The sequence below is a fragment of the Strongylocentrotus purpuratus genome, unplaced genomic scaffold (genome assembly GCF_000002235.5).
Source record: "Strongylocentrotus purpuratus isolate Spur 01 unplaced genomic scaffold, Spur_5.0 spur5_scaffold_16, whole genome shotgun sequence".
Taxonomy (NCBI): Eukaryota; Metazoa; Echinodermata; class Echinoidea; order Camarodonta; family Strongylocentrotidae; genus Strongylocentrotus; species Strongylocentrotus purpuratus.
Window position 1 is genome coordinate 33,995,195 of NW_022145601.1, and position 56,996 is coordinate 34,052,190.

General features: G+C 36.9%; 1 protein-coding gene and 1 long non-coding RNA gene across 2 annotated transcripts; one reads left to right on the forward strand and one right to left on the reverse strand.

Annotated features, from left to right (window-relative positions):
* Window positions 1–34,336: 34,336 nt before the first annotated feature.
* LOC115924650 lies at window positions 34,337–36,065 on the reverse strand. The gene is made up of 2 exons (XR_004064417.1): window positions 35,736–36,065; window positions 34,337–35,060 (listed from the first exon to the last, which is right to left on the reverse strand). It is a non-coding gene; the product is annotated as an uncharacterized LOC115924650 (long non-coding RNA).
* A 3,565-nt stretch (window positions 36,066–39,630) lies between these two features.
* LOC582829 (probable 28S rRNA (cytosine-C(5))-methyltransferase) lies at window positions 39,631–53,352 on the forward strand. The gene is made up of 7 exons (XM_030987342.1): window positions 39,631–39,807; window positions 43,054–43,176; window positions 43,492–43,666; window positions 44,494–44,641; window positions 46,990–47,137; window positions 49,877–49,992; window positions 50,688–53,352. Exons 1-7 carry the CDS (start codon window positions 39,694–39,696, stop codon window positions 51,715–51,717), a joined length of 1,854 nt encoding a protein of 617 aa, XP_030843202.1. The 5' UTR covers window positions 39,631–39,693; the 3' UTR covers window positions 51,718–53,352.
* Window positions 53,353–56,996: the final 3,644 nt, after the last annotated feature.

The window sequence follows — 56,996 nt, forward strand, 5'->3', positions numbered from 1 at the left end:
CGGGAATGTAGAATCGAGTTTTGAGAAAAAGTCATGTCCCATAGAGAATACACGCTAAATGTGAAAAATTGACATGCCTCCTTTAATCGCAAAAATACGCCATGATGCCTTTGTCAAAATAAAGAATAATTGCAACTGCATCTGTAGAAAATTGTCTCAGCTAGAACGTATCAAAATTTGGAAGAAAATCGATCAATATTTACAGAGATACAATCAATTTTCTATAAATATGCTGACGTCATAATATGCAAATTGGAATTTTGAGTTCGGAGGCCATTATGATGACGTCATGAGTTAATTGAGGATCAAATGAGACATGAACAAATATCTCCGAATCATACTCTATTAAAATATGAAAAAAATCGGCGTCACCTTGCATTCTAAAGAGCTACAATGGATTTTGTATAGGCATGTTTTTGCCCATAATATGCTATGTATTACAAGAGCTCGCGCGCACGGAAATTTTGTTTAACGGTCGATCATTCCGTTTTTAATAGTCATAAAGAAACAACCATGGCATCTATTTGTTTGTAAAAATATGTAGAATATTATGAAGAAAAAAAAATGGCGATTCTATGTTGTGTAATAGTTTTACGCGCGAAAACGCGCGCGCATGTGCGTGTGCGCGATTTTTTATAAAATGCTTAAAATGACCTCAAACGTATGCAAAATGATTTTGAGACAATTTTGAGCATTTTAAAATTTTGCGCGCGCATTGACGCGCGGACGTACGCGCACGCGCGCGTTTTTTGACCTGAAATTGACCGGACGGATATTGACCTTGATCATGATAAATATGAATGAGAAATAACTTTTGGTTATGAAGATATGATCATGAGTTGATTTTCGTAAAATTTTACAAAATGGCGCCTAGATGACGTCAACAGTGAAGGTCAATGTTGAAAACGTTATTGTGCTTTGTACATATGCCTATACATATGTGTGCTAAATTTCAAGGCTTTTGATTGAGCCATTTTCAAGTTATCCTGCAACAAAAAGTGGTTAGAAATAAGAAAAATAAATAATAATAAATAAATAAATAAATAAAGGCAATTCTAACGAAATTATAAGGTGGTCTGTACGTTATACAGCCCACCTGATAATAAAGGCGATTTTAACAAAAATATAAGGTGGTCTGTATTAGATACAGCCCACCTGACTAGACATATAATACTTGTTTGGAACAAGTATAGGTGGGCTGGTCAACTAAAATTTGAGACAAAATAGAGCAAAAATAAGCGACATACTGCTTACAAATTCTTAAAAAACAATATCATGTAGATTCATAACGTGAACTAAATTCACCTTCTATAGGCATAACACGCAAATTATGAAGTTTTTGACATGAGGCCTTTAATCAAAATTTTCACTATGATGACGTCATCAAAATGAAAAATGGTTATTACTGCGCTTGTAGAGAATTGTCTTAGCTACAACATATCGAAAGTTTGAAGAAAATTGATCAATATTTACAGAGATACAATCAATTTTACATAAATATGCTGACGTCATAATATGCAAATTCGTATTTTGAGTTCCAAGACCATTGTGATGATGTCACGATACACTTAATGGCCAAATGAGACATGGAATCATATTTCCGACTCATACTCTATCTAAATATGAAAAAAAATTGAGGATCCCGGTGCATTCCAAAGAGCTATAACGGATTTTGTATAGGCATGTTTTTGCCCATATATGCTATGTATTAAAAGAGCTCGCGCGCACTGACATTTATCTTGAATTTACGCTCATCTTGTTATTAATGGTCATAAAGAGATGAACATGGTATCAAATTCCTTGAAAAAATATGAGAAATATCATGAAAGAAAAAAAATGGCGATTCTATGTTTTGTAATGGTGTTACGCGCGAAAACGCGCGCGCATGCTCGTACGCGCGATTTTTTATAAAATGCTTAAAATGACCTGAAACGTATGCAAAATAAATTTAAGACGATTTTGAGCATTTAAAAATTTTGCGCGCGCACTGACGCGCGGACGTACGCGCACGCGCGCGTTTTTTGACCTGAAATTAACCGGACTGATATTGACCTTGATCATGATAAATATGAATGAGAAATACTTTTTGGTTATGAAGATATGATCATGAATTGATTTTCCGAAAATTTCACAAAATGGCGCCTAGATGACGTCATCAGTCAAGGTCAAGGTTGAAAACTTTACCGTGTTTTGTCCATATGCCTATACATATGTGTGCCAAATATCAAAGCATTTGATAGATCCATTACAAAGTTATCTTGCTAACAAAAAAGTGGGTGGAAATAAGAAAAATAAAGAAATAAATAAATAAATAAATAAATAAAGGCAATTTTAACAAAAATATAAGGTGGTCTGTATTAGATACAGCCCACCTGATAAATAAAAAAAGGCAATTCTAACGAAATTATAAGGTGGTCTGTACGATATACAGCCCACCTGATAAACTAGATTTGTAATACTTGTTTGGAACAAGTATAGGTGGGCTGATCCAACAAAAAATTGAGACAAAATAAAGGGTACATTTGAGTAGCTTTTTGTCTCAGCTACAACATACTCGAAGTTCAGCGTAAATGAAGCTAAAACGACGTAGATATTGCTCGCGAAAGACGGGAATGTAGAATCGAGTTTTGAGAAAAAATCATGTCCCATAGAGAATACACGCAAAATGTGAAAATTGACATGCCTCCTTTAATCACAAAAATACGCCATGATGCTTTTGTCAAAATTAACAATTGTTATGACTTCATTTGTAGAAAATTGTCTCAGCTAGAACATTTCAAAATTTAGAAGAAAATCAATCACTATTTACAGAGATACAATCAATTTTCCATAAATATGCTGACGTCATAATATGCAGATTGAAATTTTGAGTTCGGAGGCCATTATAATGACGTCATGAGTTAATTGAAGGTCAAATGTGACATGAAACAATATCTCCGAATCATACTCTATCAAAATATGAAAACAAATTGGGGTCACCTTGCATCCTAAAGAGCTACAATGGATTTTGTATAGGCATGTTTTTGCCCATATATGCTATGTATTACAAGAGCTCGCGCGCACCGAGATTTATGTTAAACGGTCGATCATTCCGTTATTAATAGTCATAAAGAGACAAACATGGTATCAATTTGTTTGTAAATATATGTGGAATATTATAAAAGAAAACAAATGGCGATTCTATGTTATGTAATAGTTTTACGCGCGAAAACGCGCGCGCATGGGCGTGTGCGCGATTTTTTATAAAATGCTTAGAATGGCCTAAAACGTATGCAAAATGATTTTGAGACGATTTTGAGCATTTCAAATTTTTGCGCGCGCATTGACGCGCGGACGTACGCGCACGCGCGCATTATTTGAGCTGAAATTAACCGGACGGATATTGACCTTAATCATGATAAATATGAATGAGAATTACCTTTTGGTTATGAAGATATGATCATGAGTTGATTTTCGTAAAATTTTACAAAATGGCGCCTAGATGACGTCATCAGTCAAGTTCAAGGTTGAAAACATTTCTGTGCTTTGTTCATATGTCTTTACATATATGTGCTTAATTTCAAGGATTTTGATTGAGCCATTTTCGTGTTATCTTGTTCACAAAAAAGTGGTTAGAAATAAGAAAAATATTTAACTAGATTTGTAATACTTGTTTGGAACAAGTATAGGTGGGCTGATCCAACAAAAAATTGAGACAAAATAAAGGGTACATTTGAGATAGCTTTTTGTCTCATCTACAACATACTCGAAGTTCAGCGTAAACGAAGCTAAAACGACGTAGATATTGCTCGCGAAAGACGGGAATGTAGAATAGAGTTTTGAGAAAAAGTCATATCCCATAGAGAATACACGCAAAATGTAAAAAATTTACATGCCTCCTTTAATCGCAAAAATACGCCATGCCTTTGTCAAAATGAAAAATAATAGCAATTGCCTTTGTAGAGAATTGTCTCAGCTAGAACATATCAAAATTTGGAAGAAAATCAATCAATATTTACAGAGATACAATCAATTTTCCATAAATATGCTGACGTCATAATATGCAAATTGGAATTTTGAGTTCGGAGGCCATTGTGATGACGTCATGAGTTAATTGAGGGTCGAATGAGACATGAAACAATATCTCCGAATCATACTCTATTAAAATATGAAAACAAATTGGGGTCACCTTGCATCCTAAAGAGCTACAATGGATTTTGTATAGGCATGTTTTTGCCCATATTTGCTATGTATTACAAGAGCTCGCGCGCACGGAAATTTTTGTTAAACGGACGATCAATCCGTTATTAATAGTCATAAAGAGACAAACGTGGTATCAATTTGTTTGTAAATATATGTGGTATATTATGAAAGAAAAAAAAAGCAATTCAATGTTGTGCAAAAGTTTTACGCGCGAAAACGCGCGCGCATGCTCGTACGCGCGATTTTTTATAAAATGCTTAGAATGGCCTAAAACGTATGCAAAATGATTTTCAGACGATTTTGAGCATTTCAAAATTTTGCGCGCGCATTGACGCGCGGACGTACGCGCAGGCGCGCGTTATTTGACCTTTTATTGACCGGACGGATATTGACCTTGATCATGATAAATATGAACGAGAAATACCTTTTGGTTATGAAGATATGATCATGAGTTGATTTTCGTAAAACTTTACAAAATGGCGCCTAGATGACGTCATCAGTAAAGGTCAATGTTGAAAACGTTATTGTGCTTTGTACATATGTCTATACATATGTGTGCCAAATTTCTAGGCATTTGATTGAGCCATTTCCAAGTTATCTTGTTCACAAAAAAGTGGTTAGAAATAAGAAAAATATATAATAAATAAAGGCAATTCTAACGAAATTATAAGGTGGTCTGTACGTTATACAGCCCACCTGATAACTAGATTTTAATTCGTCACTTTGACGAATAAGGTGGTCTGTCTTCAATCTTATTAATTTGAATATTTACTATATAGAGAAAGGAAGAGGTAATATAGACATGTGAACAATGATGATCATAATGATGATGATGATGAACATGATGATGATCTTGATAGTAATGGTGATGACGACGATGATGATGATCATGATCATGATGATGTTGATGATTATCATCAACAGACCATAATGACATCAGACTGAACAAATGAGGAAACATTTAGATAGTATATAGTCTCAGCTACAACATACTCAAAAATCAACAAAAATCAAGCCGAAATAATGGCGATATTGCTCGCAAAAGACAAGAATGTAGTATCCAGATTTGAGAAAAAGTCATCTCCCATAAGGATTACACGGAAAAAGTAATGGATCAAGTGATTTTAGGGTAATGATAAAGTAAATATGGTTGTTTATTACCATATTTGCGATTGTACGTGTTTTAATATTCAAAGGAGATTGTACAGTGAAAGGTCAAAAAGAAAAAAAAATGAAGAAAACAAATTGTTGGAGACTCCCGGACTCGAACCAGGGATCTCGAGGTCCGAAGTCAAGTGCGTTACCGATATACCAAAACATTTCCCATAGCGATTACACGTAAACGAGAAATGGAATTCTCAAATCCCACGTTGCAAGTGAAATATGAGCATGATCTCGGCATCTGATCGAAAAATAAAGGGCACATCTGTGATAGCTTATTGTCTCAGCTACAACATACTCAAAGCTCAGCGTAAACAAAGATAAAACGACGGAGATATTGCTCGCGAAAGACGAGAATGTAGAATCCAGTTTTGAGAAAAAGTCATGTCCCATAGAGAATATACGCAAAATGTGAAAAATTGACATGCCTCCTTTAATCTTAAAAATACGCCATGATGCCTTTGTCAAAGTGAAATATCGTGGCGACTGCATTTGTAGAAAATATTCTCAGGTAGAACATATCAAAATTTGAAAGAAAATTGATCAACATTTACAGAGATACAATCAATTTTCCAAAAATCTGCTGACGTCATAATATGCAAATTGAAATTTTGAGTTTGGAGGCCATTATGATGACGTCATGAGTTAATTGAGGGTCAAATAAGACATGAAATCATATCTCCAACTCATGCTTTTTCCAACCATGATATAAAAGTTGGGGTCAATTGACTATCTGAAGAGCTATTTTGATTTTTAAAATGGGATGTTTTTGATCAAATTTGCATTATATTGCCCATAGCAGTACGCGCGGATTTTGAACTTTGACGCGCGCTCACGGCCTTATGAAAGGTCAAGGGTGACTGAAATTAATGTTAATTGTCATTTACGGTAAGAGGAATCTAAATCATGTAACAAAAATTGAATTTGACCTTTTCCGCGCGTTGTGAGCGCGCACAACGCGCGCGGGGACCTGTACGGACGGAAAATTTTGAAATGCTTAAAATGACCTGATTCGTACTCTAGTTTAATAGTTAAGTGATTTTGAGCATTTTAAAATTTTGACGCGCGCTTACGCGCGCGTCATGACCTTTATGTGACCTTTGATGACATAACCTGTTGACCCTTGACCTGAAGTATATGTGATATGAATATGAATGACCTTTGCTGATGCATCATGAAGATATGATGGATAATGTGATTTCACAAAATGGCGCCTGGATGACGTCACGATGACTTGATGACCTTGGAAATGTTACTGGAACGTCTTATGGCAATGACTTATGACTCTGCCAAAATTGAAAGAAATTGACTGAACTGATCTTGAGTTATCCTGTTCACAAAAAACCGGAAGAAATAAAAATAAAGAACTAGAATTGTAATACTTGTTTGGAACAAGTATAGGTGGGCTGATCCAACACAAAATTGAGACAAAATAAAGGGTACATTTGAGATAGCTTCTTGTCTCAGCTACAACATACTCGAAGGTCAGCGTAAATGAGGCTAAAACAACGTAGATATTGCTCGCGAAAGACGGGAATGTAGAATCGAGTTTTGAGAAAAAATCATGTCCCATAGAGAATACACGCAAAATGTAAAAATTGACATGCCTCCTTTAATCACAAAAATACGCCATGATGCTTTTGTCAAAATGAAAAATAATAGCGACTACATTTGTAGAAAATTGTCTCAGCTAGAACATATCAAAATTTGGAAGAAAATCAATCACTATTTACAGAGATACAATCAATTTTCCATAAATATGCTGACGTCATAATATGCAAATTAGAATTTTGAGTTCGGAGGCCATTATGATGACGTCATGAGTTAATTGAAGGTCAAATGTGACATGAAACAATATCTCCGAATCATACTCTATCAAAATATGAAAAAAAATTGGGGTCACCTTGCATCCTAAAGAGCTACAATGGATTTTGTATAGGCATGTTTTTGCCCATATATGCTATGTATTACAAGAGCACGCGCGCACGGAGATTTATGTTAAACGGTCGATTATTCCGTTATTAATAGTCATAAAGAGACAAACATGGTATCAATTTGTTTGTAAATATATGTGGAATATTATAAAAGAAAAAAATGGCGAATCTATGTTGTGTAATACTTTTACGCGCGTAAACGCGCGCGCATGCGCATGTGGGCGATTTTTTATAAAATGCTTAGAATGGCCTAAAACGTATGCAAAATGATTTTGAGACGATTTTGAGCATTTTAAAATTTTGCGCACGCATTGACGCGCGGACGTACGCGCACGCGCGCATTATTTGAGCTGAAATTAACCGGACGGATATTGACCTTAATCATTTTAAATGTGAATGAGAATTTTTTTTTGGTTAGGAAGATAAGATCATGAGTTGATTTTCGTAAAATTTTACAAAATGGCACCTAGATGACGTCATCAGTTAAGTTCAAGGTTGAAAAAATGTCTGTGCTTTGTTTATATGTCTTTACATATATGTGCCAAATTTCAAGGATTTTGATTGAGCCATTTTTGTGTTATTTTGTTCACAAAAAAGTGGTTAGAAATAAGAAAAATATTTAATAATAAATAAAGGCAATTCTAACGAAATTATAAGGTGGTCTGTACGTTATACAGCCCACCTGACTAGATTTGTAATACTTGTTTGGAACAAGTATAGGTGGGCTGATCCAACAAAAAATTGAGACAAAATAAAGGGTACATTTGAGATAGCTTTTGTCTCATCTACAACATACTCGAAGTTCAGCGTAAACGAAGCTAAAACGACGTAGATATTGCTCGCGAAAGACGGGAATGTAGAATAGAGTTTTGAGAAAAAGTCATATCCCATAGAGAATACACGCAAAATGTAAAAAATTTACATGCCTCCTTTAATCGCAAAAATACGCCATGCCTTTGTCAAAATGAAAAATAATAGCAATTGCCTTTGTAGAGAATTGTCTCAGCTAGAACATATCAAAATTTGGAAGAAAATCAATCAATATTTACAGAGATACAATCAATTTTCCATAAATATGCTGACGTCATAATATGCAAATTGGAATTTTGAGTTCGGAGGCCATTGTGATGACGTCATGAGTTAATTGAGGGTCGAATGAGACATGAAACAATATCTCCGAATCATACTCTATTAAAATATGAAAACAAATTGGGGTCACCTTGCTTCCTAAAGAGCTACAATGGATTTTGTATAGGCATGTTTTTGCCCATATTTGCTATGTATTACAAGAGCTCGCGCGCACGGAAATTTGTTTAACGGTCGATCAATCCGTTATTAATAGTCATAAAGAGACAAACGTGGTATCAATTTGTTTGTAAATATATGTGGTATATTATGAAAGAAAAAAAAAAGCAATTCAACGTTGTGCAAAAGTTTTACGCGCGAAAACGCGCGCGCATGCTCGTACGCGCGATTTTTTATAAAATGCTTAGAATGGCCTAAAACGTATGCAAAATGATTTTCAGACGATTTTGAGCATTTCAAAATTTTGCGCGCGCATTGACGCGCGGACGTACGCGCAGGCGCGCGTTATTTGACCTTTTATTGACCGGACGGATATTGACCTTGATCATGATAAATATGAACGAGAAATACCTTTTGGTTATGAAGATATGATCATGAGTTGATTTTCGTAAAATTTTACAAAATGGCGCCTAGATGACGTCATCAGTGAAGGTCAATGTTGAAAACGTTATTGTGCTTTGTACATATGTCTATACATATGTGTGCCAAATTTCTAGGCATTTGATTGAGCCATTTCCAAGTTATCTTGTTCACAAAAAAGTGGTTAGAAATAAGAAAAATATACTAGATTTGTAATACTTGTTTGGTACAAGTATAGGTGGGCTGGTCCAGCTAACATTTTAGACAAAATGAAGGGCACATTTGAGATAGCTAATTGTCTCAGCTACATCATACTCGAAGTTCAGCGTAAATGAAGCTAAAATGACGTAGATGTTGCCCGCGAAAGACGGGAATGTAGAATCGAGTTTTGAGAAAAAGTCATGTCCCATAGAGAATACACGCAAAATGTGAAAAATTGACATGCCTCCTTTAATCGCAAAAATACGCCATGATACCTTTGTCAAAATGAAGAATAGTACTGACTGCATTTGTAGAAATTTGTCTCAGCTAGAACATATTAAAATTTGGAAGAAAATTGATCAATATTTACAGAGATACAATCAATTTTCCATAAATATGCTGACGTCATAATATGCAAATTGGAATTTTGAGTTCGGAGGCCATTATGATGACGTCATGAGTTAATTGAGGGTCAAATGAGACATGAAACAATATTTCCGAATCATACTCTTTTAAAATATGAAAACAAATTGGGGTCACCTTGCATCCTAAAGAGCTACAATGGATTTTGTATAGGCGTGTTTTTGCCCATATATGCTATGTATTACAAGAGCTCGCGCGCATGGAGATTTATGTTAAACGGTCGATCATTCCGTTATTAATAGTCATAAAGAGACAAACATGGTATCAATATGTTTGTAAATATATGTGGTATATTATGAAAGAAAAAAAAAAGGCAATTCAATGTTGTGCAAAAGTTTTACGCGCGAAAACGCGCGCGCATGCTCGTACGCGCGATTTTTTATAAAATGCTTAGAATGGCCTAAAACGTATGCAAAATGATTTTCAGACGATTTTGAGCATTTCAAAATTTTGCGCGCGCATTGACGCGCGGACGTACGCGCACGCGCGCGTTATTTGACCTTTTATTGACCGGACGGATATTGACCTTGATCATGATAAATATGAACGAGAAATACCTTTTGGTTATGAAGATATGATCATGAGTTGATTTTCGTAAAATTTTACAAAATGGCGCCTAGATGACGTCATCAGTGAAGGTCAATGTTGAAAACGTTATTGTGCTTTGTACATATGTCTTTACATATATGTGCTTAATTTCAAGGATTTTGATTGAGCCATTTTCGTGTTATCTTGTTCACAAAAAAGTGGTTAGAAATAAGAAAAATATATAATAACTAGACATTTAATTCGTCATGGGGACGAATTAGGTGGTCTGTCTTCAAGTCTTATGATAGATTATAATATTTACTATATTGAGAAAGGGAGAAGTTATATAGACATGTAAACAATGATGATCATCATGATGATCATGATGATGATGATCTTGATAGTAATGGTGATGACGATGATGATGATCATGATGATGTTGATGATTATCATCAACAGACCACGATGACATCAGACTGAAAAAAATGAGAGAACATTTAGATAGTATATAGTCTCAGCTACAACATACTCAAAAATCAACAAAAATCAAGCCGAAATAACGGCGATATTGCTCGCAAAAGACAAGAATGTAGAATCCAGATTTGAGAAAAGTCATCTCCCATAAGGATTACACGCAAAAAGTAATGGATCTAGTGATAATAGGGTAATAATAAAGTAAATATGGTTGTTTATTACATTATTTGCGATTGTACGTGTTTTAATATTCAAAGGAGATGGTAGAGTGAATGGTCAAAAAGAAAAAAAAGTGAAGAAAAAAAATTGTTGGAGACGCCCGGACTCGAACCAGGGACCTCGAGGTCGGAAGTCAAGTGCGTTACCGATATACCAAAACATTTCCCATAGAGATTACACGTACACGGAAAATGGAATGCACAAATCCCACTTTGTAATTGAAATATGAGCATGATCCCGGCATCTGATCGAAAAATAAAGGGCACACTTGTGATAGCTTATTGTCTCAGCTACAACATACTCAAAGTTCAGCGTAAAAAAAGCTAAAACGACGGAGATATTGCTCGCAAAAGACAGGATGTAGAATCTAGTTTTGAGAAAAAGTCATGTCCCTTAGAGAATACACGCAAAATGTGAAAAATTGACATGCCTCCTTTAATCGCAAAAATACGCTACGATGCCATTGTCAAAATGAAATATTGTGGTGACTGCATTTGTAGAAAATTGTCTCAGCTAGATCATATCAAAATTTGGAAGAAAATTGATCAATATTTACAGAGATACAGTCTATTTTCCAGAAATCTGCTGACGTCATAATATGAAAATTAAAATTTTGAGTTTGGAGGCCATTATGATGACGTCATGAGTTAATTGAGGGTCAAATGAGACATGAAATCATATCTCCAACTCATGCCTTTTCCAACCATGATATAAAAGTTGGGGTCAATTGACTATCTGAAGAGCTATTTTGATTTTTAAAATGGCATGTTTTTGATCAAATTTGCATTATATTGCCCATAGCAGCACGCGCGGATTTTGAACTTTGACGCGCGCTCACGGCCTTATAAAAGGTCAAGAGTGACTGAAATTAATGTAAATTGTCATTTACGGTAAGAGGAATCTAATTCATGTAAAAAATTTGAATTTGACCATTTCTGCGCGTTGTGAGCGCGCGCAACGCGCGCGCGGACACTTACGGACGGAAAATTTTGAAATGCTTAAAATGACCTGATTCGTACTCTCGTTTAATAATTAAGTGATTTTGATCATCTTAAAATTTTGACGCGCGCGTACGTGCGCGTCATGACCTTTATGTGACCTTTCATGACATGACTTGTTGACCCTTGACCTGAAGTATATGTGATATGAATATGAATGACCTTTGCTTATGCATCATGAAGATATGATCGATAATGGGATTTCACAAAATGGCGCCTGGATGACGTCACGATGACCTGATGACCTTGAAAATGTTCCTGTCACGTCTCATGACAAAGACCTATGACTGTGCCAAAATTGAATGAAATTGACGATACTGAACTTGAGTTATCCTAGGCACAAAAAAGTGTAGGAAATAAATAAAAATAAAGAAATAAATAATAACTAGACATATACTTGTTTGGAACAAGTATAGGTGGGCTGGTCAACTAAAATTTGAGACAAAATAGAGCAAAAATAAGCGACATACTGCTTACAAATTCTTAAAAGACAATATCATGTAGAATCATAACGTGAACTAAAGTCACCTTCTATAGGCATAACACGCAAATTATGAAGTTTTTGACATGAGGCCTTTAATCAAAATTTTCACTATGATGACGTCATCAAAATGAAAAATGGTTATTACTGCGCTTGTAGAAAATTGTCTTAGCTACAACATATCGAAATTTTGAAGAAAATTGATCAATATTTACAGAGATACAATCAATTTTACATAAATATGCTGACGTCATAATATGCAAATTCGTATTTTGAGTTCCAAGGCCATTGTGATGATGTCACGATACACTTAATGGCAAAATGAGACATGGAATCATATTTCCGACTCATACTCTATCTTAATATGAAAAAAATTGAGGATCCCGGTGCATTCCAAAGAGCTATAACGGATTTTGTATATAGGCATGTTTTTGCCCATATATGCTATGTATTAAAAGACCTCGCGCGTACTGACATTTATCTTGAATTTAAGCTCATCTTGTTAATAATGGTCATTAAGAGATAAACATGGAATCAAATTCCTTGAAAAAATATGAGAAATATCATGAAAGAAAAAAAAATGGCGATTCTATGTTTTTTAATGGTGTTACGCACGAAAACGCGCGCGCATGCTCGTACGCGCGATTTTTTATAAAATGCTTAAAATGACCTAAAACGTATGCAAAAAAAATTTGAGACGATTTTGAGCATTTAAAAATTTTGCGCGCGCATTGACGCGCGGATATACGCGCACGCGCGCGTTTTTTGACCTGAAATTGTCCGGACTGATATTGACCTTGATCATGATAAATATGAATGAGAAATGGCCTTTTGTTATGAAGATATGACCATGAGTTGATTTTCAGAAAATTTCACAAAATGGCGCCTAGATGACGTCATCAGTCAAGGTCATGGTTGAACAAATTTCTGTGCTTTGTTCTAATGCCTATACATATGTGTGCTAAATTTCAAGGTATTTGATCGAACCATTTTCAAGTTATCTTGCTCACAAAAAAGTGGGTCGAAATAAGAAAAATAAACTAGACATATAATACTTGTTTGGAACAAGTATAGGTGGGCTGGTCAACTAACATTTGAGACAAAATAGAGCAAAAATAAGCGACATACTGCTTACAAATTCTTAAAAGACAATATCATGTAGATTCATAACGTGAACTAAATTCACCTTCTATAGGCATAACACGCAAATTATGAAGTTTTTGACATGAGGCCTTTAATCAAAATTTTCACTATGATGACGTCATCAAAATGAAAAATGGTTATTACTGCGCTTGTAAAGAATTGTCTTAGCTACAACATATCGAAATTTTGAAGAAAATTGATCAATATTTACAGAGATACAATCAATTTTACATAAATATGCTGACGTCATAATATGCAAATTCGTATTTTGAGTTCCAAGGCCATTGTGATGATGTCACGATACACTTAATGGCCAAACTAGACATGGAATCATATTTCCGACTCATACTCTATCTTAATATGAAAAAAATTGAGGATCCCGGTGCATTCCAAAGAGCTATAACGGATTTTGTATAGGCATGTTTTTGTCCATATATGCTATGTATTAAAAGACCTCGCGCGCACTGACAATTATCTTGAATTTACGCTCATCTTGTTAATAATGGTCATAAAGAGATAAACATGGAATCAAATTCCTTGAAAAAATATGAGAAATATCATGAAAGAAAAAAAAATGGCGATTCTATGTTTTTTAATGGTGTTACGCGCGAAAACGCGCGCGCATGCTCGTACGCGCGATTTTTTATAAAATGCTTAAAATGACCTGAAACGTATGCAAAATAAATTTAAGACGAATTTGAGCATTTAAAAATTTTGCGCGCGCACTGACGCGCGGACGTACGCGCAAGCGCGCGTTTTTTGACCTGAAATTGACCGGACTGATATTGACCTTGATCGTGATAAATATGAATGAGAAATGAATTACCGTTATGAAAATATGATCATGAGTAAATTTTCAGAAAATTTCACAAAATGGCGCCTAGATGACGTCATCAGTCAAGGTCAAGGTTGAAAACTTTGCTGTGCCTTGTTCATATGCCTATACATATGTGTGCCAAATTTTAAGATATTTGATTGAGCCATTTTCAAATTATCTTGCTCACAAAAAAGTGGGTCGAAATAAGAAAAATAAATAATAAAGAAATAATAAAGGCAATTTTAACAAAATTATAAGGTGGTCTGTATTAGATACAGCCCACCTAATAAAGGCAATTTTAACAACATTATAAGGTGGTCTGTATTAGATACAGCCCACCTGATAAATAAAGGCAATTCTAACGAAATTATAAGGTGGTCTGTACGTTATACAGCCCACCTGACTAGACATATAATACTTGTTTGGAACAAGTATAGGTGGGCTGGTCAACTAAAATTTGAGACAAAATAGAGCAAAAATAAGCGAGATACTGCTAAAAAACAATGTCATGGAGATTAATGATGTGAACGAAATTCACCTTCCATAGGCATAACACGCAACTTAAGAAATGTCTGATATGTGCCCTTTAATCGTAATTTTCACTATGATGACGTCATCAAAATGAAAAATGGTGATGACTGAGCTTGTAGAGAATTGTCTTAGCTACATCATATCGAAATTTGGAAGAAAATCGATCAATATTTACAGAGATACAATCAATTTTCCATAAATATGCTGACGTCATAATATGCAAATTCGTATTTTGAGTTCCAAGGCCATTATGATGATGTCACGATACACTTAATGGGCAAATGAGACGTGGAATCATATCTCCCACTCATACTCTATCTAAATATGAAAACAAATTGAAGGTCACGGTTCATTTCAAAGAGCTATAATGGATTTTGTATAGGCATGTTTTTGCCCATATATGCTATGTATTAAAAGAGCTCGCGCGCACGGACATTTATCTTGAATTGACGCTCATCTTGTTATTAAAGGTCATAAAGAGATAAACATGGTATCAAATTCCTCGAAAAAATATGAGAAATATCATAAAAGAAAAAAAATGGCGATTCTATGTTCTGTAATGGTGTTACGCGCGAAAACGCGCGCGCATGCGCGCGTGCGCGATTTTTTATTAAATGCTTAAAATGACCTGAAACGTATGCAAAATAAATTTGAGACGATTTTGAGCATTAAATTTTTTGGCGCGCGCAATTACGCGCGGACGTACGCGCACGTGCGCGTTTTTGGACATGAAATTGAACGGACTGATATTGACCTTGATCATGATAAACATGAATGAGAAATACCTTTTGGTTATGAAGATATGATCATGAGTAAATTTTCAGAAAATTTCACAAAATGGCGCCTAGATGATGTCATCAGTCAAGGTCAAGGTTGAAAACCTTACTGTGTTATGTCCATATGCCTATACATATGTGTGCTAAATTTCAAAGCATTTGAATGAACCATTACAAAGTTATCATGCTAACAAAAAAGTGGGTCGAAATAAGAAAAATAAACTAGATTTGTAATACTTGTTTGGAACAAGTATAGGTGGGCTGGTCCAACTAAAATTTGAGACAAAACGAATGGCACATTTGAGATTGCTAATTGTCTCAGCTACAATATACTCGAAGTTTAGCATAAACGAAGCTAAAACAACGGAGATATTGCTCGCGAAAGACGGGAATGTAGAATCCAGTTCTGAGAAAAAATCATGTCCCATAGAGAATACACGCAAAATGTGAAAAATTGACATTCCTCCTTTAATCGCAAAATTACGCCATGATGCTTATGTCAAAATTAAAAATTGTGACCACTGCATTTGTAGAGCATTGTCTCAGCTAAAACATATAAAAATTTGGAAGAAAATTGATCAATATTAAGAGAGAGAGATACTATCAATTTTCCAAAAATATGATGACGACATAACATGCAAATTTAAATTTTGAGTTCGGAGGCCATTATGATGACGTCATGAGTTAATTGAGAGTCAAAGGAGACATGAAATCAAATCTCTGATTCATACTTAATCAAAATATGAACAAAAATTGTGGTCACCTTGCATCCTACAGAGCTACAATGGATTTTGCATAGGCATGTTTTTGCCCATATATGCTATGTATTACAAAAGCTTGCGCGCACTGAAATTTATGTTAAACGGTCGATTTTTCGGTTATTAATAGTCATAAAGAGACAAACATGGTATCTATTTGTTTGTAAAAATATGTGGAATATTATGAAAGAAAAAAAATGGCGATTCTATGGTGTCTAATAGTTTTACGCGCGAAAACGCGCGCGCATGCGCGTGTGCGCGATTTTTTATAAAATGCTTAGAATGGCCTAAAACGTATGCAAAATGATTTTGAGACGATTTTGAGCATTTCAAAATTTTGTGCGCGCATTGACGCGCGGACGTACGCGCACGCGCGCGTTATTTGACCTGAAATTGACCGGACGGATATTGACCTTGATCATGATAAATATGAATGAGAAATACTATTTGGTTATGAAGATATGATCATGAGTTGATTTTCGTAAAATTTTACAAAATGGCGCCTAGATGACGTCATCAGTGTAGGTCAATGCTGAAAACGTTATTGTGCTTTTTACATATGCCTATTCATATGTGTGCCAAATTTCAAGTTATTTGATTGAGCCATTTCCCAGTTATCTTGCCAACAAAAAAGTGGTTAGAAATAAGAAAAATATATAATAAATAAATAAAGGCAATTCTAACGAAATTATAAGGTGGTCTGTACGTTATACAGCCCACCTGACTAGACATATAATACTTGTTTGGAACAAGTATAGGTGGGCTGGTCAACTAAAATTTGAAAACAAAACAGAGCAAAAAAAAGCGAATAACGGCTTAAATTTTTTTAATAAACAATATCATGTAGATTCATTACGTGAACGAAATTCACCTTCTATAGTCATAACACGCAAATTGTGAAATTTCTGACATGAGGCCTTTAATCGAAATTTTTTACTCTGATGACGTCATCAAAATGAAAAATGATTATCATTAAACTTGTAGAGAATTATCTTAGCTACAACATATCAAAATTTGGAAGAAAATTGATCAATATATACAGAGATACAATCAATTTTCCATAAATATGCTGACGTCATAATATGCAAATTCCTATTTTTAGTTTGAAGGCCATTATGATGATGTCAAAATATTTTTAATAGCCAAATGAGACATTAAATCATATTTCCGTCTCATTCTCTATCAAAATATGAAACAAAATTGAGGGTCTCCGTGCATTCCAAAGAGCTATAATTTTGTATAGGCCTGTTTTTGCCCATATATGCTATGTATTAAAAGAGCTCGCGCGCACTGACATTAATCTTGAATGGACGCTCATCTTGTTATTAATGGTCATAAAGAGATAAACATGGAATCAAATTGTTGGAGAAAATATGAGAAATATCATGAAAGAAAAAAAATGGCGATTCTATGTTGTGTAATGGTGTTACGCGCGAAAACGCGCGCGCATTCGCGTGTGCGCGATTTTTTATAAAATGCTTAAAATGGCCTAAAACGTATGCAAACAAAATTTTAGTTGATTTTGAGCATTTACAAAATTTGCGCGCGCATTGACGCGCGGACGTACTCGCACGCGCGCGTTTTTTTACATGAAATTGACTGGACTGATATTGACCTTGATCACGAAAAATATAAATGAGAAATAACCTTTGGTTATGAAGATATGATCATAGGTTAATTTTCACAAAATGGCGCCTAGATGACGTCATCAGTCAAGGTCAAGGTTAACAAATTTGCTGTGTTTTGTTCATATGCCTATACATATGTGTGCCAAATTTTAAGATATTTGATTGAGCCATTTTCAAATTATCTTGTCCACAAAAAAGTGGGTCGAAATAAGAAAAATAAACTAGATTTGTAATACTTGTTTGGAACAAGTATAGGTGGGCTGGTTGAACTAAAAATTGAGACAAAATAAAGGGTACATTTTAGATAGTTCATTGTCTCAGCTACAATATACTCGAAGTTCAGCGTAAACCAAGCTAAAACGACAGAGATATTGCTCGCGAAAGACGGGAATGTAGAATCCAGTTTTGAGAAAAACTTATGTCCCATAGAGAATACACGCAAAATGTGAAAAATTGACATGCCTCTTTTAATCGCAAAAATACGCCATGATGCCTTTGTCAAAATAAAGGATAACAGTAACTTTGTAGAAAATTGTCTCAGCTAGAACATATCAAAATTTGGAAGAAAATCGATCAATATTTACAGAGATACAATCAATTTTACATAAATATGCTGACGTCATAATATGCAAATTGGAATTTTGAGTTCGGAGGCCATAATGATGACGTCATGAGTTAATTGAGGGTCAAATGAGACATGAAATCATATCTCCAATTCATATTCTATCAAAATATGAAAAAAAATTGAGGTTACCTTGCATCCTAAAGAGCTACAATGGATTTTGTATGGGCATGTTTTTGCCCATATATGCTATGTATTACAAGAGCTCGCGCGCACGGAAATTTTTGTTAAACGGTCGATCATTCCGTTATTAATAGTCATAAAGAGACAAACATGGTATCAATTTGTTTGTAAATATATGTGACATATTATGAAAGAAAAAAAAAGGCAATTCTATGTTGTGCAATAGTTTTACGCGCGAAAACGCGCGCGCATGCGCGTGTGCGCGATTTTTTTATAAAATGCTTAGAATGGCCTAAAACGTATGCAAAATGATTTTGAGACGATTTTGAGCATTTCAAAATTTTGCGCGAGCATTGACGCGCGGACGTACGCGCACGCGCGCGTTATTTGACCTCAAATTGACCGGACGGATATTGACCTTGATCATGATAAATATGAATGAGAAATACCTTTTGGTTATGAAGATATGATCATGAGTTGATTTTCGTAAAATTTTACAAAATGGCGCCTAGATGACGTCATCAGTAAAGGTCAATGTTGAAAACCTTATTGTGCTTTGTACATATGCCTATACATATGTATGCCAAATTTCAAGGCATTTGATGGAGCCATTTCCAAGTTATCTTGCCAACAAAAAAGTGGTTAGAAATAAGAAAAATATATAATAATAAATAAATAAATAAATAAAGGCAATTCTAACGAAATAATAAGGTGGTCTGTACGTTATACAGCCCACCTGATAAATAAATAAATAAAGGCGATTTTAACAAAAATATAAGGTGGTCTGTATTAGATACAGCCCACCTGATAAATAAATAAAGGCAATTCTAACGAAATTATAAGGTGGTCTGTACGATATACAGCCCACCTGATAAAGGCAATTCTAACGAAATTATAAGGTGGTCTGTACGTTATACAGCCCACCTGATAAAGGCAATTTTAACGAAAACATAAGGTGGTCTGTATTATATACAGCCCACCTGACTAGACATATAATACTTGTTTGGAACAAGTATAGGTGGGCTGGTCAACTAAAATTTGAGACAAAATAGAGCAAAAATAAGCGACATACTGCTTACAAATTCTTAAAAAACAATATCATGTAGATTCATAACGTGAACTAAATTCAACTTCTATAGGCATAACACGCAAATTATGAAGTTTTTGACATGAGGCCTTTAATCAAAATTTTCACTATGATGAGGTCATCAAAATGAAAAATGGTTATCACTGCGCTTGTAGAGAATTGTCTTAGCTACAACATATCGAAATTTTGAAGAAAATTGATCAATATTTACAGAGATACAATAAATTTTACATAAATATGCTGACGTCATAATATGCAAATTCGTATTTTGAGTTCCAAGGCCATTGTGATGATGTCACGATACACTTAATGGCCAAATGAGACATGGAATCATATTTCCGACTCATACTCTATCTAAATATGAAAAAAAATTGAGGATCCCGGTGCATTCCAAAGGGCTATAACGGATTTTGTATAGGCATGTTTTTGCCCATATATGCTATGTATTAAAAGAGCTCGCGCGCACTGACATTTATCTTGAATTGACGCTCATCTTGTTAATAATGGTCATAAAGAGATAAACATTGTATCAAATTCCTTGAAAAAATATGAGAATTATCATGGAAAAAAAAAATGGCGATTCTATGTTTTGTAATGGTGTTACGCGCGAAAACGCGCGCGCATGCTCGTACGCGCGATTTTTTATAAAATGCTTAAAATGACCTGAAACGTATGCAAAATAAATTTGAGACGATTTTGAGCATTTAAAAATTTTGCGCGCGCACTGACGCGCGGACGTACGCGCACGCGCGCGTTTTTTGACCTGAAATTGACTGGACTGATATTGACCTTGATTATAATAAATATGAATGAGAAATACTATTTGGTTATGAAGATATGATCATGAGTTTATTTTCAGAAAAATTCACAAAATGGCGCCTAGATGACGTCATCAATCAAGGTCAAGGTTAAAAACCTTACCGTGCTTTGACCATATGCCCATACATATATGTGCCAAATTTCAATTTATTTGATTAAGCCATTTTCAAGTTATCTTGCTAACAAAAAAGTGGTAAGAATTAAGAAAAATAAACTAGATTTGTAATACTTGTTTGGAACAAGTATAGGTGGGCTGGTCGAACTAAAATTTGAGACAAAATAAAGGGTACATTTGAGATAGCTTATTGTCTCAGCTACAACATACTTGAAGTTCAGCGTAAACAAAGCTAAACGACAGAGATATTGCTCGCGAAAGAATCCAGTTTTGAGAAAAACTCATGTCCCATAGAGAATACACGCAAAATGTGAAAAATTGACATGCCTTTTTCATGTCCCATAGAGAATACACGCAAAATGTGAAAAATTGACATGCCTTTTTTAATCGCAAAAATTCGCCCTGATGCCTTTGTCAAAATGAAAATTTGGGCCAATTTTATTTGTAGAAATTGTCTCAGCTAAAACATATCAACATTTTGAAGACAATCGATCAATATTTACAGAGAAACAATCAATTTTCCGTAAATATGTTGACGTCATAATATGCAAATTGAAATTTTGAGTTTGGAGGCCATTATGATGACGTAATGAGTTCATTGAGGGTCAAATGAGACATGAAATCATATCTCCAATTCATACTGTATCAAAATATGACCCAAAAATTGGGGTCACCTTGCATCCTAAAGGGCTACAATGGATCTTGTATAGGCATGTTTTTGCCCATATATGCTATGTATTACAAAAGCTCGCGCGCACGGAAATTTATGTTAAACGGTCGATCATTCCATTACTAATAGTCATAAAGAGACAAGCATGGTATCAATTTGTTTGTAAAAATATGTGGAATATTATGAAAGAAAAAAAATGGCGATTCTATGTTGTGTAATAGTTTTACGCGCGAAAACGCGCGCGCCGCACGCATGCGCGTGTGTGTGGGCGATTTTTTATAAAATGCTTAGAATGGCCTAAAACGTATGCAAAATGATTTTGAGACGATTTTGAGCATTTTAAATTTTTGCGCGCGCATTGACGCGCGGACGTACGCGCACGTGCGCGTTTTTTTACCTGAAATTGACCGGACCAATATTGACCTTGATCGTGCAAACTATGAATTAGAAATTACTTTCCGTTATGAAGATATGATCATAAGTTAAAATTCACAAAATGGCGCCTAGATGACGTAATCAGTCAAGGTCAAGGTTGAAAACGTTATTTTGATTTATTTATATGCCTATACATATGTGTGTCAAATTTCAAGGCATTTGATTGAGCCATTCTCAAGTTATCTTGCTAACAAAAAAGTGGTTAGAAATAAGAAAAATATTTAATAATAATAATAAATAAACTAGATTTGTAATACTTGTTTGGAACAAGTATAGGTGGGCTGGTCGAACTAAAATTTGAGACAAAATAAAGGGTACATTTGAGATAGCTTATTGTCTCAGCTACAACATACTTGAAGTTCAGCGTAAACGAAGCTAAACGACAGAGATATTGCTCGCGAAAGAATCCAGTTTTGAGAAAAACTCATGTCCCACAGAGAATACACGCAAAATGTGAAAAATTGACATGCCTTTTTTAATCGCGAAAATACTCCCTGATGCCTTTGTCAAAATGAAAATTTGACCAATTTTATTTGTAGAGAATGTTGAAGACAATCGATCAATATTTACAGAGAAACAATCAATTTTCCGTAAATATGCTGACGTCATAATATGCAAATTGAAATTTTGAGTTTGGAGGCCATTATGATGACGTCATGAGTTAATTGAGGGTCAAATGAGACATGAAATCATATCTCCAATTCATACTGTATCAAAATATGACCCAAAAATTTGGGTCACCTTGCATCCTAAAGGGCTACAATGGATCTTGTATAGGCATGTTTTTGCCCATATATGCTATGTATTACAAGAGCTCTCGCGCACGGAAATTTATGTTAAACGGTCGATCATTCCATTATTAATAGTCATAAAGAGACAAGCATGGTATCAATTTGTTTGTAAAAATATGTGGAATATTATGAAAGAAAAAGAATGGCGATTCTATGTTGTGTAATAGTATTACGCGCGAAAACGCGCGCGCCGCGCACATGCGCGTGTGTGTGGGCGATTTTTTAAAAATGCTTAGAATGGCCTAAAACGTATGTAAAATGATTTTGAGATGATTTTGAGCATTCAAAAAATTTGCGCGCGCATTAACGCGCGGACGTACGCGCACGCGCGCGTTTTTTGACCTGAAGTTGACCGGACGGATATTGACCTTGATCATGATAAATATGAATGAGAAATAGCATTTGGTTATTAAGATATGATCATGAGTTGATTTTTGTAAAATTTTACAAAATGGCGCCTAGATGACGTCATCATTGAAGGTCAATGTTGAAAACGTTAGTGTGCTTTGTACATATGCCTATACATATGTGTGCCAAATTTCAAGGCATTTTATCGAGCCATTTTCTCGTTATCTTGCTAACAAAAAAGTGGTTAGAAATAAGAAAAATATTTAATAAATAAATAAATAAACTAGATTTGTAATACTTGTTTGGAACAAGTATAGGTGGGCTGATCCAACAAAAAATTGAGACAAAATAAAGGGTACATTTGAAATAGCTTTTTGTCTCAGCTACAACATATTCGGAGTTCAGCGTAAATGAAGCTAAAACGACGTAGATATTGCTCGCGAAAGACGGGAATGTAAAATCAAGTTTTGAAAAAAAGTCATGTCCCATAGAGAATACACGCTAAATGTGAAAAATTGACATGCCTCCTTTAATCGCAAAAATACGCCATGATGCCTTTGTCAAAATAAAGAATAATTAGAACTGCATCTGTAGAAAATTGTCTCAGCTAGAACGTATCAAAATTTGGAAGAAAATCGATCAATATTTACAGAGATACAATCAATTTTCTATAAATATGCTGACGTCATAATATGCAAATTGGAATTTTGAGTTCGGAGGCCATTATGATGACGTCATGAGTTAATTGAGGATCAAATGAGACATGAACAAATATCTCCGAATCATACTCTATTAAAATATGAAAAAAATTGGCGTCACCTTGCATTCTAAAGAGCTACAATGTATTTTGTATAGGCATGTTTTTGCCCATATATGCTATGTATTACAAGAGCTCGCGCGCACGGAAATTTTGTTTAACGGTCGATCATTCCGTTTTTAATAGTCATAAAGAAACAACCATGGCATCTATTTGTTTGTAAAAATATGTAGAATATTATGAAGAAAAAAAAATGGCGATTCTATGTTGTGTAACAGTTTTACGCGCGAAAACGCGCGCGCATGTGCGTGTGCGCGATTTTTTATAAAATGCTTAAAATGGCCTCAAACGTATGCAAAATGATTTTGAGACGATTTTGAGCATTTTAAAATTTTGCGCGCGCATTGACGCGCGGACGTACGCGCACGCGCGCGTTCTTTGACCTGAAATTGACCGGACGGATATTGACCTTGATCATGATAAATATGAATGAGAAATAACTTTTGGTTATGAAGATATGATCATAAGTTGATTTTCGTAAAATTTTACAAAATGGCGCCTAGATGACGTCATCAGTAATGTTTAATGTTGAAAACGTTATTGTGCTTTGTACATATGCCTATACATATGTGTGCTAAATTTCAAGGCTTTTGATTGAGCCATTTTCAAGTTATCCTGCCAACAAAAAGTGGTTAGAAATAAGAAAAATAAATAATAAATAAATAAATAAATAAAGGCAATTCTAACGAAATTATAAGGTGGTCTGTACGTTATACAGCCCACCTGATAAATAAATAATAAAGGCAATTCTAACGAAATTATAAGGTGGTCTGTACGTTATACAGCCCACCTGATAAAGGCAATTCTAACGAAATTATAAGGTGGTCTGTACGTTATACAGCCCACCTGATAATAAAGAAAGGCGATTTTAACAAAAATATAAGGTGGTCTGTATTAGATACAGCCCACCTGATAAAGACGATTTTAACAAAAATATAAGGTGGTCTGTATTAGATACAGCCCACCTGATAAAGGCAATTTTAACAAAAATATAAGGTGGTCTGTATTAGATACAGCCCACCTGATAATAATATGGATATTTATATAGCGCCGGTATCCGCCAGGCTCTGACGCTCATGGCGCTATACGTACATGTATTACTATCACAAAAATATAACAAGCTTGTTCTATATACGCAAAGATATCGGGGAAGAAAGTGGTCTGTAATACCAGACAAGCAAGTGGGGTGTTTGGCTCTCTGCTCACCGAAAATTGAAATTCTCCATTTGAAACTCTGGTAATGTCAACAAATACAGCCCTTGTTAAAGGCGTTATTCCACCTCCAAATTCTTTTATCTTTTCCTTCCTTTATATTTTCTTTCCGCATTATCATTTTCTATCATTTCTGTCTTTCCATAAGTTATTCTTTGTTTTAAACCTTCTATTTTCTTCCGTTTCCATCTTTCCTTATTTTATTTTTGGTTTTAAACCTCCTTTCATCATTTTGTTATAACTTTTTTTTATGTTATTCTTTATTTTTTGCATCTATCTTTCTCCCATTTTCACAATTAATAACTAATGAACCTCACACTTGTACAAGGATAGCATTTATCCCAATTCTCCAGCTTGCTAATTCGGATGACTATCATAAAGCTTGTTCTATATACGCAAAGATATCGGGGAAGAATGTGGTCTGTAATACCAGACAAGCAAGTGGGGTGTTTGGCTCTCTGTTCACCGAAAATTGAAATTCTCCATTTGAAACTCTGGTAATGTCAACAAATACAGCCTTTGTTAAAGGCGTTATTCCACCTCCAAATTCTTTTATCTGATGTTTCCATCTTTCCCTACATTATTCTTTAGTTTCTCCTTCTTGTATCTTCTTAATTGTTTTCTACTTCATTCATCTTCCGTTTTTTCCATATATCTTTACTATCTTCTTTATTTTCTTCTTTTCTTTTCTTCCATTTCTGTATTTCCTTATGCTGTTCTTTATTTTCTCTGTCTTTCCTTATATTTTTAGTTATTATCAACTTTGTTCTATCTTCCGGCTAATGTTATTTACTTTTCTCCTCCTTTCAACATCTCTTTTTTGACTTTCCTTATATATTTCTTTATTTTCAACCTTCTTTAATTTATCTTCTGTTTCCATCTTTCCTTATAATATTCATTTATTTAAACATTTTTTATCTTCCTGTTCAAATTTCGTTATGTTGTTCTTTTTTTCTTCTCTTCCCCCTTTCTTCCATTTCCATTCTTCCTTGTACATAATTCCTTATTCTCACCCATCTTTCCTTATGTTATCCTTTATTTCCTCCTTCCTTTATATTTCCTTTCCGTTTTATTATTATTTTTGTTTGCCTTCCATTTCCAACTTTCCATATAGGGTTATTCTCTGTTTTAAACCTTCTTTTTCTTCAATTTCCATCTTTCCTTATTATATCATACTCTCTTCTGTTTGTGTTTTCTCTCCCTCTCTCGATCTACTTCTCTCTATCAAGATATCCTTTTCTCTTCACCTTGTTCTTTTCCCCCTTTCTGATTTCCCATTCGTCATGAAAATGGTTTAAAAATAATAATAAGTGTAGGCCTACGGTATTTATTTGCTGTTGGTAACTAAATCAGTGGAAAAATATCAAGTCCACACATGGTACCAATTTTGATTGTTACTGTTTTTTATAACTTCCTCTATTAGTCATCTGATTGTCCTCAAACAATGATAATGATAGTGAATGAATAACATGTACGTTGCAACCTGTAGCATTCCATTGCCAAGTGCATCAATGTCCTCTTCTTGCTGAAAACAATAACAATTGAGACTTTAGACACACTGAATAAGTATAGGTGTAGGGTCTGCAATTAGAAGACTATGAATCTGGACTGAGTATGAGATACCAGCTGGTAATCCCTTTATCAGTAACTAGGCTGTGATTGACCACTGTCTGTCTCCCCATGGATCCTATTGGTAATCCCTTTATCAGTGATCAGTGCTCCTATCAGATTATGGTAGCACCAGGAAAAGTGGTGAACTGGTGAGCTAAATTCAAATGAGATGTTTTCCTAATGTCAATATGTTCCAACAGGAATCAACTGGTCTCATTGTCCACTTTGGTTTTATGGGTTTTAAACTGGAATCAACTGGCAGATGTACCAGTAAGGCCCATTGTTTTTAACTGGTATCAACTGGTGTAACAATTTACAAGTATAGTTAATTGGTTTTAACTGGAATCAACTGGTTTGTTTTCAGCACGTGCCAGTAAGGTCAATGGGTTTCAACTGGGATATACTGGTGCATGTGAAGTTTACCAGTTGTGTCAACTGGTTAACTGGTACCAGTTGAATCCAGTTGCAACCAGTAGAATAAACTGGCACATATATTCCAGTTCCGTCAACTGGATTCAACTGGTACTAGTTGATTCCAGTAGATACCAGTTGAAAATCCAACTGGTTTCAACTGTTTTTTCGACCTGGGCAGTAATCACGCGGCTTTATGCAACGCGGCCTAGTTTGCGTGAAAGCCACAAGTCATACATTAATGCTTTATCTTCCTTTAATATGTTTCGCTTTGTTGTAGCTTCATTCGTCTCGTTTTCGTTTCCAACTTCATTAATCTATGTTGGATTATCTTAAACAATATTTGACTTCTGGAACCTTTATAAACTTATATGCAATACGCTTGACTAATCATGAAAAGATTGTTTAATAGTTATAAATGAATAAAGCAAAATATGAGCTTTTTGAATGAAAGTGCCGTAGCAACAACAGCAGCAGCCTTCATTTTTTCTTTTATCCTCAAGCGAGATTTTTATTTCCATAATTTCAATACATATTTACATTAATTACTCAATGATTGAGTGAAACGAGTGAAACATAACATAACAATTAAAGTATATACAACATTCTACCAGCTTAGTATTATTTTCTTTGATTACACAATCATGCCTAAAAAAAAGTCTTAGCAACGACCCAGACTAGACAATCGTTTTAACGTAACATTTTCTCAACGAAGAAAGATGGATATTATATTTAGAGTTCAGAAATAAACAATATGAAATGAAACAATAGGAGTGATCGAGAGGAAGGAAAAGGAGAGGTGGGAGATGAATTAAGTCAAAAATAATAGGAAAATCGTGTGAGAGAATTCAATAAAACACTCAACTTGAAGTTTTATAAAAATGTGAGGAACAAAAAAAGACTAAAAGTCTATCAAAGGTTTGTCCCCAGATATATGAAATGAAAAGAATCTAACACAGTTACACTGGTATAATAAACAAATTTAAAATAAGTGGTGAAGTGTGACGTCGTCAATAATATATGTTTTGAATTTCTCAATTTTTTCTTTATTTTCCGAAAGAGCATCAAAAATTATGTCCCAATATTGATAACGATTGAATATGTGAAGTATTGGCTGAGATATGACCATCTGGATACATATTTGCTATAGGAACTCAGTGTTATTTGCTCTAGCTAGCTCCTAATGATTTTATCTTGGAAATTCAACGTTGCCTTTGCCCAACTCGATCCGCGCAGTAAACAGTAGCAATGGATGTCACGAACAATACACGGGCCGACGCACAGTGGGCCAGGGAGGAACCAAAGTGCGCCAAAACTAAGTTTGGGTGATTTATTTTTTTCAATTTTTTTCTTGCCCAGTTGAAAGGTAATACATAGAGGAATACCTCAGTGAAATATTTAATTCCGGTATGCACAATAAGGGTATAAATTTACTACTTTAAACAGCAAAATCCTACATATTCACAGTTTTAGTGCAAAAGTGACTAATTTTATAAATCTTTCAATTCAACATGAAGTTTTTAAGTTATTAATATGAAATTGCTCTCACATATTCCTGATAGTTCATTTCGTTGAATGAATAGGTTAAATTTAATAGAAACACAAATCTTCATGATATATTATAGGGTAATTCACTGAAAATGGACTAATTATCCATGTTTTTTATAAAGCCAGAAGAAATGTTTAGATCTCCGCGGTGTACCGCTTATATTTTAATACCACCATTATCTCTGATGTCAAAGCTTCAAGTTGATACCAAATTTGGCTGCCCGATCTTGCCCGTTGTTATGTTAGAGCCGATTTCCCTTGCCGCATTGCCCCGAAAAATGTGGGTTTTTGGGGTCCGCGGCTGAATCGTGAAGGATTCGTGGTCATAAATCACGGCGCGAGGGGGCGCGTGACACTTGTTCTGACACCGCGGACCAAAATAAACACATTTTTCGGGGCAATGTTGCAAGGAAAACGGCTCTAACATAATAACGGGCAGAATCGGGCAGCCAAATCTGGTATCAACTTAAAGCTTAGACATCAAAGAAGATGTTGGTAATAAAATTTAAGCGAAAATCCCTGGAAATCCAAACATTTTCTCTGGATTTATAAAAAATAAATCCCCAAACATGAGTTTTGGCGCACTTTGGTTCCTCCCTGGCCCACTGTGCGACGCTTCCCTTTGGTTCCTAGCTAGACCCCCTCCCCTTCCCTCCCCCTCTCTCCCAAACTCACCGTGAAAGGAGAGACAACATAGCATAATCATAAATAAATACTGTACAGACTATGATGCGCCCAACTTTCCCCCTCTCTCTATCTCTCTCTCTTTCTCTCTGTCTGTCTGTCTTTCTCTCTGTGTCTCTCTCTTGTTTTGTTCTTCTTCTTTCTCCTCCGCATCTTTTCTTTCTTCTTCTCACTCTTACTTCCCCTTCTTGTTCTTCTTTTCTTCTTGTTCTTCAATTTCTTCTTGTTCTTCTTGTAGCTTCTTCTTGTTCTTCTTCGTCTTCTCCCTCTTCTTCTTTTTCATCTCTTTTTATTAAGATTCCTTAATTTTATGAGAAAAATACACAATATATAAAAAGTGAAAGATTTGTATGTAAATCTCTGTTGCATCAAATTAATATGAAATAGTTTATCAGCCTTAATTGACGGTTGCAATATATGTCGGACATTATACTCTATCGAAAAGATATAAGCATGATAAAATGAAACTAAAAAAAGAAAAAGTTTGCAAGCCCGAAACTCATGCCGTTGCTTGCAATGTGCATTTCGGGCTTTTTGATTCATGGTATCTTACCAGATAGTATGATTTCCGTTGTTTTGGTGCCAGTCATTAAAAATAAAGCTGGTCGCATTACTAGTAAGGACAACTATAGACCTATAGCATTGGCAAGTGTCCTGTCCAAAGTGCTGGAAAAGATATTGCTTGGTAGGTTAGAGATGTATATTCTTACCAAAGATAACCAGTTCGGTTTTAAAGCCAAACATGGCACTGACATGTGTATATTTGCTCTGAAGGAAATCATTGCGAGTTATCGTAGCAAAAAATCTTCCTTGTTTCTTTGTTTTCTTGATGCTTCAAAAGCTTTTGATCGGATAAATCATGAAAAGCTGTTTACGAAAATGGCTGATAGAGGTATTCCTAAGTACCTGATTAGGATACTCGTGTTTTGGTATGCCCATCAAACAATGATGGCTAGATGGGGAAGTAGTGTCTCTGAACCATTCCATGTCAGTAATGGTGTTAGACAAGGTGGTATTCTTTCTCCCTTTCTCTTTAACCTGTACATGGATGGTCTATCTGACAATCTGAATGCTTGTAAAAAGGCTGTGTAGTTGGTGGTATGGTAGTCAATCATTTAATGTATGCAGATGATCTCGTTATTATTAGCCCGTCAACTGCTGGGTTGCAGAGTCTGCTCAAGATTTGTTCTCATTATGGATATGATAATGATGTGAAATATAATGCAAAAAAGAGTCATGTTATGATAATTAGATGTAAGGAACACCGTAGATTGGTATTCCCGGATTTTTATTTGTGTGAAGCTAAACTCAATGTCTGTATAGAGGCCATGTATCTTGGTCATTTCTTTACTGAGGATCTCAGTGATGATAAAGATATTAGTAGACAGTGTCGTAAAGTATATGCTCAAGGTAATATGCTTGTTAGGAAATTTCATATGTGTTCTCCGGATGTGAAGGTGGCTTTATTTAGGGCATACTGTACACCTCTATACACTGCGCATCTGTGGTGTAATTTTAAGAAGAGCAGTTTGTACAGGCTTACTGTTGCCTATAATGATGCCATGAGAATGCTTCTTGGTACCTAGATACTTTAGTGCTAGTCAAATGTTTGCTGAGTTAAATGTTCCAGCCTGTTCGGCTGTATTACGAAATCTTATGTATAAGTTCATCCAGAGAGTGGATGTGTCTGAGAATGGTATTTTAAAGATGTTAGTGAACCCCTCGTATAGTTGTCTTATACCCCATTCACAGTGGTTTTGAAATTTGTAGCGGCGTTGTAGCGGAGCGGCGACACCGCCATAACACCGCTACAAATGCATTCACAGTAGAAAAGTTATCCCGCTGCAGCAGCGGGATAAATATCATGTACCCATTCACGCTGCAGCGGGTGATTTTTATTACCTCCGTAACAAACACGTGTATGCATGGCTCATGACCCGCGAGTGACCCCGATATGACCGGAAATACTTCAGCGCGGGGTTTTCGATTGCTTGAAATTGCGCGCGCTAGCTGTACTTTACACACTCTTCCTCATGTAGCTAGCTCGATTTAGCTATGGATCTATCTATACTTTTACGTATCCTCGATCATATTACTTTTTAAAAAACTAGCATTTTTATTGCTTCCAGTCAGAATATTTTAATTTTTTGAAGTGTGAAATATTTTTATTTGGATAATTATAATATCTACATAATAATAAAATCAATTTGAATCCACTGGTTACTTTATTTCTATTTCACTTTATGTTCCCCATTGCTGGAGAAAAGAGGTCAGTGATAGGTAAGTAAACAAATCACACGTGTTTGTCGCGGTGTTATAGCGGAGAGCCTTCACACTGAGTAAAGACCGCGACAGCAGCGGGACTGTCCCGCTGCTGTAGCTAGGCGAACCTAGCGATAGTTTGTCGCGGCGTTATCGCGAGGCGGTGTTATCCCGCGATAGTTTATAACGGGTCCGAGCCTTCACACTGAAGACAACACCGCGACAGCAGCGGGACAGTCCCGCTGCTGTCGCGGTGTTTGAGGCCACTGTGAATGGGGTATTAGGTACACATCGGGCCTCTGGAGATTTTGGCTGAATAGCCTGCTGACACATGGCAATTGACCATTATGTTCCTGTTACCAAGGATTCCAGTATCCTTGTTTTTTGTTTTTTTTATAATAGTTATTTATTATAAGTTTATCGTTCTGGTTAGTTGAACAGAGACAGATTGTTACCAGATACAACTTCAATAGATTGTTATTGATTGTTATACATGTACTTCTTTTTATCTTACAGTTACAGGTACAGCTTAGAGTTAGTTTATTATGTTTTTTTTTATCAACCTTGCAGGTTACATGTTACTCTTAGAATTTGGATTGTTTGTACGTACTGTAGACCTAGTATAGTTTAGTTATACTCTTTGTATAGTTTTTTTGTTATTATACTCATCATGTTTATACTCCCTATATATCTATTACCCCATTCACAGTGGTTTTGAAATTTGTAGCGGCGTTGTAGCGGAGCGGCGACACCGCGATAACACCGCTACAAATGCATTCACAGTAGAAAAGTTATCCCGCTGCAGCAGCGGGATAAATATCATGTACCCATTCACGCTGCAGCGGGTGATTTTTATTACCTCCGTAACAAACACGTGTATGCATGGCTCATGACCCGCGAGTGACCCCGATATGACCGGAAATACTTCAGCGCGGGGTTTTCGATTGCTTGAAATTGCGCGCGCTAGCTGTACTTTACACACTCTTCCTCATGTAGCTAGCTCGATTTAGCTATGGATCTATCTATACTTTTACGTATCCTCGATCATATTACTTTTTAAAAAACTAGCATTTTTATTGCTTCCAGTCAGAATATTTTAATTTTTTGAAGTGTGAAATATTTTTATTTGGATAATTATAATATCTACATAATAATAAAATCAATTTGAATCCACTGGTTACTTTATTTCTATTTCACTTTATGTTCCCCATTGCTGGAGAAAAGAGGTCAGTGATAGGTAAGTAAACAAATCACACGTGTTTGTCGCGGTGTTATAGCGGAGAGCCTTCACACTGAGTAAAGACCGCGACAGCAGCGGGACTGTCCCGCTGCTGTAGCTAGGCGAACCTAGCGATAGTTTGTCGCGGCGTTATCGCGAGGCGGTGTTATCCCGCGATAGTTTATAACGGGTCCGAGCCTTCACACTGAAGACAACACCGCGACAGCAGCGGGACAGTCCCGCTGCTGTCGCGGTGTTTGAGGCCACTGTGAATGGGGTAATATTCAGCAAAACAGCATAGTGGAAAGCTGGGCATTCATCAGTGCAGCTCTATTTCTTCTCCATGCTGCAACACTGCTCCTCACAACCCCAATACTTTAATGCAGATAAAGACTATAACATAAAACAAAAGGTTGTTGGAAACAATTCCTGAGCATGAAAGATCAATACTTGTTACATACAAGGGGAATATCTAAGTTTATGGCAAGAATTCAGTATAAAGTATAAAACTATACAATCTAAATCACACACAAGAGAAAAATGGCACAAATGATAAACACATGGCTTAGCTAAGTTATTTCTTACACTCAAAAGGAACAAGTTGGCAGCAAGGGGAACAGGGACAGCTTCACTGATACCTGCAGAGTTTTCTGATGATGGTTGCTTGCCCGTTGAAACCACGATGTTCACATTTGGCGATACAGCATATTGGAAAACTGTGCAGATATCAGCTCAACTGTACCTATTTTCTGTGCTAGAAACCTGCTTCTTACTGGCACATGACTTAAATACAAGAAAAGGCATTAGTGGCAACATTCATATTTTATAAATATCATCCAAAAAAAAATTGTTGCAAATACAGAAGCTGAAGTTCAAGTATAAAAATACAATTTCTATCAGATAACATTCCCGCCAGTACGAGTGGCTTTGTTGGGCAATTCCAAGGTGACTGTGCAATAATTATTCAGAAGATATTTCCAAGTTTAAGATAAAATAGCAAACATGCTGAACAAGTTTAGCACAAAGAGATACATTCTATTGCTAATGTCACAACATTCATTTGGCACGTTTGAAACTCCTGGGGGGAGTTTCACAAAATATTAATTTAACTTAAATTTTAAAAGCGAATTCAATAAAGGTAAGCCATATAGTGCTCTCAAAATGACAGATACAATCCAAGAATTTTATACTTTTAACTACCAAAAAATTCTCAAACCACAAAGATATTTATGGTTTTCTTTGTGTGTCACTCTTTAACACTTCATTCTCCCAATAAATTTTTGAATTTTCCCCCAACCGTTTTTCCATGAAAATAAGATATAAAACAGGCCTTTAAAAATCTAAGGTATTAGAGCCAATTCTTTTCTTTGTGATGATTTACATTCACCTAAAATTTAATTAAATTATAATAATATAGTTGGAAGAATTAAGGAATCGATCAGATCAGTTGTTCCCAATTTTTATCATCAATAATGGTCTTTTTTCACTCAAACTTTCAGATTATCTTTAAGTGTACATATAGCATTGAAGTCAATACCTTAGCACAATTGTCTCTCATCTGAACAATTTTACCACGTCCCGTTAAGGCTTGCTCAGATATGATGCTGCAAAACAGTCAAAATCGCAGAGTTTTTTAAATGCTGACATAGAGTTCAATACGCTTTACATAGTGTATATTATTAAAAAGAGCTCACTGAATTTGCGCAGTCCGAAACATACAAAGACACGCACCGGTAGGTCCTTTGTTGCCATTCACTTTACACATAAAACCAAACTGCATCATTTTTGAAATTTGTTGGAGGTTCACGTGCCGTACCTGAACAAGTCTTAATTGCTTAATAATGGATTCGATTTGTATTGCATTTACCTCACTCAATTTTTCTCTATTACCAACTTACAATGTATATATAATTTGCAACATGTTTTAAGAACTGATATGAAGTGGATGGGGTGGGGGGAGGGGGGTGAGCATGAGACATTATGAAACAGGTCAACTTCATGAATAGTAATTACAAATATCCTCAAAATACTGGAATCTTTTAGACTTTTACCCAAATCGTTATTATGTCAGTTCGTAAATCCTGTAATTCATTAAAATTGCAAGTAACATGACTGGAAATTTCAGTTCTACAGCTTATCCATTCAGGTTTGTGGCTACACCTCACCCCTCCCCCTCCCCCAATCTCTCTCTATAAAGTATAATGAAGTGAAAAAATAACCTTTCTCTAGCAGTAAAGCTATCGGGTGAGTGTAGATCAAATTTTGCGAAATATTCCACTTCAGCTTGGACTTGTGGGTTAGCTTTTGGGTGGAATCTCCTGCATTATGCACTGTTTTCAGATCCAAGGAACATAGACGCAAGGAATTCTAATGCATGAATAAAGCAAAAAGAAAGGAATACAATTTAAGAAAAACTTTCATATATTTTAAAACTGGAACGTAAATAATTAATTCTGTCAGAAAAGTACTGCTTGGTAAGATTTATCAGAAATAATTTCTTATTGCTCACAAACATAAAGTCAACACACCTTTGGGTTTTAAACATTTGTGGGCAATGCAAAACGTGATTCAGGATTTTGTTTGGTTAATTATCAATACAATTCTAGTTTCAGGGATGCCAGTTAGAATTGATCAGAGGACCTGAAAAATCACCTAGAATGAGCTAGCTTGTACACAAAAAACCTAAACTATGGTATGAAAATAACTCCTCAGGGCCTGAATTCAGGCTATTGCCTGAAAACTGGCATTCCTGTAGTTTGCTGATAAGGGTAGAATGAAAGCTCCTTGACCTATGCTGAAGGGTAAAAAAACACTGTTTGAAACTCACATAATATTGTCGGTTATTGCAACATACCTGCAGGTTTTAGTGATCTAAAATTAATTGAATTATAAATATATTTGAAACTTAGGACAAATAACTGAAATAAGCCTTTCAAATGAAATGAACCATTATGTAGTGTCTAATTCGTCAGTGTCTCAGTGATCATGCACAATATGACAAATAAATGTACAGAAATAATACAAGTACATGTACACATTTACCGATAATGGCTTCACCTGTTTCAAGAGGCTGCTAATCCTTAGGGAAGTAGGGAACATCCACAAGGTTGAGAGAAAGTAGCATTTTCTGCATGGTTTCACATCAATATACTGAGGCCACAATGTGCTTTGAATCCACTTCTTTGACGAAAGATGTTAAAAAAAGATGCCTACAAATAAATGAGAAAATGAATAAAGTTAAAACAAAATGAAAGGTTGATAATGTATGCATGTGCAACACAAATACTACAAGCTTCTTTGAACAGCCTGTGGGGAAAGAATTTTGTTTACCATTTACAGGTCTAACCGATTATTTCCAGATAAGATTTCTGTATACGGCAGCCTATAAGCTAAATTTGCTGTCTAAAGACTGTAGAAAGAAATTATTTAAGGTTATATGTTTGTGACACAAGTCACTGCTTTATTCCTCTACGTATCGACACGCAATGTTCAATTTTCAAATATCTGGGCCTGGGCCGGTACTATAGTAGACTTTCTCACAGGTTTCACTGTAAACCGCTGCACATTACAAGTGCATACCGATGGTGGTTGCGGGCGGGTGCACGCCTGTGTGAAGTTATCTACCGTACAATGAGGAGGTAGATCACTTCACGCAGACTTACGTGCCCCCGCAACCCTCCATCTGTATGCACTTGTATTGTGCAGCGGTTTGCCGTGCAACCTGTCAGAAAGTGTATACTACAATCAACGTTTTTCCCGAAAAATACTCCCCCCAAAATAAGAAAAATTGACCAGAAACAGGTTAGAAACATAACGACTTTTAAATCATGACCGGCATTATTTGAACATTTCATGAATATTTGCTTGATTTGGGGTAGGCCGATCTAGACCTATGTTTTAGGTTTTTAGGACTCTCACCGGCCACACCATGGCCTGGGTCACTGGTCAAAAGTCTGGATATGATTCTGAACTAGTAGTAGATCTACAGTATTGCTTGGAATAAAGGAGTGACTGCATTTCTCACGGCTCTTACCCCCCCTCTCTGAGTCATTCCCGTTTCTTTTGTTTCCCTATAGCTAAGCTTCTCTTTTTTCTTCTTTTTCTCCTAGTTCTTTCCCCGCCCCCCCCCCCCCCCCCCCCCCCCCACTCAGAGGTCGAAATGACCGCATGCGTGTTGCCAAAATGTCCGGTAAAGGGGTACTTTTCGTGCGACAAAGTCCGGCCCGAGAATTGTAAAAAAAGGGGTGTATTTGACTTTTCACCCGGAGATTTCTTTAAAAAGGGGGTGTTTTTCTTTTTTTCTATCATCTCTTTGGACTCCTGAGAAATTATTCCGAATTTAGGGGGGTACATTGAGCATTTTTCCTGATTTAGGGGGGTCTCCAAAGCAGGAAAAGCCCGCGAAAAGCCCGCGAAAGGGGGGTTCGGAAATGTTGGCAGTCCTCAGATAGGGGGTGCTTTCAAAAAGAGGGTACGAGCATATGCGTACCCTAAATAACACTGAGTGGGGGGGGGGGGGGGGGGTTCTTTCTTTTCTTTCTTTTCCTTTCTCTCCTCTCCTCCCTCTTTTCCTTTTTATCTTTCTTTCTTCTCTTTTCTTTCCTTTCTTTTCCTTTCTTTCCTTTCTTTTCCTTTCTCTTATTTCCTTTCCTTTTCGGCTTTTCTTTCCCTTTCCCTCTCTTTTTTCCCCTCCCCCTTTTCTCTTTTTTCCCGACGACGGCGCAATTTTACCGACAATATCCTGACAGGGGGGGGGGGGGGGGGGGGGATGTAACACCCCCCCCCCCCCCCCTTGGCGACGCCCCTGCCTCCTGGTCAAATCTGAGATTTTGTTATGACTGGAAAATGGAACTTCTCAAGATTTAGATACACCAATCATTTTTCACAATTCGTGGAAGAAATTTGTCAAAAAATGGGTATAAGACATGTCCTCGCGGATATTAGGTGTGACCAAGGAATCTCACTTGTGTGATCTTTTCTGGAGGTTAAGGAAAAAAAGCTCTGATTCTCTTTTAATGTGGATCTGTTTCTAAGGTGATTACTAAATGTTTGGTATTAATGTAAAGAGCCAGCCTTCTGATTCCAAATATGGCATGGAAAATGATGTCACATGAATTTATACTACGAATGCAAAGGCCCGGCCATCAAAGACAAGGCTTTTTAAAAATATGGCTTGCACCGACACCGTACACAAAGGATGCGAGTATTGGTCTCCTCACTAACATTAACTAAACATAACTAACTTCGTTATTCAAGCGCAGAAAGTTTTGTGGATGGCTAAACTATTAGACGATAAATATGAAAGTTGTTGGAAAACAATAGAAATATATATTCTTTCTACCTTTTGTGATGACCATCTTGCCCTTTTTAAGGCAGATGCCCCTGCTTCGGTTTTGGCAAAACTTAAAAATTGCCAGTTAACAGCGTCTATTAAGACATGGTATTTATATAGGCAAGAGATGAAAAGAGAACTAGGTTTATGTCAGTTTCATTTACAAGATTTTATTTGGTGGAATAGAAATGTAAGATTGCAATATAGAACACATTTTTTCTATCCAGTTTGGTATGAAAGGGGTATTCATTCCATTTTTCAATTACATAATGGTTTTGGTAATCCCAAAACATTTGAAGACCTCGTAATTGAGTTTGACATTCCTATTAGAGACCAAAAAAAATATGACTCCCTCATGAATGGCATATTTTTGGAGTGGTTTGATAATTCTCTTAATGTGGATGAGAATATATTTAATCAAATTTTTAAAGATCTATTAAGTCAAAAGAAAATGTCTAAGTATACATATAATATTTTGCTGAAGAAATATAGTTGTACTAATGCCAAAAGGGAGAGTAAGTGGGAGGAACTATTTGGCCATCAACCCAAAGAGAAGGATTGGTCGATTATTCATACGAGTAACTTTTGTTGCACGATTGAGACTCAGTTAAGGAGTTTTTATTTCAAAATTTTCCATAATGCTATTGGTTTTAATGCATTTTTGTTCAAGATTGGGAGAAAGGAGTCTGCTAATTGTTATTTTTGTTCAGATTTTCCAGAAACTTTAGATCACTTGTTTTGTGACTGTAGGAGAGTTGTACCACTGTGGGAAAAATTGGTGGATAAGATTAACACTGGCACTGATCACAGTTATAATCTGACTTTGTCAAAATTTAATTTTTTGTTTGGGATACAGTCAAGGGACAAATACGCCTCTTGTATAAATTTTCTCTGTTTATGTTTAAAATATTATATTTACTCATGTAGGTTTCAGGGAAAAGAACTTATTTTCGAAGCATTTGTTTCAATGGTAAAGTTCAAACAAAAAATAGAATATAAAATTGCCCAAAAGAAAAATAAGTTACAAGTCCATTTTAAGAAATGGTCTATCAAGTTTAACTGAAATTTAGGAGTAGTCTTGCAAAGCTCTGTTGTCATTAACATCTTCATTGACTTTTTGAAATGTAAACTTGCCCTCTGGGAAAGTATGTGAGTGTGTGTGTGCGTGTGTGTGTGTGTGTATGTTTATGGGTGCATGAGTGCGTGCCTGTTTTGTAGTTTTAAGATGATATTGTATTTTATATTGCTGCTTTTACTCTGTTAATTTTTCAAAAATAACAATAAAAACAGAAAAAAAAAAAAAAAAAAAAAAAAAAAAAAAAAAAAAAAAAACTTCGTTATTTTACACCCAAATATTCATTACATTGATATCAAATTAAATGAAAGAAAATATCCAATCAGGATGTATCAAAACCTTAATTTTGATAGAGGGCGACGAAGCCTGGTTTAGATGGAAGCATTGTACAGGTGGCGAGCTCCGCGCTCCAAGCCTAGCCGAGCTGCCCAACCCCTAGCCCTGCATGCCGGGCCCCGCGGCGCCCTGCCTATCGCCTGCGCTGGCCTGAGCTGGCCGGTCGACTGATCGACGTACGCGTGTACTGCACTGATCTCCGTCGACATATTAGCACGTGTGTTCCCTCTAAAGCAGTTCATCTAAGAGAGTTCGCCATGCCGCCGAATTTCGTCAAAACAGATATCTACGATGAGGCATCTGCTGTCATCAGTAAGGCACAGATAAAGGAAAAGTCAATTAAATCGCTGGTTTATGAAAGTAATTCTAAGGTAAGATTTACAATTAGACCTAGATCTAGACCAGGTTGCAGTCCCACTAATACAAAAAAGGGCTGGTTATCTCCTGCAGGCATATCGATCGTACGTAGGGATAGTCATGTCTCAATTCTCATGATGATATTAATACTATAAATGATCTACGACTAAGTGAATGATACTGATAGGCAGGGGCGGTGATCCCAGAGTGACGGGGTGGGGGGGGGGGATGGAGCACATACCCCCTCAATTTGTTTAGGAGGTGGGGGGGGGGGGGCATCGTCCTGCTCAAAATTTGAAAAAGTGAAGAAAAAAATGCTAGAGTCTAGACCTGTAGACTATAGCAAATATACTGGGGGCCGTTTCTCGAAACCGTCATAACTACAAGATCAACGACATCTCGCCACTGTCACGCAACTTGTCAGCTAAGTAAGTGTTTCACGAAGCCGTCTTTGCCAAGATGAGCGACAACTTCCGCGACAAGCGAGTTGTCACTGCTCCGAACCTGTCATATCTTTTTAATTGCTGTAAAGCGCCATCACAAGTCAGTTTGTTGCCATTCCATGGGCCGCGAAATGGACGATTAGTTTCACTATCATTTTGAGAAAAATATAGACGAGTTCGGTACGTAATTCTCTGGGATGCGAAATGCAAATGTACAAAAGTGAGAATACAAATTATACAGAAACTTTAAAAAGCTGAATATAAACATTAAATCACAAATCATTAAACTATAACATATAAATAAGAGAGGTAAGAATGTTACACACCGTTTTCCATAGTCGATCTATAGTCTTTTCTTAGGATACCGTCATACCTTTGGGGCCTATGTGCATTATTATTCCCTCTCTAGTTACTTCTTCCAAATTATATTTTCAATATCAAATCAATTATATAACGAGTATTTATGAGACTCTAGAATAAAAACTGGCTGAGAAAAGACATTTTGCCTAAAATTCCTCGTCACAATAAACAAAAAAGTACGTATTGATAAACTATCACATTACGGTATCCTTCAACTAACTTTTGATTCGACTGTCAAAAAAAAAACACTCATCGGTTTTTTCTTCAATTTAAGAATCTTTACAGAAATATGCAAATTGTTTGATGATGTAAATATGATAATGACACTATTTATTATTTATTTTAGGTGAATTTATATGTATATATTTCTTTTTGAACAATTTTAGCCCCAAAACTTGTTTTGGGTTATTCTTGATAAATCAAATGGATCGTGACAAAGAGTGCAGCGTTTAGACAAATACTAATGCAAAAAATCTTCTTACTCTTCTACCTCACATAGACTCTAGATCTAGGCTAATATCCTTCAAAATGTACAAATAAATGCCAAGAAGAGTAAAGTGTGAAAGAAGTATAATCTACATGTATTGCTTGTTTTTATGCCCTAGTTTTGCTAAGGACTGTAATTTTTAATAGAGAAAACTTCGAGAACCTGTGAGGGGTTCACTTCACCCGTCTCATTCACCATTGCTCCCTCGCACTTGTTCACTGTTTTTTTTTTTTTTTTTTTTTTTTTGGGGGGGGGGGGGGGGGGTGGGGGCTTTAGGGGTAATTCCCCCCCCCCCCCAAATGAAATTCAAACGTGGTTTATTTCTTATTCGATACCAGCGATATTACAAATGTTGCTGAAATGGTATGATTTTCCCCCCAGCTTCCGGGACTCTGCCCCCTGGAACCCACCAAAGGCCGGAAGGCGGGCCTCTGGTTGTTCATCTGACCGTAATTAAATGCTTTAAACGCCTGAGCTTCCAGGGGCTCTTGACCCCACCAAGGGCCCTAAGGCGGCCCCTGTATGCTCATCTGAACGTGATGTAATGCCTAAAACCCTTAAGCTTCTGGGGGCTCCGGGGCCTCCGCCCCCTGGACCCCACTCCAATTAGTGTCCTCCATGCCAGGGTCACAAATAAGATATCAAAATATTCTCATTGACCTTAATAAATGCCTAAAACCCTGGGCTTCGCCCCTTGACACCTGCCGGGGCTTTGCCCCTGGACCCCACGCCAATTTACGCTCCACTTTGCTTTGCTTTACTCGACCTGATCGTAAATAGCCCCCCCCCCCCCACCCCCACTTAGAAAAAAGTCCCCAGGGCCTGTGTAACATGTAAGAGACTAAGAGTGGTGGTGATGTGGATTTTTTTCTCCCCCCAAACATTTTTGCTCATTACGCCACTGCTCCCTCGTCCCTCGCATTTTGTTGCCTCTGGTCATGAAAAGAAATCGCTGACCTGCTGATAGGCATAGCCATAATTGATTAAGGGCCAAAGTTTATCTATCAGTTACCCAGTTAGAACCTTTCTAGCCTGGCTCCCATAGGTCTGTACACGTTGGCGTAGATTTATGACAGGCTGTCTAATTATTGATTCCGTGGAGAATATTTGTGCGGTCATATTTTAATTTTATAAAAAGGAAAAAGAAGGGGAAAAAAATCTTTTTCTGTTGTTAATCTTCGAAGTACTATGGCTCTGAGCTGGGTCTATAAGACTATGAATAGTCTATTTGCCATTTACAGTTTCACTTTAAAGTGTTTGATTTTTCCCCCAAAAATTACCTTTTTCAAATTATTTAGTAGACCTAGATAGTTTGAATTGATGTTGCATGTGAACCAAGTTGACAAGAATTCTTATAACAATTTTGAGCTGTAATTGTTTGCAAATTTGAATCAAAATGCAAGGTAATTAGGATAACTCTAATTGGGACGGTGGGAAGATTGGCCTAATAGTAATAAGGCTAATTTCAAATGTTTGTGAGCCAATAAAAGCACACAGGATCATACTTGCCACCTTTATTAATTTGAAGTGTTCTGGATTATTTGACAGCACTATGAACGTGACTGACAAAGAAAGCGGACAAAATATACAGTTCCTCAGGTAGACAAAAGAACATCCCTTCACTGCTATTATGTAAAAAATTGAATATGCATGTGACACCTGTTCTACACATTTGTACATAATAGCAGTGAAGGGGTGTTCCTTTGTCTACCTGAGGAACTGTATATTTTGTCTGCTCTCTTTGTCAGTCATGTTCATAGTGCAGGTTGGGTATTAGTTTAAACAACAAAAAACTACATCACTCACCACACTTTATTTTCCATGTACAGCATACATGCATATACAGTTTGATATTGATTTGCTTATGAAGCTGGTCACAGTTTTTTGTCTCAAAATTTTCACTTGAAGCACGCCCTCAATAGTGTAGACTGTGAAAATAAATGTCACTATTATTGTTCTACTTTTCCCAGAATATCCGCCAGTTGTATGCCCTTGTCTGCGAGTCATTGAAGTATGCTACAATCATTGAGGAGATCATTGACAGCACTGCATTTCTACAGAAGGTCCCATGGATGGATAGAAACCTAGCACTGGTAAGTATGGTGTACATCATGTACAAGGTGGTTCTAGAACAATCACCCTGGGCAATTACCAGCGAGAAAACTACCCCCCCCCCCCCCCCCGAGGACAACCACCCCCAAAGGACAACCCCCTCCCGAAAATAGGGGGGATCAGACAGTAAATTTTGATGATGTACCAAAATAACTACACCTATTAAACATGCATGCAAACACGTACACTGAAATACATGTGCAGAATTATAGATCCCATTGTACAAAAATCCTATACCTGGAATCATAGATCTGAACTCCTTCTTAATGTTCTAATTTAACCAAATTCTTTTTCAGGTGCTCCTGTACGACTTTCTGTTTGGCAAGAAGCTTGCTGGCGCATGCTCGGGAAAGTATCGTAAGGCTGTGGTCAAACAGAAGAAGGAGCTGAAGGCTGAGCTACAGAAGATGAAAGAGAAGAAAGGAGCTACCAGTTCATCTGATCTGTTACCAAGTCAAGTCAAAGATGAAGGTAAAGCAGTTTCCTTTTTCTTAAAAAGACAAAAGTTGTATACAAATTATGCATACCAGGATATATCCATGTTATCTTGCATGTATAGTAGTATTGAGTGTATTGTACACAAAATGTTGAATGTATTTTTAAAATGATATTTTGCTCCATGTGGAGGGGCTTAAACATTGCTCACCTTTTAAAATTAGGTTTTATAAATACAGTCAAACCTGTCTAACATTGAGGCCACCTAAGGGAAAGAGAGAAAGTGGCCACTTTAGACAGGAGGCCTTTCTAGACAGTTTCTACAACACACATTTCTTTATTGAGGGAAACAAAATACAGGTTCACTAGAGACGTGGGCTTTTAGAGTTGCGACTAAGACAGAATTGACTGTATGATGTACTTCATCAATAACTTGATGTTATTGTTTGTATTTTGCAGTTATCTAGTATGAACAGGACCTCGGTGCAGAAGTTGAAATATAGAAAAATATATTTTACTCTACCTAATGAAATCTAAAGACTATGAATGTAGAGTGTAAATTAGTAAAAAGCGGGTGATGCTGAGGCAGGCAGAGCGATCTGGCCTGCCAAATGCATCTAAGCAATTTTCCTGCGGTATGAAAATATACTTAGTCAAACTGATAGCAACCATCAACATTAATCCTGAAGGGTTGTGGAGAGGGGCTACCAGCTCCGTTCTATGCATATTTCGAACTAAATCATGATTTATACCTAGACAGTGAACATATGTACACTGTGTCCTCAGAGCCGATGCTCCTCTCATATCATGTCTAATGTGCTATGCCTATTAGCATAAAAACATAATGCAATCTCTATTCTCAGTTTCTATTCCAAGGTACATACGTGTGAACCTCCTGAAGACCAGCATTGATGATGTCATCGCTGCTTTCATCGAGGCTGGGTACACCTGTGTGATGACGAGGGATGAAGCAGAAGAAGAGAAACAAGATGCTACTCCAAAGTATATCAGGTATGAATCAAAACCATGTCAAGACTGTTTATAGGAAATCAAATTCAATATCCACTGTTTGATCGTGTAATCTGAATTAGTTTTCATACAGAATAGGAGAGGAACACAAATGGATCAATGGTAGAGTAGTGGTTTTGTAACTGGGAGGCCTCTGGGTTTAAAACCAAGTTGATGTGCTTGAGCCCTTTGGTAAGGCATTAAAGGGGGTGTAGCACGACTCAGGAGCCAATCGGGTATAATATGAAGCGTGCAACTTACACAAAACCGAAGCGTTAGGAGATCTTCAGTCTGTTTCGCACGCTGACCGTAAAGAAGTCGTATATGGCGTTAACCAGTATTTGCCATGTTATTATTATTATTATTAATCCATCAGTCCACTTGTTGTTTACCTGCAAGCATAAACATGCTTATCCAATCTTGAACAGAATATTATTACAGCTTAGAAAAAGAAAAAAAAACACTGATTTAGAAAAGAAAATACTTTTGCAATTTGTTTTGTGCTAAAAAAATACAAATCCTCCATTTTCAGGCTTTAATGATGACACAAAATGTCATTGACTTAGGAAAAAAAACAAATTCTTCCAAACTTCATGAAATAGGAAATGATGGTCTATTAAAAAATGATAGTTTAATGAAAAAAAAAAAGGTCTGGAAGTGGTGTTGTTTCAAAACATGTGGCAAAATTTGGTTGTCCAACACATGTCCAGATGACAGTTGGTCTGTGTTCAGATTCCTACTCTAACCACTCTCTTTACTTCTACCTCTGACTGGGCCTATACCTGACATAAAACTGAACCTCAACCCTATTCCATGAGGTGTGACAGCCTGGAGAAAATGTTGCTGGAAAGAAATGTTACATCACACAAAATTTGTCTTCCTTGGTGCATTAAATGTTTGTTGCTCAACACTAAACAGGTGCTTGGGACACATGGGACACAAAATTTAGAAATATTTACATTAGGCTCATGCATACAGACTGTAAATAATTCAATCCTGGACCCGCTTCCTACAATGTTCAAGCCTGATAAACCAGAATTTTAACCGATGTTTTTATGCCTCCGTTACGAAGTAGCCGGAGGCATTATGTTTTCGGGTTGTCCGTACGTCCGTCCGTACGTCCATCCGTCCGTCCGTACGTCCCGTTCTCGTGATCGCGTTATCTGAAGAACCGATTGATGGATCCCTGCCAAACTTTGGTCATGTATGTATCTTGCAGAGCCGATGAACTGATTAGATTTTGGGGTCACGAGGTCAAAGGTCAAGGGTCATAGGGGTCATTATGTATGCAAAAACAGCTTGTGATCGCGTTATCTGAAGAACCGATTGATGGATTGCTGCCAAACTTTGGTCATGTATGTATCTTGCAGAGCCGATGAACTGATTAGATTTTGGGGTCACGAGGTCAAAGGTCAAGGGTCACAGGGCTCATTATTTATGCAAAAACAGCTTGTGATCGCGTTATCTGAAGAACTGATTGATGGATTCCTGCCAAACTTTGGTCATGTATGTATCTTGCAAAGCCGATGAACTGATTAGATTTTGGGGTCAGTAGGTCAAAGGTCAAGGGTCACAGGGCTCACTATGTATGCAAAAATAGCTTGTGATCGCATTATCATTAGAACAGATTGATGGATTCCTACCAAACTTAGATCATGTATGTATCTTGCAGAGCCAATGAACTGAGTAGATTCTTGGGTCATGAGTTCAAAGGTCAAAGGTCATGGGCTCATTATGTATGCAAAAATAGCTTGTGAACGCATTCTCATTAGAACTGACAGATGGATTACTATTTAACTCAATACATCTTGCAGAGCCAATGAACTGAGTAGATTTTAGGGTCATGAGGTCAAAGATCAAAGGGTCATATATGTATATGAGAAATTGCTTGTAATCACGATATTCTGAGAACCTGTTAATGGATTACAATTGAACTTGAATTTAAAAAAAATCTTCTGTTTTGGTTTGTAAAATTGCTCTTTGACAGAGGCATCATTTTCGACTGCGCGCAGTCGAAGTTCCATCTAGTTTCTTTCTTTTTCCTGATTTTATTCTGATTTTCCTGATTTTTCCCTTATTTTCTCTATTCTCTCCCCTTATTTTCTCTATTCTCCCCTATGTTTTCCCTATTATTTCCCAATTTGTCTTACTTAAAAGGGGGGAAAATGTTGTTAGATGCCATTTTCCCCTCGAATCTTCGTTTTTTTTTTTTACTCAAGGGGGGCGTGGTTAAAGGAAACCAAAATACTATTTTTTTTTTAGTGCTCACTATCACCCCTGAATGTTAGTGTGTGTAGCCCTTATTATGACAATTAACCAAATCTTGGTTGTTATCCTTTGGCTGTCTACAGTAACCTGAGTGTGGATGTGAGTCGGAGTCTGGGTCAGTATGAGTTTGCTGCTGATCTTCATCTAGATGATGTCCTGGTGTTTGCAGCAAGGACAGACTTCCACAGTCACCCTCTTTATCTTCAAGGTCACATCATTCTCATGGACAAGGTACATTTCTTGAAATAAAGTAGACACCCTTAGGAAGCTTAGCAAAAGGTAGTTGCATGATGTGTCCGGAACGCAAAATGCGGTAATGTTTGTTAACTCTTTGCCCGCTTCGTTCGGTTAGCGGAACATGCAGCGGGCTGCCAACTTCGACTCAAGTCACATTTCATTCACAATACACACGGAACGCATTTAATTCTATTGTACGCACACACACACAATAGTAACGCGTGCTTCGCATTGTATACACATCACACTTCATTGCACCGCTTTCGCAGACATTGTTTACATTGACATTTTCCGAGAAAAATTGAGTTTTTGAAACTGCTTTTGCAAATATTCTGATGAGCTAGGACGGCCCCTATTAGGAGGAGACGGGACTTCTTCACTGCTGATCAGGTACGAGAACTTGTGATGGACCCTGTTCCAACAGCCGACTCTGATTCAGAGGAGAGCGAGACCGACTCTGACGAGGAAGATGAGCCTGGTCCCACACGTACACTTTTGCGTAATCCCACAGAACATGATAATGGCGTGGACATCAATCACGATTCAGACAGCGAGTTTGAAGAGTTTATCTGCCTCTCTCTTTCTTCTTCCCCTCTCCCTGCCTATATCTTCTTTTCACTCTCACTTTCTCTATCTGCCGCTATCTCTCTCTCTCTCTCTCTCTCCTTGTTTCTTATTTCTCTCTGCCCCTCTGTATCTTCTCATCCTCACTTTCTCTTTCTGCCTTTCTTTCTCTGTCTGCCTATCTGTCTTTCTCTCTCCGTGTCTCTTCTTATTTATATCCCTATCTGCCTATCTCTTTCTTCTTCCCCTCCCCCTCTATCTCTATCTTCTCACTCTCATTTTCTGTATCTGCTTATATCTCTTTCTTTCTCTCTCTCTATCTCTCCCTGTCTCTTCTTATTTCTTTCCCAATCTGCCTGTCTCTTCGTTCTTATTCTCTTTCTTTCTCTCTCCCTCTCTCTGTCTACCTCTTGTTATAATGAACATGTCAATATGAGACTACATATGTAGACGAATATATTTTATTCTTATTTATTATACATCAGCTTTCTACAATTCATAACTTAGTACATGTTTCAAGCATACATTATGTTCATGGCTTGCCTTATTAGTGTAGAAAATCAATAAGTTCTTGTATTCATTTCTTTCAATTCTAATAGCTTGCACAGCCTTGCAAATAATAATAGAATGTTACACCATCTTACCTACAGACACAATAAAGGTCATCAAAGTACAATCAAGAGACAGGAAGTCTATTCAAAAGTACCCAGGGTCAATTTCAATAGGAGATTAGTTCATTGTCGGCTTACTCTTTATTCAATCCTAAATTACCAGGCTCATTGTGACCTTCAACACATGAATTTGGTATGTAGTGAAAGCTCATGAATACATCTTTTCAATGAACTAACTCAGGACATAAACCTCCATAACAAAGTATTAGATATAAGAGGTATAGAATACCCTTCTAAACGAAAACTTGGATACAAAATGTATAGTTGATAATCTCAAAATTTATGATAATATACATTACAAAAATGATACCATTGGCAAGACTATTAATTTCTATACAATATTGCTACACAAAGTTTTTCATTACAGTACACCAATCAAAAGTTATTGCGAGTTGAATAAGCATAGTCCATGCAGAACCCCTCCTAAGGTGGCACCCTAAAAACAATGTGGCACAGGGGGGATTGTGTACGTGGCGGGCAAAGAGTTAAAGGAGTTACCCCCCAAAAATTCTTTAATACTGATAATTATGGACAAGTTATATATGGATGAAAAGATTTTCTCTTGAAGACATGAATATTTTGCTGAAAAATCATATAGATATCATGGAAAGGCGTCAAATGCAATTTTCAAGACCCTTCACAGACCCCTGAACAAAAACAAGCCAAGCACGCAAGCGTAGCGAGCTCTGAATCGTGACGTCACATCCTAGACAAACACACAGCCAGCTAGCTAGACTTGCACTTGTTTACCTATAATATCTACGGCTATATGCTCAAATCATTTGACATTTCATTCAGGAGTGTGTCATCTTGAAACGTTATAGAAAACATTTGCGGGATTATTACTCTTTATGAAGGCATTATAGGCTATAAACGTTGTTGCGAATAAGTTCAGACAATAGATTTGCGTGTTTGAAAACTCCAGCCATAGCGGGGCCTGTGCAGCTCAGAGCCGGGGTCAGTCATCATCAATTCATAATGTGAATTACTTGCATGAATTTAATGAGGATCTGAGATTGCATTTGCTAACTTTAGGCACGCATTCGTGCCTGCACCCCACCGTCGCACCCCACTTGTATTGTGCAGCGGTTGCCATTAAACCTGTGAGAAAGTGTTTACTAATGTCTTCGTTTTTAGTAAAAATACTCAAAAAAAGAAAAGAAAATTGACACAAAGCAGGTAAGCAAGATATCGACTTGTCGTTTAATAGCTTATTTTGAGGAACAAGTGTCTATGAGGATGGGGGAAGCACGGGGATGGAGAGAGACAGCAAAGTGGTCCCTTGAAATAGAAGAACGACCCCCACACAATGATTTATGGTTTCTTGATAATGGAAGCTCAAAAAGAATATTCTGATATATGCAGAATCTCTTTAGAGTAGGAAATTCCTCTCCTCGTTCAAAAGAAATATCTTGCCGCAAAGATTCATCCTCAAATTCATCTCTTGCTTTAAAGGTGTAGTTACCAAATTTGTTTCTTGTATTTTTTCTCTTTCCAGGCCAGCTGTTTTCCAGCTTATGTCCTATCTGCTAAACCAGGCTCACATGTAATAGATGCTTGCTCAGCTCCTGGTAACAAGACTAGCCACATGGCTAGCTTGCTCAGAAATGATGCGTAAGTTTTTTGTTCTCTTTTTCTTTTTGTGTTTTATGCTGTTTCATCCCTACTTTGTAGATGCTATCCTCTCTGAGCTCTTTCTATGCAACACTTTCAACTCAGGAAGTGACTTGGTGTCTCCTCCTTCTGACTCTCTGTCTCTCTGTCTCCCTTGCTCCCAAGGTCAACTCTGCTACTCATACATTGCTTAACTCTCTCTATCTTATTAGTGTAGGTGCCAATTGCTATGTGAAGCTCATTCTCAAGAGGGCCCTCTCTTGTTGAGATCTATATAGTGATAGACACAGAGTATGTAGTATTGGTGTACATATCTATTCTTGATCAGTGTCTTGTCATCAGATAAATACAAGTGGTAACGAAGAGTTCATTTGAGAGACAATAAAACAGGGAAATCTAAAGGGGAGGGGGTAGGGCAAAATATTAACCAATAACCAGCTGTCACAGCTAAAAATGATTATTTCATTCTTACAGTTATATCACTTCAGTTTCAGCAACATACTTTTGTTCAAGAATGTGCATTACTACTAACTATCATGTGAGGACCACTCAACTCTTTGTGAATAAATTTGTCTTTGCTTTTTTGTTTTAATTGTGTATTAGTAAAACAACAATTAGAATTTTCATTGAACCTTCCTATTCAATTAATGAAGTAAAAATCTTAAACTGCTTTACATTTTCTCCATAATTTTCAGGAAAATTTATTCCTACGACCTGGACCCTAAACGAATCAGTGTGATGAATACCCTTCTAGAGAGAGCAGGAGTGTCTGCAGCTAAGACTATCCATCAGGACTTCTTGACTACTGACCCCTGTAGTGAAGAGAACATGTGTGTAGAGTACACCATAGTAGATCCATCATGTAGCGGGTCTGGTATGGCTAGTAGGAAAGACTACTTGGTGGATGACGACATGCAGGAGGATAGAGCGCGACTCCGGTCCCTGCATCAGCTCCAGTGCCGCATCCTCACTCATGCGCTCTCCTTTCCCAGTGTGAGGAGAGTGGTGTACTCCACCTGCTCGGTGCATAGGGAAGAGAATGAGGATGTGGTGAGGACTGTGTTGGAGCAGAGTGATGGGTTCAGACTGGTGCCGGTGATGCAGGGTACATGGGATCGTAGAGGATTGTCCACCAGTCAGGATGGGGAAGAGGACCATATAGGGGAGTGCTGCGTGCGAGCATCGCCTCATACGGACTTGACTAATGGATTCTTTGTGGCCCTCTTTGAGCGGACTGGGAAGAGTGGGACTGGAGTATCAAAGAGACAGGTTCCAGAGGACACTATTAACGGACACGGCCAATCTCTTGACGAGAAGCACTCCAAGAAGAAAAAGAAGGCTAAAGTCGGCAAAGAGGAAACAGTTGAAAGCCAAGAGGAAGCTTTGAAGGCTGATGTGGTGGAAGATGATCAGAAAGATAAGAATGAAAGGAAGAAAAAGAAGAAACGGAGGAAAGAGAATGAAATGAATGTTGATGTGTGTGCCTCAGATGAAATCAGTGATGATGTTAAACAAATCAAAAAGAAACATAAGAAGAGTAAGAATGAATCTGAGGAAAGTGATGAGCTTGTTATGGACAAATGTGGAAAGAAAGAAAAGAAGAAGAAGGGCAGTAAAAGAAAGTCATCAGAGAACTCTGATTCAGCTCCACTGGTTACTGATCAAGCAAATGAATCTCAACCTTCAGCAAAGAAGAAGAAGAAAACTAAGAAAATAGACATGTGAGTGAAAACAACATTAGCAAATGTTCCAATAATACAGAAAATTTTATTTTCATTTTATGTTCATTTGACTTTCCCAAGTGCCTTATATTTTACCCTTTTTAGAATAATTCATAAAATATTTGTATCATACAATGATTCAAGAAATAATATTGTTTTTATATTTATTTAGGGCATATTGCGTCTGCTTTTAAGTGCAAGTGCTTCCAAAGTCAACATTTCTATGTCTCATCCTAAAGTTTTATTGATGGGATATACAAATTTGAACCATCTAAAATGCGAGAATATATGTTGATGAAACAGCATGTACATGTATATGAATATCGTTTCATAACTGTTGACAAAATGATTTAAGAGCAATCCAAATTTTAAAATATATATTGGACCAATGTTAGATACTTATAAATGTTTGAACTATAAAATCACTACATCTATGCGAATCTCAAATTGGCAATTTAGTCAATGGATCGTGACATAGTAATGGACAACTCTCCCGTTTGTCATGAACAAAAGTATCATCAATTTCTGTTTCTCTCATAAGCACCTTCTCCATTGGGGTACTACACATGATCCTCTAAAAAGACATCACCCTTGTGAATCACACATTTGAAGAGAGAGAAAAAAAAAATTGAAACAATTTTTGTGATGAAAAAAATAAATGGGAGAGTTGTCAACCCCTATGTCACAGTGACATTACCAATTCACTCAATTTGAAGATCCTTTTCTTTCATCAATCTGCTTCTCTGATTTTGTTTACTGTCTATCAGAGCAATTTATTATTAGGGTCGGATTATCCTTTAATAATGGTACATCACATAAGTTTTGATGGAGAGGAGATATAAAATGTGTGAAACTAGAAAATTTCAAAAGCTTTAACAATGATTATAAAGTGTATGGTTTTGGGGTCATAAGTATGAAGATACATTTCACAGATCAAGACTGTTGGTACTTGATTAAAGTTTTTTTTACTCCTTTTAAAATACGATGTCGAAAACATGAATCAAGTGATGGTTTTGCAGTCATACCTAAATCTCGTATATGCCCATGCTTGTACTGTTTAAGTCTGAGGTGCAAGTTCAATGTGTGCCCCATACATCGATATCAATGGAATTGACATAGTTTTTACATGAAAGGCACTATTTTCCTCAATTGTTTTGGGGGGAGATTGATGCTCTAGTAAGTACATGTTTTACAGTTATCAAGTAAAAGAGAAATTTTGATGTCAACTTGACATTTATGACATTAATGTTAACCCGTTGACTGCTGAATGGTATAGGTCCCATAGGCTCAACACAGGGACCACCAGGTTACCGTAAGCAAAAGGGTTAATTGGTAACGTGTGGGGAAAATTGCCTTGAACTTGCCCCTCACCCTGTGTTGCTAAAGCAGGTATAACTCTGCCAAAATATTTGTTTTTGCATATCTTGTGCAATTGCTGCGTACAATAGTAAGTTTATGTATCAGCAGATAATTGTTGACAGCTGGTCATACCCCTTGTAAGGAGAGTCCCACAGAGGAAAATCGAACTGGTTCGCTGCTGCTCAGCTGATGTGATGTTTCATTCATCTATTTACAACAACAAAAAAAGTACTAAAATCATAAAATGCATCCTATAATAAAGTACATTATAATGTACATATAATATGTGTACTATGATGTAGTATGTAAAATGTAAGGAGTAAAGTAATGAGCGATATGGAGAAGCACTGACCAATTGGTTTGTGGAAGATGTCTATTGGTTTGGAGAGAGAGAGAGAGAGATAGAGACAGAGATAGAGATGGATGGATTGGGGGCAGACAGATAGACAGAGAGAGAAATAGAGAGAGAAAGGGGGAGAGAGAGAGGAGGGAGGGAGAGAGAGAGGGGGAGCTACACAAGGAGTTTTTTTTTAAATATTTTTTTAGGGGGGAGTTGAGGTTTTAAAGTATACTGTTGGGTCCAGTGTTGAACTAAGGAACTCGATTAAGGTAGACTGTTGACCACGGAGCAGATTGTTACAGGAGCGTGTGTCTTCAACCAGACACAGAGGGGTTCACAGGCGCGTACGCAGGGAGGGGGGGGGGGTTGAACCCCCCCCCTTTGATAATTAAAAAAAAAAAAAATTATACCAATGGCTGACCCTAAAAAGTTGACCTTACCCCCCCCCCCCCCCTCCCAATGGAGCAAAATGTCAAATTTTCAAATTTCGAGACCAAACAAAAACAAAAACAATGTCCTCTTACCCCCCCCCCCCCCCCCCCCCCCCCCCCCCCCCCCCCCCCCCGCTTATTCAGCGGCTGGCTGAGTCGTTGCGAAATTTTCGGCCCGATTAAAAAATTATCCCCCCCCCCCCTTTAAAAAAATCCTGCGTACGCGCCTGGGGGTTCAACATGATAAAATGTGAGATAAAATGAAGACAGAATAAAAGTTACGAGGAAGGAGGCTGATGGCTTCTGATTAGTTTGATTCAATTGATCCAGAGGTGTGATAATGGATAAACATTTAGAAAAAGAGTTAGAAACCATATACCAAGATTGATGACAGATGGAAGACACACAGACTAGTCAAAGGGTACGTGATTTCTGAGAGCAAGGAGTGGAAATAGATGAAGAGAGAGAAAGGGGGAGATGAAGTGTGAGAGGGAGAGAGAGAGAGAGAGAGAGAGAGAGAGAGAGAGAAAGGGAGGAGGAGGAAAGAGGGGGAGGGAGAGGAAAGAGGGAAAGAGACAAAAAAAAAAGGGGGAGAGATAGAGGGTGGGGTGGGGGAGATAGAGAGAGGAGAGAGGGAGGAAGGGTAGAGATGATGGGAGAGAGGGAGGGATGAACTAAGAGAGAGCGAGAGAGATGGGGAGGGGATAAAGTATTATACTAGATAGAGTAAATGGGACACAAAAGGGATTCTCGTCGCCCAAAGGAACGTTTCGACAAGGAAAACAAATTTTGTAGTACTAATAATGAATGAAAAATGATATTAGATTAATCAAATTTAATCAGTGAAGACGAATGCTATGCATCTATAATGAGAAACATTAGAATGGGAAAAGCTTTCTCATTCCTTAGCCTGTTTTTCTCCAATGTTTCAACACTTTGTCTTTTCACGAAGAGCAGGACAAATGTTACGTTGGTGGAAATGAATACATACAAAATGATTTTTACTTTTATTTTATTTCAAACAATTTTTTTTTTTTAACGAATACATACATGTATATAACTACTTCGAACAAATCAAAGGGAAATACATTTTTTTAAAAAACGCACAAACACGAACATAAACAGAACTTCGAAAAAGGGTTCCTTTGAACGACAAAAAGAAAGAAAAAAAGGAGAAAGTTGCTTTGAGCGACAATAAGAAAATCACGTATCGAACAACAAATCGGAGTAGAAAAAAAAGCTCACGTTTTTTTCCTCTTCAAGATACAAATACTGTTTTCTGTCATCATGCAAGGTATACCCTGCGGTAAAAGTAATGACCAACTTTGAGAGAAAGGGGCAAGCTTACGCGCATGGGGGTGCACCCACGCACCCATTCCTTTATAGCTTATAACAACCTGTACCACGGGTCATGAGGTAGGTCCTCTAAATCTAGGTTTGTCGCATAGTCTGGAATTTTTGTGTGACACTTACATGGCAACCAGAAATGTTATGATTGGGAAGATTTCACCAAGGATAATTGATCATAAAATGGTTACCTGGATGTGTTTCCTTTTTTTTTGGGGGGGGGGGGCTGCGTGGAAATGAAAAGGAATGCCAAGAAGGATACTCCCCTAAATTGGGCTTACTTGAACGCCATATGTACAGTGAAGTGTTTTCCCTGTTCTTTTGAGTGTGCGCGTGTGTGTGTGTGTGTGTGTGTGTGTGTGTGTGTGTGTATAAGGGGGGGGGTATGATACTTAACTTAAAGAAAAAATAGAGTATGGGAATATGAACATTCGAATCACCATTACATGACACATGGTCGGTCTGGCCACGGGCGGCTCAATAATTTGGCTGGAGATCTTATGGCCCGTTGATCTTATCTGTGGTTGAGTCGGCTGGCGCATCCAAATTCTGCCCGTCGAATTTCAGTCCCAGTCCACCCCTGTATAATATGTATCTCGGAAAAATGTGTACGCTTCTTAACCCTTATTTTGCTAAAGCTGCAATTTTAACGGACATAACCACCCAGAAACCACATAGAGCAGCATACGAGATGGCATAAAAAGAGTTAAGAAAATACCATTATTCGAAGTCTTGACACATACACATGTAGTACATGCATAACACATATACTTTATGAAAATGAAATTGAGGACAGCAAACTCAACATCCTTGGGTAAGGGGCGTATACTATGCCCATTGGGACTTCATACGTTAGGAATCGACTTAATAAGAAATGTGAAATAAACAGAACATTCCCCTTTTTCTTCTTCTTCAAACGATGATACTAATAGATGTAACATTCATCCTAGCATGATGACCGGACGATGAAGCATGTATGAAACAGATAACAAAATGTTTCCCCCCTTTGAAATGTGGGAAACAAATTAATTTCTCTAAGTTCACGGGCTGGGGCGACAAGCCCCGAATTGGGAAAAATGCCAAATAAATAAAAAAAAGTTAAAGAAACGAATGATATACCTTTAAAAAGCTTTTATGCTTGAACGTGCTTTACAATGCAACGTCTCGCTATTCGGAAAGAGAAAATGAACAGAATTCGCTTGAGGGGGGGGGGGGGGGGGGGCGGAGGGGTAACCTAACAGATCTTTTTCCGGTCGAAGAAACACACATTTTTGGGCTGCTAATTCTCTTAAGTTGTCTTTATAAATCAGACGGTATCAATTCTATTCACATGGCGTAGTAACAGATTTTCTCTCGCTCTTTGCTGTTGTATTTCGTTTTTTTTCTTTGTAATTGCGTGTTGGAAAATATGAGCCTTGTTTGTTGTTCTCGAATGGGGAAATCCGATGATCCTCTTCTAAGCAATGTATGGATTTGCTCAAGGATGGATCTCTGATTCCATTAAAAAAAGTGCGTGTGTATAGGGGGTATAGGGGGGGGGGGGGGGGGGGCAACATTTCGAAAATAAACAAATCTTTAAGAAGCAACACACTTTGTGAGTGCTAGCATTTTAGGAATGCCATTTTGGGTTTTGAGGACGGTGGTATGGGGGCGGGGGGAGGGGGGTGGGAGTGAAGGCAACTGTCCCTTAAATCAGCTAGTGGTTATGCTGACAGAGATTTATATTGGGGTGTGGTTTTCATACCCTTACCCCTCTACACGATTCCCCAGTGATGCTCCTTACCACAGTGATCAATCAATAACCTG

Bases quoted from the DNA above. Each gene is read 5' to 3' on its own strand.
- LOC582829 (XM_030987342.1), top strand. From the start codon at position 39,694: ATGCCGCCGAATTTCGTCAAAACAGATATCTACGATGAGGCATCTGCT. The intron at 39,808-43,053 runs GTAAGATTTACA...TACTTTTCCCAG, and splicing joins TTTATGAAAGTAATTCTAAG to AATATCCGCCAGTTGTATGC. The intron at 43,177-43,491 runs GTAAGTATGGTG...ATTCTTTTTCAG, and splicing joins TGGATAGAAACCTAGCACTG to GTGCTCCTGTACGACTTTCT.